At 43.1% G+C, this 72,089-nt stretch overlaps 2 protein-coding genes across 2 annotated transcripts; both read left to right on the top strand.

Annotated features, from left to right (window-relative positions):
- The first annotated feature begins 9,964 nt into the window (after positions 1–9,964).
- On the top strand, positions 9,965–15,841 carry LOC308123455 (uncharacterized protein). Its single transcript, XM_080485960.1, has 6 exons — positions 9,965–10,018; positions 10,569–10,731; positions 11,682–11,843; positions 12,870–12,964; positions 14,970–15,133; positions 15,234–15,841. The coding sequence occupies exons 1-6, from the start codon at positions 10,000–10,002 to the stop codon at positions 15,261–15,263; spliced, it is 633 nt and encodes a 210-aa protein (XP_080342086.1). The 5' UTR covers positions 9,965–9,999; the 3' UTR covers positions 15,264–15,841.
- Positions 15,842–37,072: 21,231 nt separating this feature from the next.
- On the top strand, positions 37,073–52,366 carry LOC308124057 (uncharacterized protein). The gene is made up of 12 exons (XM_080486853.1): positions 37,073–39,026; positions 39,137–39,252; positions 39,767–39,831; positions 39,956–40,001; positions 40,098–40,138; positions 42,607–42,731; positions 42,845–42,904; positions 43,373–43,526; positions 48,314–48,475; positions 49,425–49,519; positions 50,258–50,421; positions 50,522–52,366. Exons 3-12 carry the CDS (start codon positions 39,767–39,769, stop codon positions 50,564–50,566), a joined length of 957 nt encoding a protein of 318 aa, XP_080342979.1. The 5' UTR covers positions 37,073–39,026; positions 39,137–39,252; the 3' UTR covers positions 50,567–52,366.
- Positions 52,367–72,089: the final 19,723 nt, after the last annotated feature.

The following is a 72,089-nucleotide window of genomic DNA, read 5'->3' as shown; positions in this document are numbered from 1 at the left end:
CAGCCTGACCCAACTACTTCCACGGATCTGACAACAACACAGTCTGAAACAACAACTTCCACAGATCCGACAACACAGTCTGAAACAACTACTCCCACAGATCCGACAACACAGTTTGAAACAACAACTTCCACAGATGACACAACAACACAGTCTGAAACAACTACTCCCACAGATCCGACAACACAGTCTGAAACAACTACTTCCACAGATCTGACAACAACACAGTCTGAAACAACAACTCGCACAGATCCAACAACAACACAGTATGACACAACTACTCCCACAGATCCCACAACACAATCTGAAAGAACCACTTCCACAGATCTTACAACACAGTCTGAAACAACTACTCCCACAGATCTGACAACACAATCTGACACAACTACTCACACAGATCCGACAACACAGCCTGAAACAACTACTTCCACATATCTGACAACACAGTCTGAAACAACTACTTCCACAGATCCGACAACACAGTCTTTAACAACTACTCCGTCAGATCCGACAACACAGTATGAAACAACAACTTCCAGAGATGATACAACAACACAGTCTGACACAACTACTCCCACAGATCCCACAACAACACAGTCTGACACAACTACCCCCACAGATCCCACAACAACACAGTCTGACACAACGACTCCCACAGATCCGATAACACAGTCTGAAACAACCACTTCCACGGATCTGACAACACAGTCTGAAACAACTACTTCAGCAGATCTGACAACAACACAGTCTGAAACAACAACTCCCACAGATCCGACAACACAGCCTGAAACAACTACTCCCACAGATCCGACAACACAGTCAGAAACAACTACTTCCACAGATGCAACAACAACACAGTCTGAAACAAGTACTCCCACAGATCCGACAACACAGTTTGAAACAACAACTTCCACGGATGACACAACAACACAGTCTGACACAACTACTCCCACAGATCCCACAACAACACAGTCTGATCCTACTACTCCCACAGATCCGACAACACAGTCTGAAAGAACCACTTCCACAGATCTGACAACACAGTCTGAAACAACTACTCCCACAGATCTGACAACACAATCTGACACAACTACTCACACAGATCAGACAACACAGTCTAAAACAACTACTTCCACAGATGATACAACAACACAGTCTGACACAACTACTCCCACAGATCACAAAACAACACAGTCTGAAACAACTACTCCCACAGATGTGACAACACAGTCTGAAACAACTCCCACAGATCCAACAACAACACAGTCTGACACAACTACTCCCACAGATCCGACAACACAGTCTGAAACAACTACTTCCACAGATCTGACAACAACACAGTCTGAAATAACAACTCCCACAGATCCAACAACAACACAGTCTGACACAACTACTCCCACAGATCTGACAACACAGCCTGACCCAACTACTTCCACGGATCTGACAACAACACAGTCTGAAACAACAACTTCCACAGATCCGACAACACAGTCTGAAACAACTACTACCAAAGATCTGACAACAACACAGTCTGAAACAACTACTCCCACAGATCCGACAACACAGTCTGAAACAACTACTTCCACAGATCTGACAACAACACAGTCTGAAATAACAACTCCCACAGATCCAACAACAACACAGTCTGACACAACTACTCCCACAGATCTGACAACACAGCTTGACCCAACTACTTGCACGGATCTGACAACAACACAGTCTGAAACAACAACTTCCACAGATCCGACAACACAGTCTGAAACAACTACTCCCACAGATCCGACAACACAGTTTGAAACAACAACTTCCACAGATGACACAACAACACAGTCTGACACAACTACTCCCACAGATCCCACAACAACACAGTCTGATCCTACTACTCCCACAGATCCGACAACACAGTCTGAAAGAACCACTTCCACAGTTCTGACAACACAGTCTGAAACAACTACTCCCACAGATCCGACAACACAGTCTGAAACAACTACTTCCACAGATCTGACAACAACACAGTCTCAAACAACAACTCGCACAGATCCAACAACAACACAGTATGACACAACTACTCCCACAGATCCAACAACAACACAGTCTGACACAACTACTCCCACAGATCCGACAACACAGCGTGAAACAACTACTGTCACGGATCTGACAACAACACAGTCTGAAACAAAAACTTCCACAGATCCGACAACACAGTCTGAAACAACTACTCCCACAGATCCGACAACACAGTTTGAAACAACAACTTCCACGGATGATACAACAACACAGTCTGACACAACTACTCCCACAGATCCCACAACAACACAGTCTGATCCTACTACTCCCACAGATCCCACAACACAGTCTGAAAGAACCACTTCCACAGATCTTACAACACAGTCTGAAACAACTACTCCCACAGATCTGACAACACAATCTGACACAACTACTCACACAGATCCGACAACACAGCCTGAAACAACTACTTCCACATATCTGACAACACAGTCTGAAACAACTACTTCCACAGATCCGACAACACAGTCTTTAACAACTACTCCGTCAGATCCGACAACACAGTATGAAACAACAACTTCCACAGATGATACAACAACACAGTCTGACAAGACTACTCCCACAGATCCCACAACAACACAGTCTGACACAACTACCCCCACAGATCCCACAACAACACAGTCTGACACAACGACTCCCACAGATCCGATAACACAGTCTGAAACAACCACTTCCACGGATCTGACAACACAGTCTGAAACAACTACTTCCACAGATCTGACAACAACACAGTCTGAAACAACAACTCCCACAGATCTGACAACACAGCCTGAAACAACTACTCCCACAGATCCGACAACACAGTCAGAAACAACTACTTCCACAGATGCAACAACAACACAGTCTGACACAACAACTCCCACAGATCCGACAACACAGTCTGAAACAACTACTCCCACAGATGATACAACAACAAAGTCTGAAACAACTACTCCTACAGATCCGACAACACACTCTGAAACAACTACTCCCACAGATCCGACAACACAGTCAGAAACAACTACTTCCATAGATGCAACAACAACACAGTCTGACACAACAACTCCCACAGATCCGACAACACAGTCTGAAACAACTACTCCCACAGATGATACAACAACACAGTCTGAAACCACTACTCCCACAGATCAAACAACAACGCAGTCTGACACAACTACTCCCACAGAGCCGACAACACAGTCTGAAACAACAACTTCCACGGATGACGCAACACAGTCTGAAACAACTACTTCCACAGATTATACAACAACACAGTCTGACACAACTACTCCCACAGATCCGACAACACAGTCTGAAACAACAACTTCCACGGATGACACTACACAGTCTGAAACAACTAATTCCACAGATTATACAACACAGTCTGATCCTACTACCCCCACAGATCCCACAACAACACAGTCTGACACAACGACTCCCACAGATCCGATAACACAGTCTGAAACAACCACTTCCACGGATCTGACAACACAGTCTGAGACAACTACTTCCACAGATCTGACAACAACACAGTCTGAAACAACAACTCCCACAGATCCGACAACACAGCCTGAAACAACTACTCCCACAGAATTGACAACACAGTCAGAAACAACTACTTCCACAGATGCAACAACAACACAGTCTGAAACAAGTACTCCCACAGATCCGACAACACAGTTTGAAACAACAACTTCCACGGATGACACAACAACACAGTCTGACACAACTACTCCCACAGATCCCACAACAACACAGTCTGATCCTACTACTCCCACAGATCCGACAACACAGTCTGAAAGAACCACTTCCACAGATCTGACAACACAGTCTGAAACAACTACTCCCACAGATCTGACAACACAATCCGACACAACTACTCACACAGATCCGACAACACAGTCTGAAACAACTACTTCCACAGATGATACAACAACACAGTCTGACACAACTACTCCCACAGATCCGACAACAACACAGTCTGAAACAACTACTCCCACAGATGTGACAACACAGTCTGAAACAACTCCCACAGATCCAACAACAACACAGTCTGACACAACTACTCCCACAGATCCGACAACACAGTCTGAAACAACTACTTCCACAGATCTGACAACAACACAGTCTGAAATAACAACTCCCACAGATCCAACAACAACACAGTCTGACACAACTACTCCCACAGATCTGACAACACAGCCTGACCCAACTACTTCCACGGATCTGACAACAACACAGTCTGAAACAACAACTTCCACAGATCCGACAACACAGTCTGAAACAACTACTACCAAAGATCTGACAACAACACAGTCTGAAACAACTACTCCCACAGATCCGACAACACAGTCTGAAACAACTACTTCCACAGATCTGACAACAACACAGTCTGAAATAACAACTCCCACAGATCCAACAACAACACAGTCTGACACAACTACTCCCACAGATCTGACAACACAGCCTGACCCAACTACTTGCACGGATCTGACAACAACACAGTCTGAAACAACAACTTCCACAGATCCGACAACACAGTCTGAAACAACTACTCCCACAGATCCGACAACACAGTTTGAAACAACAACTTCCACAGATGACACAACAACACAGTCTGACACAACTACTCCCACAGATCCCACAACAACACAGTCTGATCCTACTACTCCCACAGATCCGACAACACAGTCTGAAAGAACCACTTCCACAGTTCTGACAACACAGTCTGAAACAACTACTCCCACAGATCCGACAACACAGTCTGAAACAACTACTTCCACAGATCTGACAACAACACAGTCTGAAACAACAACTCGCACAGATCCAACAACAACACAGTATGACACAACTACTCCCACAGATCCAACAACAACACAGTCTGACACAACTACTCCCACAGATCCGACAACACAGCGTGAAACAACTACTGCCACGGATCTGACAACAACACAGTCTGAAACAAAAACTTCCACAGATCCGACAACACAGTCTGAAACAACTACTCCCACAGATCCGACAACACAGTTTGAAACAACAACTTCCACGGATGATACAACAACACAGTCTGACACAACTACTCCCACAGATCCCACAACAACACAGTCTGATCCTACTACTCCCACAGATCCCACAACACAGTCTGAAAGAACCATTTCCACAGATCTTACAACACAGTCTGAAACAACTACTCCCACAGATCTGACAACACAATCTGACACAACTACTCACACAGATCCGACAACACAGCCTGAAACAACTACTTCCACATATCTGACAACACAGTCTGAAACAACTACTTCCACAGATCCGACAACACAGTCTTTAACAACTACTCCGTCAGATCCGACAACACAGTATGAAACAACAACTTCCACAGATGATACAACACAGTCTGACAAGACTACTCCCACAGATCCCACAACAACACAGTCTGACACAACTACCCCCACAGATCCCACAACAACACAGTCTGACACAACGACTCCCACAGATCCGATAACACAGTCTGAAACAACCACTTCCACGGATCTGACAACACAGTCTGAAACAACTACTTCCACAGATCTGACAACAACACAGTCTGAAACAACAACTCCCACAGATCCGACAACACAGCCTGAAACAACTACTCCCACAGATCCGACAACACAGTCAGAAACAACTACTTCCACAGATGCAACAACAACACAGTCTGACACAACAACTCCCACAGATCCGACAACACAGTCTGAAACAACTACTCCCACAGATTATACAACAACACAGTCTGAAACAACTACTCCTACAGATCCGACAACACACTCTGAAACAACTACTCCCACAGATCCGACAACACAGTCAGAAACAACTACTTCCACAGATGCAACAACAACACAGTCTGACACAACAACTCCCACAGATCCGACAACACAGTCTGAAACAACTACTCCCACAGATGATTCAACAACACAGTCTGAAACCACTACTCCCACAGATCAAACAACAACGCAGTCTGACACAACTACTCCCACAGAGCCGACAACACAGTCTGAAACAACAACTTCCACGGATGACACAACACAGTCTGAAACAACTACTTCCACAGATTATACAACAACACAGTCTGACACAACTACTCCCACAGATCCGACAACACAGTCTGAAACAACTTCCACGGATGACACTACACAGTCTGAAACAACTACTTCCACAGATTATACAACACAGTCTGATCCTACTACCCCCACAGATCCGACAACACAGTCTGAAAAAACAACTTCCATGGATCTGACAACAACACAGTCTGACACAACTACTCCCACAGATCCGACAACACAGTCTGAAACAACAACTTCCTCAGATCCGACATCAACACAGTCTGACACAACTACTCCCAGAGCTCTGACAACAACACAGTCTCCAGACAGTACTTCAATATCTGACCAAAGTAGTACTACAGAAGCAGTATCCACCAGTCCTGGTACGACTGACTCAACACCACAGCCAACATCTTCAAGTGGTTCAGCATCAACTACAACTACTCCCACAGCTCTGACAACAACACAGTCTCCAGAGAGTACTTCAACATCTGATCCAAGCAGTACTACAAAAGCAGTATCCACCAGTCCTGGTAGTACTGACTCAACACCACAGCCAACATCTTCAAGTGGTTCAGCATCAACTACTCCACAGTCTGAGACAACCAACAGCACAACATCACAGTCTTCTACACCAATTCCAAGCACTCCACCTGTTTGTCCCCCTGAATTTGTCTTTAACGGAACCAGCTGTGTCTGTCCTCCTGGGTTCACTGGAGACCGTTGTCAATATGTTGAAAATGTTATCGCAGGTAATGTCCCCTCATTCAAAGTTTCTTCTTCGCTTCCTCTCAAATGATTTGGAGTATTTGCTTTCTCAACTCTTAACTGCAACTCATGTTTCATTTTGAACTTTTTTCAGATACATTGGAGAGGTCAGTTGAAGTTAATGTGGTCATTGAAGAGGAGTATGATGAAAACCTTGCTGATCCAACAACACCTGAATACAAAGATTTTGTTCAACGGTTCACCACAACGGTAAATCAAACAACAAAAAACTAGGGATTTCTTAAAAACCTCTCTCTTTCTTTGGCTTTTTATGTATCTTACATTACTTTATAGTGCATCAACAAACAATAAGTATGTTTTCACATTATTGTCTAGTTTTTCCTTTTATTGTAAACTGGAAACTCTGTGACCACCATTGACTTCAACATACAATAAAGGTTTTTAAAACATGTTTGAGGAAATAGCTGAAAGTCTTGGTAGACGTCGTCTCCTTCAGATCTTTCTCCCTTCATGCAAATCCACAAAGACACAATTATACCATCATGACTCTCTGGGAGTGATTGCCTCCCCATCACTTCCAGCACCCTTTGCTTTTCTTTAGGCTCCTGTAGATCACTGATATAGAGTAAATTTAGAGCCAATCAGATACCTTCCTGCTGGAGCCATTACACAGGGGTAATAGTTTAGAAAGTGGGGAGTTACAAACATACATGCTCATATATACACATCATACTTTTTGTCTTTCTAAAACACTGTTTTATCACCATTTCAGATGATGATATATTACCGTCTAAAGATGATATCAAACCTGGAAGGCGTCATCGTGACAAACATCAGGTAAATGGTTACTATATTTTTACTGTTAAATGTGGTGAATTGAAGTTGTCATTGTAATATTGCGCTGACTTTCCTTCCTCCCAAAAGAAGAATTTTATCATCTTGTGGCTTCTTGTTTTCTCAGCCGAGGACATCCAATGAGGAGAATGTTAGATAACACTGTGGCGGTGGTAAGCAAAGGCACTCCAACTTTTCTCAACAGCATATCAATCTGTAGGCTCCTTAAATATGAACACAAGTCATAGATAAATGTGTTCTCATTTCAGATGAAAGTTTCAGAAGAAGTCATCAAACCAAGAACTGAAAGGTAAATAAATGCACTGATACAATACGAAGAAAGACGTCATGAATTGTAACATGTTCTGCTATTGACAGAGTTGTTAAGAGGTGTCTGTTGCTCTTCACACAAATTCATTGGATTCTCAAAGGTGGAACTTTTCACAAACTGAAATAAAGCGACTTTTCAATGGAATAAGATTTATATGCAAGAAGTGGTTTTACAACGAAAACAATACGTTTTTTCTTTTAGTTAGATGGAACACGATGATGTTTAATTAATGGCATACAAGCCATTCTAACATTTCTTCAAAGTGTGTATGTGTGTGGCCACTCTTCATCATTAACTCCAAGGGCAGTTTTTGAACAGACATTGGTCGACAGTCTTCTCCAGGCTGTAGCTTCTCCCTCCTGCTTGTTCAATTCCAGTCAGCTTTCAATCAGCTTGATTTGATCCGGCACTCTGAGCTGCAGTGCTTCCACCAACCACCTTCTCTGGTATCCCCTCCTCTCAGGGCGCTCAATAAAGGCGCTTTTCCACTCATTCCTAGACAGCCTTTCTTGACTTGACTCTATTGGCTATTGACGCTTTTCCACTACTTCCTCCTCAGCCTTGTTCGACCCGCCTCACCTTTCAGGCTTTTCCACTACGTGTCCTCACTACCAGGTACTTTCGTGGTACTCACTCCACCGAGGTGTTAAGCGAGCTAAGGCGAGTAGACAATGGGACGTTGGCAGACGGCAGGCCGCTGATTGGGCACCGCGTCACGACACAGATGAGTCAGAGGGCGACTCATTCACCCCGCCATTTTTAAAACCTGAACACAACAAGAATGCTCACAGAGATGATGGCCAACCAGAGTATTCAGCGCTACTGAAGTGTTTGGAGGAACTGGTTTGCCTGTTAACTCGTCACTGTCTTCCTTGAGCTTCCGCTTTTTACAGCAAATGTTAAAAACTCCACCAAAATCCATATCTGTCCTAGTGAACGTCTTTTAACCGCATTTCCATTAAAGTTTAAAGTATCATACTGTTTGTCTTATGATACTTGGTCACCTGCTGCTAACAGCTGGTGGAAGAAGTCATCAGTTAACCGGGGCACCAATGAAACCGAAACATCGGACAGTGAAGCGCCATCGTAACAATCCATATTTTGTCATAATATAAATAAATATATAAAAATATATACTATTTAATTTATTATTTGAGCTGATATCCAACGCACATTTACTCTGCATCATATTGGGGATGATTACTTGCGCATGACGGGGAAAAGGTCCGATGACTCCGCTCATGCCGTGGTTGTACAATATTGCAATGGAAAACGACCGAGGCTAAGTCGAGTAGAGGTGAGGCAAGGCAAGTTGAGTTGAGTTGAATAGGGCTGAGTAGGTACTCGTGGAAAAGCACCATAAATGTCTCCTGAACAATTGCCAAGTCAGCAGTTTTACCCATATTGAAAATTGTTGTTACATAGCCTTGTTTCCTACAGGGGTGGGCTGACAAAATTGACTTAAACCCACTGAAAGACTCTCAATTTACACTGAGGGATGCCATATATTAATGAAAATACAATACAAGTTTTCTATGTATGCCTGATGTTGGACAAAATGCACTTCAATGTATTACATTACATCCACGCCAGACTCAGACAAACACACCTTTAGGGTACAATCCTGCAGGTACATGGAGAACGTGCAAACACAAGTGAGGAAATCGCATCTTATAATTGTAATTTTTGACATTGTTTCAGTTTCAGTGTTAGTGTCACACATGAAGTCATCTTGCAATTGGCAAATAATGGCAGCATTGAAGAAATATATGGACAAAGCTTTGATGCTATTGAGACGGCTAATAAAGACCTTGTCAACTGCACAGGTAAAGTACAGAACAATCTGAACAATCTCTGAAATCTGAACTTTATTAAATTGAAAGATTAGATCATGTTTATGTAACTGATCAGATGTTTTCTTTGTTTTACCAATTTTCAGGTTGTCCATTTAATGTCACTGAAGAGCCCAAATGTATTGAAATGAAGGTCTCTTTAGAAGGTAAGGTGTTTGTGTGTGCGCGTTTTCGTAAAAGAAACACAGGGACTGGTAGATGATGGTCTTTATCTGACTAATGCAGCAAGAAGTTGAAGTTAGTTTGGGTAATGTCAAATGTCGATAAAAAAATAGGGTGGATCAAAAGATGTCTTCCATCATTTTATGGGTCAGGTGTCCATCCATTCATCTTCTAAACTGGTTTGCAGTAGCCAATCCCTACTAGCTGTGGGAAAGAGCAGGGTACACAATGGAAATAACAACATTAACAATACATTTTATTTGTCAGCGCCTTTCAAACACCCAGCACTTTACATTACATGTTAAACAAGCAGTTTAAAACAAGTAAAAACATATTCATAGTAATAAAAGCAAAAAAACATAGACTGACAGTTTTAAGATGAATAGGCTTGTCTGAAAAGGTATAAGACAGTCCACTACAGAGCACTGTCTTTATGTTAGTGAATCTTACACACTCTGTAGTACAGTTGAATGTCAATACTGCACATTTCTGACCTGATCAAACTAACAAAAGTGTCTTTGTTTGTCCCTCCAGGTGTTTGTGGAATGAATCCAGAATTTTCTGTGTATTATGAGGTTTTTGAAATCAGAGGATTATTGACATGCGTGACTGTATGTCACCACCTCCACTCAGCTTCTAAAACCTGCTATAATCAGGGAATCTGCACTGTGCACAGGGATGTTGGACGTATATGCAAGTAAGTTGACTTCAGGATCATGACAGTTGTTCTTTTGTTACATTTAATAGATGATAAATAGGAACAGATGCTTTCTTTGAGCAAATATATGTCTAAACTTGAGTTTTTAAATTGTGCAACACACAAAAGACGGTGATCATACGATGAACAAAGAGAACAAAGAAAGTTGCCACCTAACATTGACCAATATTCATGTTTTCTCAGATCTCTGCTGAAACTCTCTGCTCAAGTTCAGTCTAGTTATCACCACCCGTCTTCTATGTCGATCTTCCTCTGCTCAGTTTTAAACCAATTAATTATGAAGAAATTGTCTGGATTACAATGTCTCATCTGCATTTCAGTGGAAACTTGATGGAGAATGTGTTTGAACAGATGATTGTCTTTACAGATTGTGTCGGACACCTTTAGAAATGTTTGTTGGCTGCAGTTATTTATTGTCTAATTTGGAAATATTGGGTCAATAACATGTCGGTTTTCATTTCGCTCCTTGTCTTCGACTCATTTTAACTACATTTTCACAGAGATTTAAATCAGAGGTATAAAAACTATGGCTTGCAGGCTTAAATTGGCCTTCCACTGCAATGTAATGCCAAGGGAAGTTGACATTACAAAAATAAAAAGACATAGAAATGATTCTGAGCTTTCTGTCTGATTAAAATATGCTTGTGAACCCCAACACCAAGAAACATATCTTCACTTCACTATCAGCAGCTACCAAACTATTATTTTTGCCATTTCATTTTTTACTGTCTCTGATGTTTGATTTCTATTTTTTTCCCCATTTTAAAACACTGTCTCCATTTTTGAAGAGTGTTTCTTCAATAGAGTTCTTTTTTTTTTTTTAATCCGGGTGAATATTTACTTTGAATTCATTTATTTTTTTTAATCCGGGTGAATATTTACTTTGAATTCATTTTTTTTTTTTTTTTTCTGCTTTATTTCATTCTCAGGTGTCTGGATCTGGATTCCACTTGGTATATGGGCGATGACTGTCAGTTTCCGATCCAGAGGACAGCTTTCTATGCTGGCTTGAATGTGACGCTCCTCTTCCTGCTGCTGGTTGTTGCATCTCTGACTGTTTATGTGGTGACCAACAGACGCAAGCAAACAAAGTAAGCTGACATGTTGGTACTGCTTCACAAGAGGAGAAACAAACACTTCCAAATCATCTTTACTCATTCATTATTATTTGTAATTATTCTGTGCAGTCTAAATCTAACAAGTTCATGTGTAGCATTAGCTCGTGGCGACATGTTAGCATTGACCTGACACTAAAGACTTGATTTTCTTGATGTGCAAATTCTTTGTGGATATTTCACACACAGCTGTGCTCTTATCCACGATTCCATTTCACAGTTTTTAGAATGAAACGTTCGTTTCACATTAGTTAGCTGCTAATGTTAGCTTAGCGTCTCTCCACACTGATGCAGCGGTATTGTCGCTGAAAGAAAGAGCGGGAATGGTCTTCAAACTCAGACTTTATTCAATAAAACAAATGGTTCCTGTGGGCCGTAACCACGGCAGAACCGAACAAGGCTGGCGAGCCGCTAACTCTCAGCATGCTCTCCAGATCTGTTCTCACTCCACTCAACTCCCTCCACAGTCCAGCTCCTCAAACACTGCCCCTCTAGGCCCGCTCTCTAGACCCTCCACCAAATCAATAAGTACAACATCTAATTTCATTTATTAACAGGATATAACCTCTGAACTCACGGAAAACATTACAGTCACTCCAGGACGATCAGTATATTAAGGTTCATTAATCAAAATGTTAAAGTCCCAGCACTGTGTCTTTTAAGGACTGTACATCAGTCTACCTGCTGTAGTGAAAAATGACTGATGCTCAACAGCCAAGCTGCTCTTTTAATTAATCAGAACGTCACCTAACTATCATGTATAAATGTTTAAACCCTGCAGACCATTCACTCATTATGAAAGTCATTCATTGCGGTTATCAATTCTTTCAATTCGCGATCATCAGCCTCTGGACCGTAACATTTGTTTAGTTTGCTTAAAATACGTATAACTCAAGCTTCCTGGTTAACAGTTTACTTTCATAACACAGACAAGATTGCTGTGTGTTATGTGTTGCTTTGTGGGTGACATATATATAAACCCAATTATATCTGATTCCACAGGAAGAAAGACGTGAAAGAGAAGCTGGTGAACCAGTGGCTGAATGAAGACTTTGAATGGACCAGATCCAAGAGTGCAATCAGTACAATCAATGCTGGTCAGTATTTAATCTCCAGTCACATTAACATCATTATTCAGGCTCAACTTCTTTCATAACGTTTGATGAAATGTATTATTTTGGTGATTATTTGACTGTTTTAAAGTGTGTGTGATGAAACTTTTGCATTAATTCTTCTTTTATCACGTAAACATATTTAATCCTTCACAGGATTACCACAAATGTACAAATTTTAATTACTGAATTGCCATTTCATGTATTTGATTGTTTAATAGTTCACATGGCTTCCATTAAACCGGGGGTGTCCAACTCTGGTCCTGGAGGGTCCTGCATGCTTTAGATGTCCCCCAGCTTCAGCACACCTGAATCTAATGAAGAACTCTTCATTAAAATTGTACAAGAGCCCGTTAAGGAGTCCTTATTATTATCAACTGGGAGAGAGCTAGAACATGCAGGATGCTGAACCTCCAGGACTACAGGATGCATGGTTTTATACTGGAACAACAGTGAGATTAAAAAATGTGGCTTTAGTGGAAGTCAATGGGACATTTTTGGGCATGAAAGGGTTGATAGGAAATTTCTGACACTGCATGACAAATACAAATGTAATCAAGTCAATTTTGTTGTTAATCTTTGACGTGTCTAAGACTTTAAAGGAGACATATCATGCTTTTAAATCCTTCCTTTTTACATATAAATCATACAGTTGTGGTCTATATAAAGCGGAACTGCAATGCTTGGGTCTGAATTCCTCATTATTAGAGCTCCACAGGCCCCCTTTCAACCCCTTTTCTGATGCGCTTCTGAGAGCAACTCGTTTTGGGGCGGTCTCTTCAAATGCAAATGAGACACTTCATACCCCGCCTCCTCTCCAGGTTGCAGAGGTGACACTCGGTTCAACGCCACCCTGTTCGGCCATCTTTGTAGTTTGATAGAACAGATACAATTATCTAGCGGCGCAGAAACTTTATATTCACACATTATTTACAAAATGTCAACAACGGAAGATTTGTCCATCCAGCCATACATGTTGGAGCCAGAGTCGGACCCAGCGGAGCGAGATGAAAATGACGATGATGCACCTACAGAACAACGTCTTCATATGGATGTAACGCAATGGTGTGTTACTATATTTACACTAACTTCTCCATCCATGCCCACTATTACAATACTGCCTGTATTACAACGACTATTTAACACAGAAGTTACATTATAATCTAAAACGAGCACACAGCGCTAACATATGAAGACGGTGCAACTGCTAATGCTAACAAAACAATGACAGGGACGTCTTATCATCACACTTTTTAGCGTTATATACAGCTTACCGAAGTGCTCTGTTCGTCGTCTCCATAGATAGAAGGAACTGACCGCTCAATCAGACGAAGTCTTTCTGCAAATCCTTCTTTATACTGGCGGAGGTTGCTGAAGTAGTCATTCTTGAAGTGATTCGCGCACACAAAAATGACCTTACCCACAGATGTGGGTACATTTCTGTGAAAAATAAAACTCAACCAGGCACTTCGAAAAGGTTCTGATGCTGGGAGACGGTGTAACGAAGCTTGTGGGTTACTACATCCAACAACCGAACATTTCGACTTATCCTCTCGTAACTTCGGCATCGTTGAGGTTGGACTACAAAATCGCAGCGAGAAACAAAAATTGCGGATTGCTTGAAGTGTCGATGTTCTAATTTGGCAGTTCCGCTGCGAATACTGTGACGTCATTGTTCAAAAAACGTAATAGAGAATAGAAAAATCGAAACAGATTGCAAAATATGACCAAAACAGAATATAAAGATATCAACGGAGCACCTGAAGAGACTACTTTGAACTTTTCTGTACTTCTAAACACTCTAAATATACAACAAAATGCATTTAAGGGCTAAAAAAGTGGATTTAGCATGATATGTCCCCTTTAATCACCACCAAAGCCCCTTCAACCTATTTATTTTATTGAAGATTGAAATAAGGTCTTGTCCTTTTTAAGGTCCATGAAGATTAACATGATTTCTAAATATCCTTCCTCACACATGATCAATCAGCCTTCTCCAGTGAGGATCCAGGTGAAAATGGACAACCGACTCCACTCTACCAGATGACCCGGCCCTATTCAGTGAACACCTCGCTTTCGACTGAGACAGAAACTCCATTTCCTAGCAGGGGGTTGTCACAGTTTACCCCACCGGACCTACCCCACAACCAGCCGGTCAGTGATCACAGGCAGTGAAAATCTGGAGCTTTGTGCTGTTCAATACATTCTCACTCTCATTCTGATTGTTGTCCTTTTGTTGTCTTTATTTCCACAGATGAGAATCAGAGGCTCCTGGGAAGCTTGAAGGGATCCCCAAAACTCTGCTTTTAGTCACCTTATGTTGAAAAAGCTGATGACTGTAAACTATTTAAACTTTTCACACTAGCTGCTTATGTTCTCTCACAATTTATTTCTTGGTTTCTTTGTTTAATTAGACTAAGTGCACAGATACAACACTTTTTGCCTCTGTATTCAGTCATAGCACCCAAACAATGAACCAACATGTTCACTTCTCAAAAGTAGCCTCTGTTTGCTTTGAGGAAGCCGTCTGTGTCGAACTCTCATTAGAACATGGGCCACAAACAGCCCAGTTAATGTCATTTTACTGGTGAACTCACAATATGAAGATCCAGAGCTAACGCAGACCTGAAAGAAAACTGCTCCAACTCCACGAAGATGACTATCCGGCTGAAGACTGAAGCTACTTTAAGGAGTTTAAAGGATTGTGTTTAACTTTTTTTTTGCGTTGTTTTTTTTTTTTTTTTAAATCAAAAGAACAAGTGTATACGTTTTTGTGATTTGTATGTTTTGAAAAGTTTGCTTTTTTATTCCCTTAATTTAATTTATTAAAGAGATCATTGAGATCGCCTGCTCTTGTTGCACAACACTGTTTCACAACCTTTTTTTGCTCAGTCCCTTCGGCTGGACCCTCAAGGCCTCTTCATCCTCCATAAGAACAAGACAAAAGTTCAGCAGTGCAGGTCCTGCCGAACAAAATGACTTCATTTCCTTCGTCCAGCTCCCTCTGGCCGAAGAAATTAGTTTGGGCTGTACTAAGCGTCCTGGCCGAACTATGTGGGTGCCGCACTGCCGAAACTTCTGCAGTGCCGTGTGCTGTGCATGCGTGTTTCAGTTCGCTCATGACTATCAGTCATATTTTAATCATATTTAGCTTGTAACATCGCTACTGTACGAGCGCCGCAGCTCGTTAAAATGTCAGAGTGCAGGCTGACGTGATGCACCTGAACGCATCACGAACAGCAGTCAGCTCCTGTAGTTAAAACCAGACCAACATCGCGCTCTGACAAAAACTCTCTTTTATTACTGGAACAGTTCAGAGAAATGTATTTCTGAAAGCACTGGAGGACAGAAATAAACTGTGCAGTTGAAAAGTTTAAACGCCGCATCACAGACGTGTGGCTGCTGCAAGGGGGCGTGGCCTGTGAGTTCGGCAGCTTCTTATCGGAGTATGAACCGTCCTGCAGAAAAAGCTTTTTTTTCGGCAGCTGGTTGACATCACTGCCCAATTTTCTTCTTGTTCTTATGGGTTCAAAAATGGAGTATGCAGGGGCCTTAAAAAACCCTGTGGATTCCTTCACTACATTACTGTGAAGTTAAACCCTGGCAGACACACATACTGTCATCAGCACACATTAACATGAGAAAGAAAAGCACAGGGCAGTTTTCCACGTCTGATCTGGACTCCACAACAACACATACAGCCGTGTTTTAACTCAACTGGGCCAAACTGTAGTTTGTTGGCAAGGGAACATTAAGAAGAAGAAGAATCCTACTTTTATTAATCCCCTCAGGGTTTCTGGTTTGAGAACAGCACTGGTGCAAGCAATGATAGCTCCCTGGCTCATTAAGTGGCAGTGTGATTGATGGGTGTGGGTGCTTACAGCTTGGTGACCCCTGATCTAGGATGTGTGGACGAGGTGGAGTAGGTACTTGAGGGAGCAGGGAGCTGAAGTGCACTGGGTTCAAATCTCCGACAAGTAAATTCATGATCCTGGGTAACCTGAGTCTCACAGCAGAATCGTTAATCAGCTTTGACACCATGAACAGGTCAGTGAGGTTCACTTACAGGAAGTGGGAGGTTAATTTATGAAATGTGGATAGTCCTGGGTGGAGAGCCAGATGGGTTGCAACACTGTGGTATATATACACTCACTGGCCACTTTATTAGGTACACCTGTCCAACTGCTCTTTAACACAAATTTGTAATCAGCCAATCACATGGCAGCAACTCAATGCATTTAGGCATGTAGACATGGTCAAGACGATCTGCTGCAGTTCAAACCGAGCATCAGAATGGAGAAGAAATGGGATTTAAGTGACTTTGAACGTGGCTTGGTTGTTGGTGCCAGACGTGCTGGTCTGAGTATTTCAGAATCTGCTGATCTACTGGGATTTTCACCCACAACCATCTCTTGGGTTTACAGAGAATGATCCGAAAAAGAGAAAATATCCAGTGAGTGGCAGTTCTGTGGGCCAAATGCCTTGTTGATGCCAGAGGTCAGAGGAGAAAGGCCAGACTGCTTCGAGCTGATAGAACGGCAACAGTACCTCCAATAACCACTCGTTACAACCGAGGTATGCAGAAGAGCATCTCTGAACGCATAACATGTGGAACCTTGAGGCGGAGGGGCTACAGCAGCAGAAGACCACACCGGGTGCCACTCCTGTCAGCTTTAATTCAGATGTAGAGGCACTCACCTCCCACTTGGACTCATCCTGCCGAGCTATTTTAGATGTGGTGGCTCCGTTAAAAAGAAGGCTCTCCAAACATAAACCTGAGCCATGGATCGATGAAACCACTCGCGTTGTCAGACAAGAGTGCAGGAGAGCTGAGAGAAGTGGAAGAAGCATAAGTTACAGGTGTCCTTCCAGATGTTGAGGAACAGCTGGCTTTCTTATCGGAGAACTGAGAAAACTGCAAAAGCCAAATATTTGTCTGAAATCATCATCTCCAACTGTCACAATCCTCATGTTTTATTTAAAACCATAAACTCTGTTCTCAATGCTCCACAACCAGCCTGGAGAACTCCTCAGAGGTGTGTGAGAGCTTCCAGAGAACTCCTCAGAGGTGTGTGAGAGCTTCCAGAGAACTCCTCAGAGGTGTGAGAGCTTCCAGAGAACTCCTCAGAGGTGTGTGAGAGCTTCCGGAGATACTTCACTATAAGGTTGTGGACATTAGGACCTCCATTAGCAGTCCTGCTTATTACCCCTCTACCGCTGTCTCATGCTCTGCTGAGCTAGAGCAGTTTGAGCCGGTCAGCCAGCCTTATCTAACAGAGATCATTGGCCAGATGAAGCCTGCTGGATCCCCAATGATCCAGTTCCACCTCGTCTTTTTAAAGAGCTTCTTCCCACGTTGGCACCGTTTGTCCTCAACATTTTAAACAGCAGTTTGGTGAATGGGAGTGTCCCCGTGAGTTTTAAGCATGCAGTGGTGACACCTTTGATTAAAAAGCCTGGCTCAGACCCTCTGTGCTCTCAAACTTCAGGCCTTTCTCCAGGCTTCCTTTCCTTTCTAAGGTTTTGGAGAAAATAGTTTATCATCTCGCTGATGATAAACTCAGATGATAAGTCATTCTTGGATGAGCTCAACATCCCGGAGGTGTTTCAGTCTGGCTTTAAAACCCTTCCCAGCACTGAGTCGCCACTGTTGAAGGTTCTTAATGATCTCTTCCTGCCACAGACACTGCTTGCTTTGTTACTCTGGTTCTGTTGGACCTTCCAGCTGCCTTGGACACAGTGGACCATCAGATCCTCCTGTCTCGTCTGGAGACCTTGGTGGGCATAAGGGGAGTGCTTTAAAGTGGTTCAGGTCGTATTTAGCGGATAGAAGTTTCTGTGTCTGTGTTGGAACCGTAGACTCCTCTGCAGCACCTCTTCCATGTGAAGTGCCTCAAGGCTCTATACTTGGCCCTCTTCTATTCTCCCTCGACCTACTTCCCCTTGGATCGATTCTCCAGAAACATGGCATCCCTTTTAATTTTTATGCCGACGACAGCCAAATTAATTTTCCTCTGAATCAAGAAAATGCTTTTTCCACAAAGCCACTTCTTGACTGCCCCAATATTGTGGAATGACTTTCCTCTACACATCAAACAGGCTGACTCACTTCCTGTTTTTAAAACATCTCTAAATACACACTTCTCTTTGGCTTTTAACTCAGTCTGAGAGGTTGACTTTTATTGTTTTTAACATTTTTACTTATTTTTATTGTTTTTTTATTGCTTTATTTTGTTTTTATTGTTCTGTCTGTGTACAGCACTTTTGTCTGTGTACAGCACTTTGGCACACTGTGTTGTTTTTAAAGTGCTCTATAAATAAAGTTAGCAGTAGTACTAGTAGTAGCTAAGAACAGGAAACTGAGGCTACAATCCCCACAGGCTCACCAGCAATGGACAATAGAAGATTGGAAAAACGTTGCCTGGTCTGATGAGTCTCGATTTCTGCTGCGACATTCGGATGGTCGGGTCAGAATTTGGCGTCAACAACATGAAAGCATGAATCCATCCTGCCTTGTATCAACAGTTCAGGCTGCTGGTGGTGGTGTCATGGTGTGGGGAAGATTTTCTTGGCACACTTTGGGCCCCTTAGTACCAATTGAGCATCATGTCAACCGCCACAGCCTCCCTTAGTATTGTTGCTGACCATGTCCATCCCTTTATGACCACAGTGTACTCATCTTCTGATGGCTACTTCCAGCAGGATAACGCGCCATGTCATAAAGCACCAATCATCTCAGACTGGTTCCTTGAACATGACAGTGAGTTCACTGTACTCAAATGTCCTCCACAGTCACCAGATCTCAATCCAATAGAGCACCTTTGGGATGTGGTGGAACGGGAGATTTGCATCATGGATGTGCAGCCGACAAATCTGCAGCAACTGCGTGATGCTATCGTGTCAATATGGACCAAACTCTCTGAGGAATGTTTCCAGTACCTTGTTGAATCTGTGCCACAAAGGATTAAGGCAGTTCTGAAGGCAAAAGGGGTTCCAACCCGGTACTAGCAAGGTGTACCTAATAAAGTGGCCGGTGAGTGTATATATTATGGCATGTTGTTTAGTAAATAAATCTTTGAATATATTGAATGAACCTTGAATATATTAAATGAAAACTTGAATATATTGAGTGAACTTTGAATATATTGAATGAAAACTTGAATATATTGAATGAACTTTAAGTCCTTACTGACGTCAACAAAGCACTATCGCTTTCATTTTAAGCAATGAGGACATGATAAACTCAATAGCAAATGCTTGAAAAAATCTAATTACCTCACCAAACAATTATTTCTGACGAGGAAGTTTGGTTCCTTTTTAATCGTGGCAGACTGCCAACAGACCAGACTCTTTGTAAAGTTTGGACAGAGCTCTACCAGGCATGTAGAGGTGTAATAAACACACATGATCTATGCGCGCTCACGTCATGGACGACCTGAAGCCTTTATTTATACTTTCAACCTAATCTACGACAAAACTCGTGTATTGTGTATCGCCGTGCGTCATGGCACAGGCTGTGATAACCATGCATTTATTTTACACTATTTATTCATATATTTATAGTTGAGAGACAACATGTATGTCTTATACACAATGAAACTATGTACAGCGTTTAATACAGCAGTAAAAGACATTTTTAGTCTTATGGTAATTATCTCAATTAGATTATATCCGTGAGATTTGTCTGCCTGCAGTCCGCTGTGCCTAACGTGTCTAAGACTGACAACTACGTGTTGCCGTCGTGCCGATCATCAAATACGCTCACTTCGAAATACTTCGGGCTGTGTTGGGCTGTGAATGTGGTTTATTCTTTCTGTATCCAAACAATATATGAAGAGGTTCTGTTGCGCAGACAAATCCACAGTCCCGGAGAAGTGCCGCGTCAGAGTGCAGTGCCATTACGCAGGGTGATTCATTGTATTTTACATCCGATAAGTCACCTGAAAATGATACTAAGCTGGTACTGTATAAACATACAGACCTGTACACACAACAGTGTTCCGTTAATAGCTCAGCTTTTTTTTTTAAGAAGACGTGCTGTTAACGGGATCATAGCTTCTTTTCACACTTCTCTGTCCACAAAGCAACACACAGGAAAACAGCAAAACTCCGCCTGTGTTAAAATGTTGCTTTGTGTAATATAATTTAATTAACGCATATTTTTTTTTACATCAATACAGGAGTATAGTCGGACAATAGGTTGAAAGAATAAATAAATGCTGTAGTCCATCCATTACGTGCACACCGAACCACCACCCCCACCCCCACAACCCAAACTATTTCGAAGTTCGGTGGGGTAATGGATTTTTGTAAGCAATTGATATTGAGTTTATCATGACCTCGTTGCTTAAAATTGCAGCAACGACGTCCCGTATTGACTGACTTATTGCCACGTCCTGTTGCAGCTGCATCCACACATTGCAAATGACAAGATGGCGACAGTTGGGTTTTATTCAATATATTCAAACTTCAATCAATATATTCAAGTTTTCATTCAATACATTCAAAGTTCATTCAATATAATCCAGGTTTCATTCCATATATTCAAGGTCCACTAAATATATTCAAGCTTTCATTCAAGATATTCAAAGTTCAATTCAGGTATGGACTAGTCCCCCTGAACAGAGAGACCCCCCACAGCCGTCGCTGATTTGCTTTGTATTGCTTTTGTTTTTTCCAGACGGCTTGACTCATCCAGTAAATGCAATGACAAAAAGCAAATGGAAAAGACAAAGACAAGATAGAAAAAGAATATGACTACCTTTGTATATGGTAGTCATACACTTTGTCCTGTGATTCCATTATATATATATATCCATCCATCCATCCATTTTCTCCCGCTTATCCGTTTCCGGGTGGCAGGGGTGTCAGTCTGAGCACCGTCACTCAGATCACATCGCACCGATTAAAAACCTTTCCTGCAGGTGGTGAGCTCACAGGAAGGTGGCGCCCGGCGTGGGACACGAACCCACTACCTTGAGACTGTATATATATATATATATATATATATATTAGTGATTAATTGCACAATTTTCTGAAATTCTTTTGTGATTGTTTTCTACTTAAGACTAAAGCTTGGAATTAATGTGGACTCAACACACAGACACTAGAGTTTTAAATTCAAAGACGATTTTTCTAACATCTTTTCAGCTTTGAGTGAATGCTGTTTTCCTCTAAGTTTAGCAAAATAAATAAATGAATTGAAGAAACAAGTAAGTAAATCAATAAATATCTTTCTTATATCAACTAACAATAAACAGACATAAGTCTGGGTTTTGTTAGAGTGCAGGTCCACCACTTTGACAATTTTAATATTTCTAAAAACTAAGTTGCTTTCTTATTACATGAACAAAGTTGCAATAATATATCCCCAAACATATTGGACCTTTATTGTTCACTCCGTGTAACCCAATTGGAAAGTTAAGTTATGGCAGACTTGTATACTCAACAGGCACGTAGGCACGTACGCAGAAAGAGAGAGGGATGGGTGGCATGCACACTCTCGCACATACATGCAGGTGATCTGCTGCTCTGTAGCCACGGGGCCATAGACGGCTGGACTGGCAGCTGCACACAGTTCAGTTGGTCCAGTATTGGTGTGGAAGACAAATTCAGTGAAATAAGTTACTTTTTTTTATTGTCTTCTGGAGCGATGAACTGTTCAGTAAATTCTAATGTTATGTACTTTTCACCCCTTCTCATCCATAAATCTAAGCTTTCAATTTTCCTTAGACATGGTCAGGATGTTTCTGATTTCGCTTGTCTTTCATCACATATGTCCCCACATTTCTGGATCGTTTCTCTCACCTCTGGATTTAGCATTCACTCTGTAATTCTGCCACTCTCACATGGTCAGCAACATTTTATCCACAACTGCACACATTCGTTCACGTAGTTCAAATCACAAGTAGGAGCAAGACCGCTATGAGATAACAATGCTCTTTCTGCCAGCTTCAGTGTGATTTCCATGAAGGAACCAGCACACACACTCCAATGGGGTTTCCGTGGACAGGATATGATGAGGGATTGAACCCACATTGTCTTAAAAAAAGGGCTGCAGCTGCTGTTTTATGGTTTTACACTGCGGCTTTGCACAATGCGGTGATACTTTGAACCCATTATCAGACAATCAGTATCAATGTGTAATAAAAGCTGTTTAGGCTCTGTTATGTAATGCGGACTTATCTTCCTGTGACATGATGCACACCTTTACTGTGGATGTGTGCAGTTAGAGAGATCTCCACCATCACGGTCAGTCCTTTTCCAGAGCCCGCACTGACACATCCTGACAGATGAGGTAGTTTCACATTCTCAGTAACTGGATTAGGACATCTCTTCATTGACTTTCTTTACATACTGTAGTAACTTTGGGTTATGGAGTTTTCGTCACAGTGGTTCATAATCTGTGCTCTCCTCATCTGCTCCTGCTCAGCTCAAGGTAAAGAAAATTTGAATTTTTCATCTGTATGAATTTTATCATGTGTTAAAATCTGTTTATTAAAGATGATGTTATACACAGTGGAGATTATCTCATTAGTTTTTGGGGGTTTTATGAGTCATGAATCAAAAAAAAGAATATTGTTGTATTCAAATTCAGTTTGGGTTGCAGTCAACCTGTTTTGTTACTAATGGGATGGATCTTGAATTGTTGTCTACATTAATTATTACTGATGTAAGAATTCTCATATTGGTGGTGCTCAGCGTGACATTTCTTACGGGAGTGGGTTGTGTGTGTGTGTGTGTGTGTGTGTGTGTGTGTGTGTGTGTGTGTGTGTGTGTGTGTGTGTCAATTGAGGTTAAAGCTTGTTTGGACTAGTGGAATCAATGTGATGTAAATTCCTTCCAACTTGCTTCAAAGCTCTAGTTAATGTTCTCTCTTGTCAGTTGATATGAAAACACCGCTCTGACCTGAACAACGTTATGTGATATGAAATGTGGAATAGGAAGTGTTCAGCATCAGGCGGTCAGGGGTAAGAGACCTCGGGCTGGTCAAACATGCAGAATGTGGCTCAGTCAGTTTATAGCTGTCACACCCATGGTCGCATTTAACAGTAACTTGAGTCATGCTGGAAACGAATGAAACGTAGTCGTGTAGAAGAAGCTGCTTTCATGAGCACAGCCGAGAGCTTTCAAGCTTGGGCTTGAAAACACCAGTTAATCATCTGAAAAAGTTGATCTTCAGCAAAAAAGAAAATGAAGGAGGAGGTTGGAGGTGAAAAGGCATCTGACCTTTGTACTCAAGGTTGGAATTTATATCCTCAGTGAAATTAGACTTAAAATGAAGTCACAAGATTTAGATTTTTTAAAAGGAAATACTTTATGAGCCTCCAGACACTTCAACTGTACTGGAAGTTTCCATAAAGATGTCTAATAATTTTACGTTTACATTTAAACAGGATTTAATCCTGATCCACACTGATTGTTGCATGAATGTGGCTCGCCCCTCTCTCACAAGTGTGCATGCTCAGGCTGTAGCTGCATTCATTAAGACCACAGGATTTCTATATTGACTGGAGCTTGCAGCCCAAAGTCCCACTACAGCGTCATTTGGAAGCTGAGAGCTTCCACTGGATGGAGCCAGTTTAGACACTGTTTGACAGAAACAGAGCAAGTCGTGACAAATGGCAGCTTATGTGCCACTACAGCCTAAGGGTTAAGAATCAAAATGAATTAGGTCGATTATTTACTGGTGTATAAGTCTGAAACTCTTGCTTTATCGGAGAAACTGGAGGTAACTGGTGATAAAATGAGTGATGTGGCATCAAAAACCTCCCTTGTGTCTCATGGTGCTGCTGGCATACTGCCAGAATTCCTGTCTTGCAAGTGGTAGACCTGGGTTTGATTCCTGGTCTTGACAACGTTTTGTTATTTAAATTATATATTTTTTTGATTAAATGTATCCCGGTGCTCAACCTTTTCACGGGATTGGCGCCGATATGGTTGTTGTACTGTTGTGGCTAAAAAGTTGTGAAAAATGCTGCTCTGAGTCTGGTTTTCTGTGGAAAGCTCCAGTTAATTTGAATACATCTTAAACCGTCCTTTGAGATATGATTTAGAACCCTCCCCTGAATGCCCGGGACAATCTGTGAATGTCAGTTGTTATTTTGATAAGTGACTACCACTGAACTTAAAGATATTCCACCAGAGTTTCACTGAACTTTTATCGAACATGAGAACAGATGTGACGAAGCGGTCTTCACTGTGTTCTGCTCACTGAGCCGACGGTTGGCTTGAGTGTTAATACAATTTATTTTATGTTCTTTCTGGGTTAGGAGCTAATTAACTCGGCCCTCCAGACTGATTTTCCATCGTCAGTGACAGAAACCTAATTTAGCCAGACTAATCAACAGAAGCAGTAGTGGTCGCCACGCATTATCTAATCTTTGGCAAACTATTGAATCTGACTCTCCATAGTTTGAAAATGAAGCGGGAATAACTTTCCATGTTTTGTAATACACTTAAAACCTAAATTCAGGGTGTCAAGTTTCCCGGTCATGATTCAGAGGGCAGTTTCATAGCGGGTGTAAATTAGAGGTTAATTATAAGACCAAATCTCAAAGAAATCAATAGCATCTGCTTCAGTGAGAGAAATACGGGATGGCATCGTACTTTGATGGTGTAGTGCTGAAGCTCACTGGTCTTCCTGGTGTTTTGTCTGAACTTTAATGTCCTAAACGACCTGATTAGCACAGTCAGATTAAATCCACTTTCTAATATCAGCACAGAGGTATGTCATTTGTACTACTGTGTTGATCAAATGTGCCTCCCCACTATCATTATTACAGTTACTCCACCATCACTGATCAACAAAACATCTTTTGAAATTCAAGTAAGGTGGGTTTCCAACTTTTAGACATTAAGAGCAAACCTCAGACGATTCATTTGAAACTCAGAAGCAAACACATTGTTCAGCTCCTCTTTGGTAGTCATCTCCGGCGGCATATCGTATTCATATATTTTCACAATTAAAGATTTAAGGGCTGTTGGAGGCTGGTGGAGGTTGACCACTCTTCCTGTGTGTCAAGAAGAGTAGTCAGCAACACCGGGGCTCCTTGGGGCACAGTCAAGAACTAATTAGAAAGGCCAGTGATGTGCTGGGGGTGGAGATAGACTCTGTACTGGTGGTCACAGAGAAGAGGGTCCAGGCCAAACTGACCATGAACAATGACCCTCACCCTCCATGATGTCCTGGTGGACAGCTGGAGCACCTTCAGCAACACACTCATGCCACTGAAATGCGTCAAAGTCACAGGAGCTGCTTCCTTCCTGTGGACGTCAGACTCTGTAACTCTTCCCTGTGAATAGCGTTTTGTTGTGTTTTTAACTTTCAAGCATTCTGTATACCGTAAGACACCGTTAAGCTTTCGACATAATAATGGTGAAGTATTTCATATTTTATATTTACTCATTTGACATTGTGACATTGTATGGTATTAATATCCTACTGTGTATGGAGCAACGCTGTAAATAATTTACCCCTGGGATTAATAAATAGTTTTTGATTGTTTTCTAGAAATGTGAAGTTAGCATTTAGCATTGTGCCTGCACTGTGTAATCAGATTCAACATCTTCCAGAAACTTCCTTTAAAGCTTCAATAAATGAAGTGAAGCAGATCTTTGATCTCATTGTGAGGATGAGCTGTGTTATCTGTGTTATGCTGTGGTTTACTGGTGGATCAGTCGTGAAACTCGTTGGGAGAGTGTATTTTCTGGTTGTGCATTCACGGTCATAATGAACAATTTGGCACCAAGTTTGGCAGTGATACTGTGAATTTTAGTTCCTGGTGCCAGCCAGCAGATTGTCGCGGTGACCTATATGTTAGCTTTCTGCAGAGCGTCGTCCATGTTATCGGAGGTGTAAAAAGTGTTGTGGACGGCACTTTAACCACAATTTTCTACCCTGGGCAGTGTGTGCTGCTCACTATTGAATTTAAAGGTGCTTTTCCAATGAAGTTCACATTTACAACAAGCTTATATGGATCACGTGTGGAGTTTCTCAACATGCCCCATGTGGTTTAGCTGACCAGTCACAGCCCTTGTGGTCTGCATACTTCGCACTATGCTATGTGTTGCTTCACTGCCTAGAAAGAAGTGTTTTGAGGTACACGTCAGGCCCGACAGAGCCTTTCTGGGTGATGTATTAGTGCTATTATTACTAGAAAATTTCAAAGGAAATTTCATGTGATAAGATGAAAGGAGATAACTGGGACATTTTATGGCAGTTTCGCAGATTTTGGGAATTTACGGTGAGCCGTTAGCATTCCAAAATCTAACCAATCACAACTTTCGTTGGCGAAGGTAATAACTTCCAGTGTATGATTGAGGTTGACGTCCTCTGTAACAGAATAAATTGAGAGTTGTCCACAGATTAATTTGCTCTTGGTCTGACTTTTTAATGCTCCACACAGCCAGAGGGGTTCCAGTAAATGTAGCCTTATCTCCTGGATCTCCAGCATGCTGGTCAACAACGCTGGTTGTTACTCAAATTCAAGATTGTGATTATTTACATGATTTTCTGAAATGAATTACCTTGTGACAATTGAAATTAATATTGTATTGTGTATTTTTATTAACAAAGTACTGCAATATAAATGAAAGCACAATATAATTTGTTTGAGCAACAATGAAAATATGGAAAGTTCGTGTCATTAAATTTAATCAGAAATGTTTGATACAATTTTTCTCTTAGATTTTTTCTCAATCGATGATCAAGATGGATCGCCAAATGAAGTTAGGGCATCAACACCACCGCCAAAATTGTCAAGTGGTTCAGCATCAACTACAACGACTCCTACAGATGTGACAACAACACAGTCACCAGACAGTACTTCAACATCTGATCAAAGTAGTACTACAGAAGCAGTATCCACCAGTCCTGGTAGTACTGATTCAAAACCACAGCCAAGATCGTCAAGTGGCTCAGCATCAACTACAAATAGTCCTACAGATGTGACAACAACACAGTCTCCAGACAGTACTTCAACATCAGACCAAAGTAGTACTACAGAAGCAGTATCCACCAGTCCTGGTAGTACTGACTCAACACCACAGCCAACATCGTCAAGTGGTCAAGCATCAACTACAACGACTCCTACAGATGTGACAACAACACAGTCACCAGACAGTACTTCAACATCTGATCAAAGTAGTACTACAGAAGCAGTATCCACCAGTCCTGGTAGTACTGATTCAACACCACAGCCAAGATCGTCAAGTGGCTCAGCATCAACTACAAATAGTCCTACAGATGTGACAACAACACAGTCTCTAGACAGTACTTCAACATCAGACCAAAGTAGTACTACAGAAGCAGTATCCACCAGTCCTGGTAGTACTGACTCAACACCACAGCCAACATCGTCAAGTGGTCAAGCATCAACTACAACGACTCCTACAGATGTGACAACAACACAGTCACCAGACAGTACTTCAACATCTGATCAAAGTAGTACTACAGAAGCAGTATCCACCAGTCCTGGTAGTACTGATTCAACACCACAGCCAACATCGTCAAGTGGTTCAGCATCAACTACAACGACTCCTACAGATGTGACAACAACACAGTCTCTAGACAGTACTTCAACATCAGACCAAAGTAGTACTACAGAAGCAGTATCCACCAGTCCTGGTAGTACTGACTCAACACCACAGCCAACATCGTCAAGTGGTCAAGCATCAACTATAACTACTCCTACAGATGTGACAACAACACAGTCTCCAGACAGTACTTCAACATCTGACCAAAGTAGTACTACAGAAGCAGTATCCACCAATCCTGGTATTACTGATTCAACACCACAGCCAACCTCGTCAAGTGGTTCAGCATCAACTACAACGACTCCTACAGATGTGACAACAACACAGTCTCCAGAGAGTACTTCAACATCTGACCAAAGTAGTACTACAGAAGCAGTATCCACCAGTCCTGGTAGTACTGATTCAACACCACAGCCAACATCGTCAAGTGGCTCAGCATCAACTACAAATACTCCTACAGATGTGACAACAACACAGTCTCCAGACAGTACTTCAACATCTGACCAAAGTAGTACTACAGAAGCAGTATCCACCAGTCCTGGTAGTACTGATTCAACACCACAGCCAACATCGCCAAGTGGCTCAGCATCAACTACAAATACTCCTACAGATGTGACAACAACACAGTCTCCAGACAGTACTTCAACATCTGACCAAAGTAGTACTACAGAAGCAGTATCCACCAGTCCTGGTAGTACTGATTCAACACCACAGCCAACATCGTCAAGTGGTTCAGCATCAACTATAACTACTCCTACAGATGTGACAACAACACAGTCTCCAGACAGTACTTCTACATCTGATCAAAGTAGTACTAAAGAAGCAGTATCCACCAGTCCTGGTAGTACTGATTCAACACCACAGCCAACATCGTCAAGTGGCTCAGCATCAACTACAAATAGTCCTACAGATGTGACAACAACACAGTCTCCAGAGAGTACATCAACATCCGACCCAAGCATTACTACAGAAGCAGTATCCAGCAGTCCTGGTAGTACAGACTCAACGCTACAGCCAACATCTTCAGCTGATACAGCATCAACTACAACTACCCCCACAGCTCTGACAACAACACAGTCTCCAGACAGTACTTCAACATCTGACCAAAGCAGTACTACAGAAGTAGTATCCACCAGTCCTGGTAGTACTGACTCAACACCACAGCCAACATCGCCAAGTGGTTCAGCATCAACTACAACGACTCCTACAGATGTGACAACAACACAGTCTCTAGACAGTACTTCAACATCAGACCAAAGTAGTACTACAGAAGCAGTATCCACCAGTCCTGGTAGTACTGACTCAACACCACAGCCAACATCGTCAAGTGGTCAAGCATCAACTATAACTACTCCTACGGATGTGACAACAACACAGTCTCCAGACAGTACTTCAACATCTGACCAAAGTAGTACTACAGAAGCAGTATCCACCAATCCTGGTATTACTGATTCAACACCACAGCCAACCTCGTCAAGTGGTTCAGCATCAACTACAACGACTCCTACAGATGTGACAACAACACAGTCTCCAGATAGTACTTCAACATCTGACCAAAGTAGTACTACAGAAGCAGTATCCACCAGTCCTGGTAGTACTGATTCAACACCACAGCCAACATCGTCAAGTGGCTCAGCATCAACTACAAATACTCCTACAGATGTGACAACAACACAGTCTCCAGACAGTACTTCAACATCTGACCAAAGTAGTACTACAGAAGCAGTATCCACCAGTCCTGGTAGTACTGATTCAACACCACAGCCAACATCGCCAAGTGGCTCAGCATCAACTACAAATACTCCTACAGATGTGACAACAACACAGTCTCCAGACAGTACTTCAACATCTGACCAAAGTAGTACTACAGAAGCAGTATCCACCAGTCCTGGTAGTACTGATTCAACACCACAGCCAACATCGTCAAGTGGTTCAGCATCAACTATAACTACTCCTACAGATGTGACAACAACACAGTCTCCAGACAGTACTTCTACATCTGACCAAAGCAGTACTACAGAAGCAGTATCCACCAGTCCTGATAGTACTGACTCAACACCACAGCCAACATCGTCAAGTGGTACAGCATCAACTATAACTACTCCTACAGATGTGACAACAACACAGTCGCCAGACAGTACTTCAACATCTGATCAAAGTAGTACTACAGAAGCAGTATCCACCAGTCCTGGTAGTACTGACTCAACACCACAGCCAACATCGTCAAGTGGCTCAGCATCAACTACAAATAGTCCTACAGATGTGACAACAACACAGTCTCCAGAGAGTACTTCAACATCCGACCCAAGCATTACTACAGAAGCAGTATCCACCAGTCCTGGTAGTACTGACTCAACGCTACAGCCAACATCTTCAGCTGATACAGCATCAGCTACAACTACCCCCACAGCTCTGACAACAACACAGTCTCCAGACAGTACTTCAACATCTGACCAAAGCAGTACTACAGAAGTAGTATCCACCAATCCTGGTATTACTGATTCAACACCACAGCCAACATCGTCAAGTGGCTCAGCATCAACTACAAATAGTCCTACAGATGTGACAACAACACAGTCTCCAGAGAGTACATCAACATCCGACCCAAGCATTACTACAGAAGCAGTATCCAGCAGTCCTGGTAGTACTGACTCAACGCTACAGCCAACATCTTCAGCTGATACAGCATCAACTACAACTACCCCCACAGCTCTGACAACAACACAGTCTCCAGACAGTACTTCAACATCTGACCAAAGCAGTACTACAGAAGTAGTATCCACCAATCCTGGTATTACTGATTCAACACCACAGCCAACGTCGTCAAGTGGTTCAGCATCAACTACAACGACTCCTACAGATGTGACAACAACACAGTCTCTAGACAGTACTTCAACATCAGACAAAAGTAGTACTACAGAAGCAGTATCCACCAGTCCTGGTAGTACTGACTCAACACCACAGCCAACATCGTCAAGTGGCTCAGCATCAACTACAAATAGTCCTACAGATGTGACAACAACACAGTCTCCAGAGAGTACATCAACATCCGACCCAAGCATTACTACAGAAGCAGTATCCAGCAGTCCTGGTAGTACTGACTCAACGCTACAGCCAACATCTTCAGCTGATACAGCATCAACTACAACTACCCCCACAGCTCTGACAACAACACAGTCTCCAGACAGTACTTCAACATCTGACCAAAGCAGTACTACAGAAGTAGTATCCACCAATCCTGGTATTACTGATTCAACACCACAGCCAACGTCGTCAAGTGGTTCAGCATCAACTACAACGACTCCTACAGATGTGACAACAACACAGTCTCTAGACAGTACTTCAACATCAGACAAAAGTAGTACTACAGAAGCAGTATCCACCAGTCCTGGTAGTACTGACTCAACACCACAGCCAACATCGTCAAGTGGCTCAGCATCAACTACAAATAGTCCTACAGATGTGACAACAACACAGTCTCCAGAGAGTACATCAACATCCGACCCAAGCATTACTACAGAAGCAGTATCCAGCAGTCCTGGTAGTACTGACTCAACGCTACAGCCAACATCTTCAGCTGATACAGCATCAACTACAACTACCCCCACAGCTCTGACAACAACACAGTCTCCAGACAGTACTTCAACATCTGACCAAAGCAGTACTACAGAAGTAGTATCCACCAGTCCTGGTAGTACTGACTCAACACCACAGCCAACATCGCCAAGTGGTTCAGCATCAACTACAACGACTCCTACAGATGTGACAACAACACAGTCTCTAGACAGTACTTCAACATCAGACCAAAGTAGTACTAGAGAAGCAGTATCCACCAGTCCTGGTAGTACTGACTCAACACCACAGCCAACGTCGTCAAGTGGTACAGCATCAACTATAACTACTCCTACAGATGTGACAACAACACAGTCTCCAGACAGTACTTCAACATCTGACCAAAGTAGTACTACAGAAGCAGTATCCACCAATCCTGGTATTACTGATTCAACACCACAGCCAACCTCGTCAAGTGGTTCAGCATCAACTACAACGACTCCTACAGATGTGACAACAACACAGTCTCCAGACAGTACTTCAACATCTGACCAAAGTAGTACTACAGAAGCAGTATCCACCAGTCCTGGTAGTACTGATTCAACACCACAGCCAACATCGCCAAGTGGCTCAGCATCAACTACAAATACTCCTACAGATGTGACAACAACACAGTCTCCAGACAGTACTTCAACATCTGACCAAAGTAGTACTACAGAAGCAGTATCCACCAGTCCTGATAGTACTGACTCAACACCACAGCCAACATCGTCAAGTGGTACAGCATCAACTATAACTACTCCTACAGATGTGACAACAACACAGTCGCCAGACAGTACTTCAACATCTGATCAAAGTAGTACTACAGAAGCAGTATCCACCAGTCCTGGTAGTACTGACTCAACACCACAGCCAACATCGTCAAGTGGCTCAGCATCAACTACAAATAGTCCTACAGATGTGACAACAACACAGTCTCCAGAGAGTACTTCAACATCCGACCCAAGCATTACTACAGAAGCAGTATCCACCAGTCCTGGTAGTACTGACTCAACGCTACAGCCAACATCTTCAGCTGATACAGCATCAACTACAACTACCCCCACAGCTCTGACAACAACACAGTCTCCAGACAGTACTTCAACATCTGACCAAAGCAGTACTACAGAAGTAGTATCCACCAATCCTGGTATTACTGATTCAACACCACAGCCAACCTCGTCAAGTGGTTCAGCATCAACTACAACAACTCCTACAGATGTGACAACAACACAGTCTCTAGACAGTACTTCAACATCAGACAAAAGTAGTACTACAGAAGCAGTATCCACCAGTCCTGGTAGTACTGACTCAACACCACAGCCAACATCGTCAAGTGGCTCAGCATCAACTACAAATACTCCTACAGATGTGACAACAACAAAGTCTCCAGACAGTACTTCAACATCTGACCAAAGCAGTACTACAGAAGCAGTATCCACCAGTCCTGGTAGTACTGACTCAACACCACAGCCAACCTCGTCAAGTGGTTCAGCATCAACTACAACGACTCCTACAGATGTGACAACAACACAGTCTCCAGACAGTACTTCAACATCAGACAAAAGTAGTACTACAGAAGCAGTATCCACCAGTCCTGGTAGTACTGATTCAACACCACAGCCAACATCGTCAAGTGGCTCAGCATCAACTACAAATAGTCCTACAGATGTGACAACAACACAGTCTCCAGAGAGTACTTCAACATCCGACCCAAGCATTACTACAGAAGCAGTATCCACCAGTCCTGGTAGTACTGATTCAACACCACAGCCAACATCGTCAAGTGGTTCAGCATCAACTATAACTACTCCTACAGATGTGACAACAACACAGTCTCCAGACAGTACTTCTACATCTGACCAAAGCAGTACTACAGAAGCAGTATCCACCAGTCCTGATAGTACTGACTCAACACCACAGCCAACATCGTCAAGTGGTACAGCATCAACTATAACTACTCCTACAGATGTGACAACAACACAGTCGCCAGACAGTACTTCAACATCTGATCAAAGTAGTACTACAGAAGCAGTATCCACCAGTCCTGGTAGTACTGACTCAACACCACAGCCAACATCGTCAAGTGGCTCAGCATCAACTACAAATAGTCCTACAGATGTGACAACAACACAGTCTCCAGAGAGTACTTCAACATCCGACCCAAGCATTACTACAGAAGCAGTATCCACCAGTCCTGGTAGTACTGACTCAACGCTACAGCCAACATCTTCAGCTGATACAGCATCAGCTACAACTACCCCCACAGCTCTGACAACAACACAGTCTCCAGACAGTACTTCAACATCTGACCAAAGCAGTACTACAGAAGTAGTATCCACCAGTCCTGGTAGTACTGACTCAACACCACAGCCAACATCGCCAAGTGGTTCAGCATCAACTACAACGACTCCTACAGATGTGACAACAACACAGTCTCTAGACAGTACTTCAACATCAGACCAAAGTAGTACTACAGAAGCAGTATCCACCAGTCCTGGTAGTACTGACTCAACACCACAGCCAACATCGTCAAGTGGTACAGCATCAACTATAACTACTCCTACAGATGTGACAACAACACAGTCTCCAGACAGTACTTCAACATCTGACCAAAGTAGTACTACAGAAGCAGTATCCACCAATCCTGGTATTACTGATTCAACACCACAGCCAACCTCGTCAAGTGGTTCAGTATCAACTACAACGACTCCTACAGATGTGACAACAACACAGTCTCCAGAGAGTACTTCAACATCTGACCAAAGTAGTACTACAGAAGCAGTATCCACCAGTCCTGGTAGTACTGATTCAACACCACAGCCAACATCGTCAAGTGGCTCAGCATCAACTACAAATACTCCTACAGATGTGACAACAACACAGTCTCCAGACAGTACTACAACATCTGACCAAAGTAGTACTACAGAAGCAGTATCCACCAGTCCTGGTAGTACTGATTCAACACCACAGCCAACATCGCCAAGTGGCTCAGCATCAACTACAAATACTCCTACAGATGTGACAACAACACAGTCTCCAGACAGTACTTCAACATCTGACCAAAGTAGTACTACAGAAGCAGTATCCACCAGTCCTGATAGTACTGACTCAACACCACAGCCAACATCGTCAAGTGGTACAGCATCAACTATAACTACTCCTACAGATGTGACAACAACAAAGTCTCCAGACAGTACTTCAACATCTGACCAAAGCAGTACTACAGAAGCAGTATCCACCAGTCCTGGTAGTACTGACTCAACACCACAGCCAACCTCGTCAAGTGGTTCAGCATTAACTACAACGACTCCTACAGATGTGACAACAACACAGTCTCCAGACAGTACTTCAACATCAGACAAAAGTAGTACTACAGAAGCAGTATCCACCAGTCCTGGTAGTACTGATTCAACACCACAGCCAACATCGTCAAGTGGCTCAGCATCAACTACAAATAGTCCTACAGATGTGACAACAACACAGTCTCCAGAGAGTACTTCAACATCCGACCCAAGCATTACTACAGAAGCAGTATCCACCAGTCCTGGTAGTACTGATTCAACACCACAGCCAACATCGTCAAGTGGTTCAGCATCAACTACAAATACTCCTACAGATGTGACAACAGCACAGTCTCCCGACAGTACTTTAACATCTGATCAAAGTAGTACTACAGAAGCAGTATCCACCAGTCCTGGTAATACTGACTCAACACCACAGCCAACATCGTCAAGTGGTTCAGCATCAACTATAACTACTCCTACAGATGTGACAACAACACAGTCTCCAGACAGTACTTCTACATCTAACCAAAGCAGTACTACAGAAGCAGTATCCACCAGTCCTGGTAGTACTGACTCAACATCACAGCCAACATCGTCAAGTGGTACAGCATCAACTATAACTACTCCTACAGATGTGACAACAACACAGTCGCCAGACAGTACTTCAACATCTGATCAAAGTAGTACTACAGAAGCAGTATCCACCAGTCCTGGTAGTACTGACTCAACACCACAGCCAACATCGTCAAGTGGCTCAGCATCAACTACAAATAGTCCTACAGATGTGACAACAACACAGTCTCCAGAGAGTACTTCAACATCCGACCCAAGCATTACTACAGAAGCAGTATCCACCAGTCCTGGTAGTACTGACTCAACGCTACAGCCAACATCTTCAGCTGATACAGCATCAACTACAACTACCCCCACAGCTCTGACAACAACACAGTCTCCAGACAGTACTTCAACATCTGACCAAAGCAGTACTACAGAAGTAGTATCCACCAATCCTGGTATTACTGATTCAACACCACAGCCAACCTCGTCAAGTGGTTCAGCATCAACTACAACGACTCCTACAGATGTGACAACAACACAGTCTCTAGACAGTACTTCAACATCAGACAAAAGTAGTACTACAGAAGCAGTATCCACCAGTCCTGGTAGTACTGACTCAACACCACAGCCAACATCGTCAAGTGGCTCAGCATCAACTACAAATACTCCTACAGATGTGACAACAACAAAGTCTCCAGACAGTACTTCAACATCTGACCAAAGCAGTACTACAGAAGCAGTATCCACCAGTCCTGGTAGTACTGACTCAACACCACAGCCAACCTCGTCAAGTGGTTCAGCATCAACTACAACGACTCCTACAGATGTGACAACAACACAGTCTCCAGACAGTACTTCAACATCAGACAAAAGTAGTACTACAGAAGCAGTATCCACCAGTCCTGGTAGTACTGATTCAACACCACAGCCAACATCGTCAAGTGGCTCAGCATCAACTACAAATAGTCCTACAGATGTGACAACAACACAGTCTCCAGAGAGTACTTCAACATCCGACCCAAGCATTACTACAGAAGCAGTATCCACCAGTCCTGGTAGTACTGATTCAACACCACAGCCAACATCGTCAAGTGGTTCAGCATCAACTACAAATACTCCTACAGATGTGACAACAACACAGTCTCCAGACAGTACTTCAACATCTGACCAAAGTAGTACTACAGAAGCAGTATCCACCAGTCCTGGTAGTACTGACTCAACACCACAGCCAACATCGTCAAGTGGCTCAGCATCAACTACAAATAGTCCTACAGATGTGACAACAACACAGTCTCCAGAGAGTACTTCAACATCCGACCCAAGCATTACTACAGAAGAAGTATCCACCAGTCCTGGTAGTACTGACTCAACGCTACAGCCAACATCTTCAGCTGATACAGCATCAACTACAACTACCCCCACAGCTCTGACAACAACACAGTCTCCAGACAGTACTTCAACATCTGACCAAAGCAGTACTACAGAAGTAGTATCCACCAATCCTGGTATTACTGATTCAACACCACAGCCAACCTCGTCAAGTGGTTCAGCATCAACTACAACGACTCCTACAGATGTGACAACAACACAGTCTCCAGACAGTACTTCAACATCTGACCAAAGTAGTACTACAGAAGCAGTATCCACCAGTCCTGGTAGTACTGACTCAACACCACAGCCAACATCGTCAAGTGGCTCAGCATCAACTACAAATACTCCTACAGATGTGACAACAACAAAGTCTCCAGAGAGTACTTCAACATCTGACCCAAGCATTACTACAGAAGCAGTATCCACCAGTCCTGGTAGTACTGATTCAACACCACAGCCAACCTCATCAAGTGGTTCAGCATCAACTACAAATACTCCTACAGATGTGACAACAGCACAGTCTCCCGACAGTACTTTAACATCTGATCAAAGTAGTACTACAGAAGCAGTATCCACCAGTCCTGGTAATACTGACTCAACACCACAGCCAACATCGTCAAGTGGTTCAGCATCAACTATAACTACTCCTACAGATGTGACAACAACACAGTCTCCAGACAGTACTTCTACATCTGACCAAAGCAGTACTACAGAAGCAGTATCCACCAGTCCTGGTAGTACTGACTCAACACCACAGCCAACATCGTCAAGTGGTACAGCATCAACTATAACTACTCCTACAGATGTGACAACAACACAGTCGCCAGACAGTACTTCAACATCTGATCAAAGTAGTACTACAGAAGCAGTATCCACCAGTCCTGGTAGTACTGACTCAACACCACAGCCAACATCGTCAAGTGGCTCAGCATCAACTACAAATAGTCCTACAGATGTGACAACAACACAGTCTCCAGAGAGTACTTCAACATCCGACCCAAGCATTACTACAGAAGCAGTATCCAGCAGTCCTGGTAGTACTGACTCAACACCACAGCCAACCTCGTCAAGTGGTTCAGCATCAACTACAACGACTCCTACAGATGTGACAACAACACAGTCTCCAGACAGTACTTCAACATCTGACCAAAGTAGTACTACAGAAGCAGTATCCACCAGTCCAGGTAGTACTGACTCAACACCACAGCCAACATCGTCAAGTGGCTCAGCATCAACTACAAATAGTACTACAGATGTGACAACAACACAGTCTCCAGAGAGTACTTCAACATCCGACCCAGGCATTACTACAGAAGCAGTATCCACCAGTCCTGGTAGTACTGACTCAACGCTACAGCCAACATCTTCAGCTGATACAGCATCAACTACAACTACCCCCACAGCTCTGACAACAACACAGTCTCCAGACAGTACTTCAACATCTGACCAAAGCAGTACTACAGAAGTAGTATCCACCAATCCTGGTATTACTGATTCAACACCACAGCCAACCTCGTCAAGTGGTTCAGCATCAACTACTCCACAGTCTGAGACAACCAACAGCACAACATCACAGTCTTCTACACCAATTCCAAGCACTCCACCTGTTTGTCCCCCTGAATTTGTCTTTAACGGAACCAGCTGTGTCTGTCCTCCTGGGTTCACTGGAGACCGTTGTCAATATCTTGAAAATGTTATCGCAGGTAATGTCCCCTCATTCAAAGTTTCTTCTTCGCTTCCTCTCAAATCATTTTGAGTATTTGCTTTCTCAACTCTTAACTGCAACTCATGTTTCATTTTGAACTTTTTTCAGATACATTGGAGAGGTCAGTCGAAGTTAATGTGGTCATTGAAGAGGAGTATGATGAAAACCTTGCTAATCCAACAACACCTGAATACACAGATTTTGTTCAACGGTTCACCACATTGGTAAATCAAACAACAAAAAACTAGGGATTTCTTAAAAACCTCTCTCTTTCTTTGGCTTTTTATGTATCTTACATTACTTTATAGTGCATCAACCAACAATAAGTATGTTTTCACATTATTGTCTAGTTTTTCCTTTTATTGTAAACTGGAAACTCTGTGACCACCATTGACTTCAACATACAATAAAGGTTTTTAAAACATGTTTGAGGAAATAGCTGAAAGTCTTGGTAGACGTTGTCTCCTTCAGATCTTTCTCCCTTCATGCAAATCCACAAAGACACGATTATACCATCATGACTCTCTGGGAGTGATTGCCTCACCATCACTTCCAGCACCCTTTGCTTTTCTTTAGGCTCCTGTAGATCACTGATATAGAGTAAATTTAGAGCCAATCAGATACCTTCCTGCTGGAGCCATTAAACAGGGTAGAAAGTGGGGAGTTACAAACATACATGCTCATATATATACATTATACTTTTTGTCTTTCTAAAACACTGTTTTATCACCATTTCAGATGATGACATATTACCGTCTAAAGATGATATCAAACCTGGAAGGTGTCATCGTGACAAACATCAGGTAAATGGTTACTATATTTTTCCTGTTAAATGTGGTGAATTGAAGTTGTCATTGTAATATTGCGCTGACTTTCCTTCCTCCCAAAAGAAGAATTTTATCATCTTGTGGCTTCTTGTTTTCTCAGCCGAGGACATCCAATGAGGAGAATGTTAGATAACACTGTGGCGGTGGTAAGTAAAGGCACTCCAACTTTTCTCAACAGCATATAAATCTGTAGGCTCCTTAAATATGAACACAAGTCATAGATAAATGTGTTCTCATTTCAGATGAAAGTTTCAGAAGAAGTCATCAAACCAAGAACTGAAAGGTAAATAAATGCACTGATACAATACGAAGAAATACGTCATGAATTGTAACATGTTCTGCTATTGACAGAGTTGTTAAGAGGTGTCTGTTGCTCTTCACACAAATTCAAATATTTCATCAAAGTGTGTGTGTGTGTGTGTGTGTGTGTGTGTGTGTGTGTGTGTGTGTGTGTGTGTGTGTGTGTGTGTGTGTGTGTGTGTGTGTGTGTGTGTGTGTGTGTGTGTGTGTGGTATCCCTTACTCTCCGGGTTTTCAATAATTGTCAAGAACAATTGTCAAGTTAGCAGTCTTACCCAAATGGAAAATTGTCATTACTGAGCTCTGTTTTCTACAGGGGTGGGCTAACAAAATTAAAGGAGACATATCATGCTTTTAAATCCTTCCTTTTTACATATAAATCATACAGTTGTGGTCTATATAAAGCGGAACTGCAATGCTTGGGTCTGAATTCCTCATTATTAGAACTCCACAGGCCCCTTTTCTACCCCTTTTCTGATGTGCTTCTGAGAGCAACTCGTTTTGGGGCGGTCTCTTCAAATGCAAATGAGACACTTCATACCCCGCCTCCTCTCCAGGTTGCAGAGGTGACACTCGGTTCAACGCCACCCTGTTTGGCCTTCTTTGTAGTTTGATAGAACAGATACAATTATCTAGCGGCGCAGAAACTTTATATTCACACATTATTTACAAAATGTCAACAACGGAAGATTTGTCCATCCAGCCATACATGTTGGAGCCAGAGTCGGACCCGGCGGAGCGAGATGAAAATGACGATGATGCACCTGAACAACGTCTTCATATGGATGTAACGCAATGGTGTGGTTCTATATTTACACTAACTTCTCCATCCATGCCCACTACTACAATACTGCCTGTATTACAACGACTATTTAACACAGAAGTTACATTATAATCTAAAACGAGCACACAGCGCTAACATATGAAGACGGTGCAACTGCTAATGCTAACAAAACAATGACAGGGACGTCTTATCATCACACTTTTTAGCGTTATATACAGCTTACCGAAGTGCTCTGTTCGTCGTCTCCATAGATAGAAGGAACTGACCGCTCAATCAGACCAAGTCTTTCGGCAAATCCTTCTTTATACTGGCGGAGGTTGCTGAAGCAGTCGTCCTTAAAGTGATTCGCGCACACAAAAATGACCTTACCCACAGATGTGGGTACATTTCTGTGAAAAATAAAACTCAACCAGGCACTTCGAAAAGGTTCTGATGCTGGGAGACGGTGTAACGAAGCTTGTGGGTTACTACATCCAACAACCGAACATTTCGACTTATCCTCTCGTAACTTCGGTTGGACTACAAAATCGCAGCGAGAAACAAAAATGGCGGATTGCTCGAAATGTCGATGTCCTAATTTGGCAGTTCCGCTGAGAATACTGTGACGTCATTGTTCAAAAAACGTAATAGAGAATAGAAAAATCGAAACGGATCGCAAAATATGACCAAAACAGAATATAAAGATATCAACGGAGCACCTGAAGAGACTACTTTGAACTTTTCTGTACTTCTAAACACTCTAAATATACAACAACATGCATTTAAGGGCTAAAAAAGTGGATTTAGCATGATATGTCCCCTTTAACTTAAACCCACTGAAAGACTTGCAATTTAAACTGAGGGATAAACAGAGGGACTGCCATATATGAAGGAAAATAAGATATAGAATTTTTCTATATGTGCCTGTTGTTGGACAAAAGACCCCTCAATTTACTCCACATCAAATCAATGTCAGACTCAAACAAACACACTGTGGCAGACATGCCTGCCACCTGCAGGTTCACACACAGAGGAGGCTCGTACACTGACTTTTCAGTCACCATACTTACACCAACACTCTTCAGACACATACAGTGCTCCTCTCTCTGGCCACGTTCATGTACACAGGCTTTCAAGAAAACAGATACTGTATTTCCTCCTCTATGTTCACAAAGAATATCTTCATTTTCACGGATCGCATATCCACTTGGTTCAGAGCTGCTATGAGCAGCCAAACCTGTAGGGGGCAGTGTAACTAGAAGCTTGAAGTCATGATAGCCAATCAGAATCCTGGAAAAAAACACGACGTTTTTCTAAATCCCCACAGTTTTCAGGAATCATCATTTGGGAAGACTCATAGCTACATTTATGTGTAAAAGTGAGGTAATAACGCAGAGAAATATCTCAGTTTTTTAAATACCAAGGTACATGTAAATGTGGCCTCAGGTTTGTGCTGTGTCTTCACCTGGCACACCTGTGTCCAGCGGACTCCTCCTTTATAATCAGAGAAGTAAATGGCACCTGATGCGAATCAGGTGCGCTGCCTCCACCTCTCTGCCACAAACACATCTTTAGATTGTGGAACAAAGCCTGGGTACAATCCTGGGTAAGATCCTGCAGGTGAATGGAGAACATGCAAACACGTGAGAAAATCGCATCTTGTAATTGTAATTTTTGACATTGTTTCAGTTTCAGTGTTAGTGTCACACATGAAGTCATCTTGCAATTGCCAAATAATGGCAGCATTGAAGATATATATGGACAAAGCTTTGATGCTATTGAGACGGCTAATAAAGGCCTTGTCAACTGCACAGGTAAAGTACAGAACAATCTGAACAATCTCTGAAATCTGAACTTTATTAAATTGAAAGATTAGATCATGTTTATGTAACTGATCAGATGTCTTCTTTCTTTTACCAATTTTCAGATTGTCCATTTAATGTCACTGAAGAGCCCAAATGTATTGAAACGGATGTCTCTAGTAAAGGTAAAGAGTGTGTGCGTGTGTGTGTATAAAAGAGACATGGGGACTGGTAGATGATGGTTTGTATTTGACTAATGTAGTACAAGTAGTAAGAAGTTGGTGTTCGTTCAGGTAATGTCATGCTATATTATATCTATATAAATCTCTGAGAAACGTGAGATGTTTATCCTGATGTTAAAAAGAGGGCTGGTGTTAGAAAATAGGTTGGCTCAAAATATGTCTGTTGCGTCATTTTATGGCTCAGGTGTCCATTTATCCATCCATCCATCCATCTTCTAAACTGGTTTGCAGTAGCCAATCCCTGCTAGCTGAGGGACAGAGCAGGGTACACAGTGGACATGTCTCCAGTCCACTACAGAGCAATGTCTTCATGTTGCTGAATCTTAAACACGCTGTGGTGCAGTTGTGTGTCAATAGTGCACATTTATGACCTGATCAAACTAACACAAGTGTCTTTGTGTCTCCCTCCAGATGTTTGTGGAACTACTTCACAATACTACCAGGTTCATAAGGACGAGAAAGGATATAGTTGTGTGACTCTATGTGACAATCGCCACTCAGCTTCTAAACCCTGCAATAATCAGGGAATCTGCACCGTGCACAGGGATATTGGACGTACATGCAAGTAAGTTGACTTCAGGGTCTGTTCATGACAGTTGTTCTTTTGTTGTTTTTTCTCTGGAGGATAAATCGGATAAGAAAGAGACCCTCCCTTTGAGCAAATAAGAGCACCCTCACACTGTAAGTCAATGTGACCCAATTCCAATTATCTGCTCACAAGTGACCCATATCCAATCTTTTTTGTGACTATATGAATGTTGCAATTCCAATTTTTTTACACCAGGCCCAGGCCTCGATCTTATGTGGTACCAAATCGGATATGTATCTTATGTTTTTCAACGCGACCGCCGTCTGAACGATCCTGTCACAAATATGTAACTTTCACGTCACTGAGATGTGGCTGCCATGACTACGCTGTGCTGGAGGAAGCGGCTCTGGTGGTGGACTGGCCATCTGGCATACTGGGCACTATCCCTGTAGGCCGTTGTCAATTGAGGCTGGTCGACAGGTCCCCACCCGACATAATTGGCTGGCCAGTTATGTGACCAACACTCACCGGCCACTTTATTAGGTACACCTTGCTAGTACCGGGTTGGAACCCCTTTTGCTTTCAGAACTGCCTTAATCCTTTGTGGCACAGATTCAACAAGGTACTGGAAACATTCCTCAGAGAGTTTGGTCCATAATGACATGATAGCATCACGCAGTTGCTGCAGATTTGTCGGCTGCACATCCATGATGTGAATCTCCCGTTCCACCACATCCCAAAGGTGCTCTATTGGATTGAGATCTGGTGACTGTGGAGGACATTTGAGTACAGTGAACTCATTGTCATGTTCAAGGAACCAGTCTGAGATGATTAGTGCTTTATGACATGGCGCGTTATCCTGCTGGAAGTAGCCATCAGAAGATGAGTACACTGTGGTCATAAAGGGATGGACATGGTCAGCAACAATACTCAGGTAGGCTGTGGCGGTTGACACGATGCTCAATTGGTACTAAGGGGCCCAAAGTGTGCCAAGAAAATCTCCCCCATACCATGACAGCACCACCAGCAGCCTGAAACGTTGATACAAGGCAGGATGGATTCATGCTTTCATGTTGTTGACGCCAAATTCTGACCCGACCATCCGAATGTCGCAGCAGAAATCGAGACTCATCAGACCAGGCAACGTTCTTCCAATCTTCTATTGTCCACTGCTGGTGAGCCTGTGGGGATTGTAGCCTCAGTTTCCTGTTCTTAGCTGACAGGAGTGGCACCCGGTGTGGTCTTCTGCTGCTGTAGCCCCTCCGCCTCAAGGTTCCACATGTAATGCGTTCAGAGATGCTCTTCTGCATACCTCGGTTGTAACGAGTGGTTATTGGAGGTACTGTTGCCGTTCTATCAGCTCGAAGCAGTCTGGCCTTTCTCCTCTGACCTCTGGCATCAACAAGGCATTTGGCCCACAGAACTGCCGCTCACTAGATATTTTCTCTTTTTCGGACCATTCTCTGTAAACCCAAGAGATGGTTGTGGGTGAAAATCCCAGTAGATCAGCAGTTTCTGAAATACTCAGACCAGCCCGTCTGGCACCAACAACCAAGCCACGTTCAAAGTCACTTAAATCACATTTCTTCCCCATTCTGATGCTCGGTTTGAACTGCAGCAGATCGTCTTGACCATGTCTACATGCCTAAATGCATTCGGTTGCTGCCATGTGATTGGCTGATTACAAATTTGTGTTAAAGAGCAGTTGGACAGGTGTACCTAATAAAGTGGCCAGTGAGCGTATAGTCCAGTAGTGTGGCTGACTGTCTATTCAGCACAGCCCATTGGTTAACTGTCAATCAGGGCTTGTCAATCACCCAGTTCCTGGATGGGCATGGCTAACAGAGTCACAGACTCACAGCAAGTGACCCGAGGTTAGATGAGGAGTCTGACAACATCATGGAAAGACACCGATTGGGGAAAAACGCCCTGGTGGCACTTAAAAGCAACAATGAAAACAAATAGAAGCACTGGGAGCAGAGGCCTCCAAATGCACCAAAATAACAGCGGTATTTGGTCAGCAAGAGGATGAGAGGGGTAAGTAATAAAAACAAGCATGACAGACCTGTAAGCAGCACTACTGACGAAGATAGCTGAGAGAGAGCAACATTTTGAAGACAAATTTAGGTCAAAACAAAAACATTGTTTTTGCATGCAGACACGTACCAGACCTAGTAATGTAATAGAGCAAACAAGCCTATTGCTATGCCATGTCATGTGCAGTTTGGCAGTCACATATGTTAGTATGCAAAAGAAATATGACTGGTAACTATTAGTCTTAAACATTTTTTTATTATACTAATTAATTAATTTTATATGTAGAGATACACTCACTAGCCACTGCATGAGGTACACCTGTGCAATCTAATGCAATCACATACAACTGCTATGCCATGCCATGCATTCTTAAGTTTACATATTTTTAGTTTGACATTGTCATGAGTCTGTGTATTATTGAGGTCATAGTTGATGGTGGTGGTGTACTTGAGTGCATTAAATTGAGCTGTGTGTTCCTTATACCTTAGTCCAACCCATTTCCATATATTAGTGGGGACACAATATTAGGAACATATATAATATATTGCACTCCAGTATGTCACCATCACCCATTACAACCTCAATAATGTTGTGTGGTAAGACCAGGGAGGTAAGATTTACTGGAGCTGTGGCAATATGTATTACTCCAGACACGAAAAGCCAGACAATGCCAACCTGGGAAATTCACCCAGAGAACTATGTTGCCTCATAATACCAATCGTGGTACGGATAATCACACAATTACGGCAGATAAGGCAAGACCAGGGGTGCGCAGCACATCACACAGGAGGGAGACGCCGTCACCACCCAGGACAACAATGCCTCCACCTGTGAACCCCGTTTCTGAAAAGGAGGAAAGAAGCTAAATAAAAAGGGGCTTCACAGGTCAAAAATGCCAGCGCTGATTTTTTTTGCCTCAGTCCATCCCCAGGCTTCGCCAAAATGTTAAAAGACGTGATCTCTTTCTTTCTCAATCTCCTCCTTTCCTGCGTCATTTTGCCTGGATTTTGTTGGCTCCTATTGCTCTACCACTTCAACATGGATAGTCACGAGTTGACCAGTGATGCCAGATGGGGCAGCCAGGTCTCTCCTATTTGTGGAGCCAAATTCTTGTAACTTTTTTCTTTATATATTTAGTGCAGTTGTGTGCTTATGATGTGTTCATTATATTAGTTTTACGGTTTTAACATGATTTCTACAGAGGGTGAGATTTGGGCTGGTTTTATTGAGGTGGGTGAGTTTTACATCGTTTTTGGGCTGGAAACAGTGAATTAGATCTGAGATACTACGACCTGGGATACACATTCCCTAGGATATCTTTCTGTTACCTGGGTTAACTTACCCAGACATGGGCAATTCTGATAACCTTTAACACAAAGCAGGTTAACAACTTGGTAATTTAATCCAGGGGTTTCCCTTCAGGATCAGTGCACGTTCACATGGGAGGGGTGGAGTTTGCAGCATCTGACCAATCACACACACACACGGAGAAACCTTGCAGAGCAGCTGACTTTATAGACTTTATATGAAGAATTCAAACACATCGTCCAGGCTAAAAGCAGCACTGTTGTCACAGCCAAAGCCTGGAAATTCCCCACTTGTTAATGCCTTGACTTGATGAGATTATCCGATATGAATTAATTTGATAATATAAATGGCACAGCACTGTGACCACTCAATTTCACTTTATGACCACAGAAACGTTTCAGGCAGCGCTTCCTCACTGCTCTTCTTTTAGTTTATATTTTCCATCAAGTTGTTATGGGTTTCCTCTGTGTGAGCATGTTTTGCATTGGAATATTAATTCTTCACTGTGAAGACATGAGTAGATGTGCGCTCCATGAATGAATGTTTCTGCAGTTCTGTCAGGCATGACCATTGTTATTGTTATCAATATTACAAATGCAACCCTTGTGGAACCAAACAGACTTGGGAACAAATCAAGAACAAGAACAAAGACGTCCTTCAAAGCCTCAGTGACGAGACTTTATTTCATAATGTTAAAAAGATTTCTCTAAAAACTCTCTAAGTGCTGCTCTCTGTTCTGAATCCGTGCACCAATCAGGGCCTTCTAAGAATGGGCATGTCATTTTCCAAGAGATCTGATTGGTCAGAAGGCGGAGCTTTTACACTCACAGATCTTGTCCAGAATATAACCTGCTCAGGAGTAGGTTAAATATCCTGAGTTATTTGTCGGGGTCGGAAGCGTTTGCAGTACTCAAAACCCCAAGTTAATCTCTGAAGTTACCTCGGTGAGAGGAAATCCAGATTCGTAGTATAGGCCCCTGGCATGGACAGGTGTGGCATCCATATTTACCTTGTAAACAGTGTGCTAGGCGTGACATGCGCCTTCTGTGCATGCATTCACTCTGAGGTTGGATAACGTTCACACTGCAGTCTGATGGAAGCGTTTAAAATGTAGTCTGAACAATCACAGTTTTTCACGTGATTGAGTCACGCAAAATATGGGGTCTCAGCAAGACATTGGATTTGAGCATCAAGACCTTTAGTGTGAATGCGGCCTATATGACCAAACTTGTGAGTTTTTAACTTGTGCAGCACACAAAAAAGTGACTGGTGGTCATCCATAACAGCTACCTCATCCAACCTTTCTCATTTTTACTGTCTCTGATGTTTCTTTTTTAATTATATCTTTTTTCCATTTTAAAACACTGTCTCCATTTTTGAAGAGTGTTTCTTCCATAGAGTTCCTTTTTTTTTATCCTGGCGAATATTCACTTTGAATTCATTGTTTTTCTTTTTTTGCTGCTTTATTTCATTCTCAGGTGTCTGGATCTGGATTCCACTTGGTATATGGGCGATGACTGTCAGTTTCCGATCCAGAGGACAGCTTTCTATGCTGGCTTGAGTGTGACGCTCCTCTTCCTGCTGCTGGTTGTTGCATCTCTGACTGTTTATGTGGTGACCAACAGACGCAAGCAAACAAAGTAAGCTGACATGTTGGTACTGCTTCACAACAGGAGAAACAAACACTTCCAAATCATCTTTACTCATTCATTATTATTTGTAATTATTCTGTGCAGTCTAAATCTAACAAGTTCATGTGTAGCATTAGCTCGTGGCGATATGTTTAGTGTTAGCTGGTGGCTACATGTTAGCATTGACCTGACACTAAAGACTTGATTTTCTTGATGTGTAAATTCTTTGTGGATATTTCACACACAGCTGTGCTCTTATCCACGATTCCATTTCGCAGTTTTTAGAATGAAACGTTCGTTTCACATCCGTTAGCTGCTAATGTTAGCTTAGCTTCTCTCCACACTGATGCAGCGGTATTGTCGCTGAAAGAAAGAGCGGGAATGGTCTTCAAACTCAGACTTTTTTTCAATAAAGCAAATGTTTCCTGTGGGCCGTAACCACGGCAGAACCGAACAAGGCTGGCGAGCCGCTAACTCTCAGCATGCTCTCCAGATCTGTTCTCACTCCACTCAACTCCCTCCACAGTCCAGCTCCTCAAACACTGCCCCTCTAGGCCCGCTCTCTAGACCCTCCACCAAATCAAAACCCCGCAGACCATTCACTCATTATGAAAGTCATTCATTGCGGTTATCAATTCTTTCAATTAGCAATCATCGGCCTCTGGACCGTAACATTTGTTTAGTTTGCTTAAAATACGTATAACTCCGTAGTCCCCCGGCTAGCTCAGTTGGTAGAGCATGAGACTCACAATCTCAGGGTAGTGGGTTCATGTCCCACGCCGGGCAATCTGGGTGACAGTGCTCAGACTGTCACCCCTGCGACCCGGAAATGAATGAATGAATACGTATAACTCAAGCTTCCTGGTTAACAGTTTACTTTCATAACACAGACAAGATTGCTATGTGTTGCTTTGTGGGTGACATATATATATAAACCCAATAATATCTGATTCCACAGGAAGAAAGACGTGAAAGAGAAGCTGGTGAACCAGTGGCTGAATGAAGACTTTGAATGGACCAGATCCAACAGTGCAATCAGTACAATCAATGCTGGTCAGTATTTAATCTCCAGTCACATTAACATCATTATTCAGGCTCAACTTCTTTCATAACCTTTGATGAAATGTATTATTTTGCTGATTATTTGACTGTTTTAAAGTGTGTGTGATGAAACCTTTGCATTAATTCTTCTTTTATCACGTAAACATATTTAATCCTTCACAGGATTACCACAAATGTACAAATTTTAATTACTGAACTGCCATTTCATGTATTTGATTGTTTAATAGTTCACATGGCTTCCATTAAACCGGGGGTGTCCAACTCTGGTCCTGGAGGGTCCTGCATGCTTTAGATGTCCCCCAGCTTCAGCACACCTGAATCTAATGAAGAACTCTTCATTAAAATTGTACAAGAGCCCGTTAAGGAGTCCTTATTATTATCAACTGGGAGAGAGCTAGAACATGCAGGATGCTGAACCTCCAGGACTACAGGATGCATGGTTTTATACTGGACCAACAGTGAGATTAAAAAATGTGGCTTTAGTGAAAGTCAATGGGACATTTTTGTGCATGAAAGGGTTGATAGGAAATTTCTGACACTGCATGACAAATACAAATGTAATCAAGTCAATTTTGTTGTTAATCTTTGACGTGTCTAAGACTTTAATCACCACCAAAGCCCCTTCAACCTATTTATTTTATTGAAGATTGAAATAAGGTCTTGTCCTTTTTAAGGTCCATGAAGATTAACATGATTTCTAAATATCCTTCCTCACACATGATCAATCAGCCTTCTCCAGTGAGGATCCAGGTGAAAATGGACAACCGGCTCCACTCTACCAGACAACCCGGCCCTATTCAGTGAACACCTCGCTTTCGACTGAGACAGAAACTCCATTTCCTAACAGGGGGTTGTCACAGTTTACCCCACCGGACCGACCCCACAACCAGCCGGTCAGTGATCACAGGCAGTGAAAATCTGGAGCTTTGTGCTGTTCAATACATTCTCACTCTCATTCTGATTGTTGTCCTTTTGTTGTCTTTATTTCCACAGATGAGAATCAACAGGCCTCAGATCAGAGGCTCCTGGGAAGCTTGAAGGGATCCCAAAAACTCTGCTTTTAGTCACCTTATGTTGAAAAAGCTGATTACTCCAAACTATTTAAACTTTTCACAGCAGCTGCTTATGTTCTCTCACAATTTATTTCTTGGTTTCTTTGTTTAATTAGACTAAGTGCACAGATACAACACTTTTTGCCTCTGTATTCAGTCATAGCACCCAAACAATGAACCAACATATTCACTTCTCAAAAGTAGCCTCTGTTTGCTTTGAGGAAGCCGTCTGTGTCGAACTCTCATTAGAACATGGGCCACAAACAGCCCAGTTAATGTCATTTTACTGGTGAACTCACAATATGAAGATCCAGAGCTAACGCAGACCTGAAAGAAAACTGCTCCAACTCCACGAAGATGACTATCCGGCTGAAGACTGAAGCTACTTTAAGGAGTTTAAAGGTGTTTAACTTTTTTTTTTTTGCGTTTTTTGTTTTTAAATCAAAAGAACAAGTGTATACGTGTTTATGATTTGTATGTTTTGAAAAGTTAGCTTTTATAGTCCATAAATTTAATTTATGAAAGAGATCATTGAGATCGCCTGCTCTTGTTGCACAACACTGTTTCACAACCTTTTTTTTGCTCAGTCCTTTCGGCTGTACCCTAAGAAACCCTGTGGATTCCTTCACTACATTACTGTGAAGATAAACTCTGGCAGACACACGTGAACATGAGAAAGAAAAGTACAGGGCAGTTTTCCACGTCTGATCTGGACTGCACAACAACGCATACAGCCGGATTTTAACTCAACTGGGCCAATAAGTAAAATAACGTCTTAACGTCCTTTAAAAAAAAAACCCTGCAAAGGCACAAAAAATGCAAGTACATCATGAAAATGTTCACATTTAATCCCCTTTTTCTAAAATATATTATGCGCTACCTGATATTGTCTTTAAGAAACTGTCATCTGTAATGGGATCTGCCACGGAGTTTGCCATCAAAGTAGTTACGGCAGGTTTTCACAAACTCTCCCTCATTGTACAGCTTTAATGCTAATGCCGCTTCTCCAACAATCATAAGTTCGCCAGCTTTCAGGAATCCCTTTGTTATGAGCAGTTTTGTGTTGTGACCTCTCCGCCTACTGAAAGAATTCAACTTCCAGCGGACAGGCTGGGAACAGCAGTTACTTTAATTGAAAAACAAATGCAGTCAATCAGCTTTGTATATTTTTGTACTTTGCATGATAATCCCTCAGACTGGACGGACTGATGGGAAGAAGCAAATATTGAATGAATTCAAAAAGTGAATTCTTGTTGTGATGTTAATGATTTGGATACACTTTATGTAAATAAAAAGTTTGGAACTGCAGGAAGATTTCTGTAATACTGTCAGTGATTTAATTTACATGCAGACGATGGGGTTTGACATCTTTCATGGGGCTCGGTTGGTAGAGCAGTCCAATCAGTCTGCTGTAGATGCTGGAAGAAGCCCAAAATAGACCAGACAGGACCAAACAGAAGACACCATTAGTATCGTCAAAAGAATGAAATAAGGATGGGAGGGGCCTCCCAAACATGCCCTAATAAGACACGGTTATTTTCGCACTAATGTTGTAATGGCAAAAAGAGAAATGGGCGGCACCTGTTCGGAAAGGAGGACCTTCATCAAGAGAAATGGGTAGCACCTGTTTAGGAGGGAGGACCCTCTTCAGTGTATATAAGAACTAAGCCCAAGCGACTTATTTTTGTGTTCGATCGTGCCTAGCAATTGTGTCTGATCGTTTGTGTCTGTCTGGGGACTGATCTGAGAACCGGGTTTTAGCAATAAAACTCTACTTTGCATCCAGCTCCACTCTCCCTGTCTGTTTTGTATGAGTAGGCTAGCTGAGTACCAGTATAGCTACAACAAGTAGTGGTTAATGTTCATATAGTCTTCCAACGACGCATCTGGCCCAGGACAGCGTTCCAACAACAAGACTACGGCAGGTGTGCGAGAGCTTCCAGAGAACTCCTCAGAGGTGTGAGAGCTTCAGAAAACTCCTCAGTGGTGTGTGAGAGCTTCCGGAGCTACTTCACTATAAGGTTGTGGACATTAGGACCTTCATTAGCAGTCCTGCTTATGACCCCTCTACCTCTGTCTCATGCTCTGCTGAGCTAGAGCAGTTTGAGCCGGTCAGCCAGCCTTATCTAACAGAGATCATTGGCCAGATGAAGCCTGCTGGATCCCCAATGATCCAGTTCCACCTCGTCTTTTTAAAGAGCTTCTTCCCACGTTGGCACCGTTTGTCCTCAACATTTTAAACAGCAGTTTGGTGAATGGGAGTGTCCCCGTGAGTTTTAAGCATGCAGTGGTGACACCTTTGATTAAAAAGCCTGGCTCAGACCCTCTGTGCTCTCAAACTTCAGGCCTATCTCCAGGCTTCCTTTCCTTTCTAAGGTTTTGGAGAAAATAGTTTATCATCAGCTAAAGTCATTCTTGGATGAGCTCAACATCCCGGAGGTGTTTCAGTCTGGGTTTGAAACCCTTCCCAGCACTGAGTTGCCACTGTTGAAGGTTTTTAATGACCTCTTCCTGCCACAGACTCTGGTTGCTTTGTTACTCTGGTTCTGTTGGACCTTCCAGCTGCCTTGGACACAGTGGATCATCAGATCCTCCTGTCTCGTCTGGAGACCTTGGTGGGCATAAGGGGAGTGCTTTAAAGTGGTTCAGGTCGTATTTAGCGGATAGAAGTTTCTGTGTCCGTGTTGGAACCGTAGACTCCTCTGCAGCACCTCTTCCATGTGAAGTGCCTCAAGGCTCTATACTTGGCCCTCTTCTATTCTCCCTCTACCTACTTCCCCTCGGATCGATTCTCCAGAAACATGGCATCCCTTTTCATTTTTATGCTGACAACAGCCAAATTTATTTTCCTCTGAATCAAGAAAATGCTTTTTCCACAAAGCCACTTCTTGACTGCATTGTTGAAATCAAGGCCTGGTTGTCCCTGAACTTTTTACATTTAAACAATAAGAAGACCGAGGTCATGTTGTTTGGGCCCAGTGTGTCATGTTTCGCAGGTGTATACTGCTGGGTTTGTTTTTGTTTGTGTGTGCGTAGGTGGAGCGGACGGAGGAGAATGCTCACCTGAAACAGATGATTGAGGCCAGTATTTAGGAACCGGGTTTCCAGGCTCTCATCGTCACGTTTACCCCCGTGGTACTTTGACTCGGCCCCTTCAGCCTATTGTATGACAGTTTGTGTCGCGTATGCTAAGATACTTGGAGTTATCTGTTTTCTACTTTCCTGTGCAGTCCCTGTGTGCTCCATTCTGTCCTGCTCGGGAGATCGCTGCCCGGTGACGTCAGCCTCCGCCTTCACGCCACTCTCCGAGGATTGCCCGTTCCGCTGGAGAGATCACCCGAATAAACTATTTTTCTAAACTTAACTTCCTCGTCCTGTCGGCGCCAGAATCCTCCACACACCACACCTGACACAGTGGTTCCACCAAGGTTCATGTTGATCTGGGTCCTTTAAGGCAACAATTAACGCACTAGGCTAAAAACCTCGGCGTCAGACTGGACTCGGATCTTAAACTATATCTACAAATTAAATCAGTAGTCAAGTCCAGCTTTTGTCAGTTGAGACAACTCGCCAAAGTGAAACCTTTCCTGTCCTTGGATCATTTAGAGATTTTAATCCCTGCTTTTATCACCCCTCGTTTAGACTATTGCAATGCACTTTACAATGGGTTCAGCCAGTCTTCACTCTCACGTCTTCAGATGATCCAAAATGTTGCTGCTCGACTTTTAACAGGAGCCAAAACACACCAGCACATCATACCAGTTTTAGCCTCGGTTCACTGGCGTTTTAGGATTGATTTTAATATTCTTTTATTTGTTTTTAAATGTCTTCATGGCCTCGCCCCACATTATTTGTCCGACCTGCTCCGGCCGTACACTCCCTCGCTCTCTCGGGTGGGCAGATCAGTCATTGTTGTTTGTCCCTCAGACCAAGAGGAAGCAGAGAGGTGATCCTGCCTTTTCAGTCGGAGCCCCAATATTGTGGAATGATTTTCCTCTGCACATCAAACAGGCTGGCTCACTTCCTGTTTTTAAAACATCTCTAAATACACCCTTTTTCTCTTTGGCTTTTAACTCAGTCTGAGAGGTGACTTTTATTGTTTTTAACATTTGTACTTATTTTTATTGTTTTTTTATTGCTTTATTTTGTTTTTATTGTTCTGTCTGTGTACAGCACTTTTGTCTGTGTACAGCACTTTGACACACAGTGTTGTTTTTAAAGTGCTCTATGAATAAAGTTAGCAGTAGTAGTAGTAGTAGCTAAGAACAGTAAACTGAGGCTACAATCCCCACAGGCTCACCAGCAATGGACAATAGAAGATTGGAAAAACGTTGCCTGGTCTGATGAGTCTCGATTTCTGCTGCGACATTCGGATGGTCGGGTCAGAATTTGGCGTAAACAACATGAAAGCATGAATCCATCCTGCCTTGTATCAACAGTTCAGGCTGCTGGTGGTGGTGTCATGGTGTGGGGAAGATTTTCTTGGCACACTTTGGGCCCCTTAGTGCCAATTGAGCATCATGTCAACCGCCACAGCCTCCCTTAGTATTGTTGCTGACCATGTCCATCCCTTTATGACCACAGCGTACTCATCTTCTGATGGCTACTTCCAGCAGGATAACGCGCCATGTCATAAAGCACTAATCATCTCAGACTGGTTCCTTGAACATGACAGTGAGTTCACTGTACTCAAATGTCCTCCACAGTCACCAGATCTCAATCCAATAGAGCACCTTTGGGATGTGGTGGAACGGGAGATTTGCATCATGGATGTGCAGCCGACAAATCTGCAGCAACTGCGTGATGCTATCGTGTCAATATGGACCAAACTCTCTGAGGAATGTTTCCAGTACCTTGTTGAATCTGTGCCACAAAGGATTAAGGCAGTTCTGAAGGCAAAAGGGGGTCCAACCCGGTACTAGCAAGGTGTACCTAATAAAGTAGCCGGTGAGTGTATATATTATGGCATGTTGTTTAGTAAATAAATCTTTGAATATATTGAATGAACCTTGAATATATTAAATGAAAACCTGAATATATTGAGTGAACTTTGAATATATTGAATGAAAACTTGAATATATTGAATGAACTTTAAGTCCTTACTGACGTCAACAAAGCACTATCGCTTTCATTTTAAGCAATGAGGACATGATAAACTCAATAGCAAATGCTTGAAAAAATCGAATTACCTCACCAAACAATTATTTCTGACGAGGAAGTTTGGTTACTTTTTAATCGTGGCAGACCGCTAAAGGAAGAAACCAGTGTTCTGAGTGATCAACACATTAGTTTGCATAGCAGTATAATCCGTTTGTATCTCTTCTGCTCAGAACTGTTAATAACATGACCATATATGTAAGAACCATCCGGTGTGTGAGGCAGAACAATTGAACTATTGAGTCTTAGGAATAAGCAGACAACTGACCTTGGTCCCCAGGCAGATAACGCCATGCTGGAGAGGGGAGTTAGGGAATCTTAGAGGAAAACCAGCTGGAGAAGGTAGTAAATCAAGAAGTCGCTAGTTTAAAGCCGGGAAGATGTAAAGCCTTGTGTCATTATAAGATCACAAATCTTCCCGGGACAGAACAATAGAGATGTGTTCACCTTTGGTAAAAACAACTTGTGGCATCCACACCATATGTTAAGGGAGGGCTGAAAGAAAATGCTTATAAACCAATGTTTTTGGGGACTCGGCGCTCTTCCACTCTGATGCCTGGTCCTCCCGGACAGTCTGATTGTTGAGCCCGAGATCTCGCTGTATCCCATGTATTCTGCCTGAAGTTAATTATCAATAAACGTATTGTGAACAATATCTTTCTGTTCCTTCATCTATTTAAAGAACACATTAATGACTGCATTTCCTTCACCGCCAACAGACCAGACTCTTTGTAAAGTTAGGACAGAGCTCTACCAGGCATGTAGAGGTGTAATAAACACACATGATCTATGCGCGCTCACGTCATGGACGACCTGAAGCCTTTATTTATACTTTCAACCTAATCTACGGCAAAACTCGTGTATTGTGTATCGCCGTGCGTCATGGCACAGGCTGTGATAACCATGCATTTATTTTACACTATTTATTCATATATTTATAGTTGAGAGACAACATGTATGTCTTATACACAATGAAACTATGTACAGCATTTAATACAGCAGTAAAAGACATTTTTAGTCTTATGGTAATTATCTCAATTAGATTATATCCGTGAGATTTGTCTGCCTGCAGTCCGCTGTGCCTAACGTGTCTAAGACTGACAACTACGTGTTGCCGTCGTGCCGATCATCAAATACGCTCACTTCGAAATACTTCGGGCTGTGTTGGGCTGTGAATGTGGTTTATTCTTTCTGTATCCAAACAATATATGAAGAGGTTCTGTTGCGCAGACAAATCCACAGTCCCGGAGAAGTGCCGCGTCAGAGTGCAGTGCCATTACGCAGGGTGATTCATTGTATTTTACATCCGATAAGTCACCTGAAAATGATACTAAGCTGGTACTGTATAAACATACAGACCTGTACACACAACAGTGTTCCGTTAATAGCTCTGCTTTTTTTTTAAGAAGACGTGCTGTTAACGGGATCATAGCTTCTTTTCACACTTCTCTGTCCACAAAGCAACACACAGGAAAACAGCAAAACTCCGCCTCTGTTAAAATGTTGCTTTGTGTAATATAATTTAATTAACACATATTTTTTTTTACATCAATACAGGAGTATAGTCGGACACTAGGTTGAAAGAATAAATAAATGCTGTAGTCCATCCATTACTTGCACACCGAACCACCACCCCCACCCCCACAACCCAAACTTTTTCGAAGTTCGGTGGGGTAATGGATTTTTGTAAGCAATTGATATTGAGTTTATCATGACCTCGTTGCTTAAAATTGCAGCAACGACGTCCCGTATTGACTGACTTATTGCCACGTCCTGTTGCAGCTGCATCCACACATTGCAAATGACAAGATGGCGACAGTTGGGTTTTATTCAATATATTCAAACTTCAATCAATATATTTAGGTTTTCATTCAATATATTCCAGGTTTCATTCCATATATTCAAGGTCCACTAAATATGTTCAAGTTTTCATTCAAGATATTCAAAGTTCAATTCAGGATGGACTAGTCCCCCTGAACAGAGAGGATTTGCTTTGTATTGCTTTTGTTTTTCCAGACGGCTTGACTCATCCAGTAAATGCAATGACAAAAAGCAAATGGAAAAGACAAAGACAAGATAGAAAAAGAATATGACTACCTTTGTATATGGTAGTGAAGGAAATGCAGTCATTAATGTGTTCTTTAAATTGATGAAGGAACAGAAACGATATTCATCAAAATGGGTTTATTTATAATTACCTTCAGGCAGAATACATGGAATACAGCGAGATCTCGGGCTCAAACATCAGACTGTCCGGGAGGACCAGGCATCAGAGTGGAAGAGCCCCGAGACCCCAAAAACAGCAGTTTATATACAGTTTTTAGGGCGTCAGCCCTCTGCATGTGGTTTCACCAGGTACATATCTTTATTTAGCTTCTCAGAATTGCGGATGTCACAGAGACATTAAAATAGACAACAGAATGTTGTTGAGCACAGCGCATAAGCTAAACATTGGAGACGCACCTCCATATAAGGGCATTTCCTGTGACAGTTGCTGCAGCTGCATGACCGGGCGAATTGCCAGACAGGCACATTTTGTACCGAAACTTACTGACACCTAGGTCTGGGATTATCAGACATCTGCACTGAACTTTATTTGCACTCAGGCCTGAGCCTGTATCGAAACTTACTGACACCTATGTCTGGTTTATCAGACATTTTCACTGAACTTTGTACACATCAGGCCTGAGCCTTATGGGAGCATCATATATTCTTTTAATCCCCCTTTTGACATCTGGCCCTTGATTGATGTCAACACACTACAGTGGAGTAAAACAGTCAAAATCATCAGCATCCATATCAGTGAGAGGGGCGTTGTCAGGGTCCTCCGCGTCTGGGGTAATTAACCCCTGACACTCAGCCATCTGATATGGGGGTGGCATTTTAGCTTCAATAGTAGTCACAATCAACCTATTACAAAGAGAGCGTATACATGGCATGCAGCAGCATCCACACGTGACCAAGATGCCCAAGAATACAGCCAGAGACGACAGTATAGCGACAGCTAGAGAGCGCCATTTTCCAAACCATTTATCCATCAAGTCACTGAACCAAGGGTCTACACCTGAATGTGCCTTCATCTCGTCAGACAGGGACCGGAGACCATCGAGAGCGCGGGTTAGGCTGCCATCAGGTGCAGTGTTGTTTGGGATAAACGTACAACACAGATCACCAAACATTGCACATACACCCCCTTTTTCTGCCAGAAGCATGTCTACCGCTACTCTGGTCTGGAAGGCCATGAGGGAGGTGGCTGCCAGCTGTTCGTGTACCGCAGTACCCAGGTCCCGTGTATAGTTAGCTAACCGTTGGACGTTATAATGAACGTAGTTGATGCGCTCAGTGTTCTTAAATGGCACCACAAAAGCGCCGGAGAAACCGTCTGCAACTTCATCGGCGAGTTTATATTCAGGAGGGATATTACGGGGTTGTCCTATTGCATCGAAATAAACCGGAGAGGGGGTTTGCACTATGGAGGACACGTCCCGCCGGAATCTGTTACCAAGAGGGGTTATCAGTGTTTTCAAATGTGCGATGGTGTCACTCCTGAGGGGTATGACCTGAACAGGCGCTAGAAGGGACACAAGAGCGCACCGACCAGTCCATGTGGTGGGGAGCCACCCGTAGAGGCGGTTGTCCCCGCAGAACCACCATACGTCAGCGCGTGACACAGTTAAGCGCGGTTCGGGTGTGGCGGATGAGACATTGAAATTGGAAATGCAGCTTTCAAGCGGAATTTTACCCATTTTGGTTCTTTTTCGGCTCGAAGAGTACCGGGAGTAACATGTAACATTGAAGGGCAGACGAGAGTCGAACAGTGGGGGTGTGGCTGTGGACGAAGTGACAGGGAAAACAGTGTCCAAAGCAATGCAGGAGGGGATTGGCACGGTTGAGGACATTATATTGAGAATGCAATCCACTGGGGGTTCGCCAGCGGGTGTAGCTGTCGATGTGTATGTGGCGGTGGCGGGCATGGATGTGAGAATATCGGTGGTGTTTATAGACATCATTCTTAACAGGGGACGAGGTCCGGCGCACACTATACAGCTGGAGTGAGCAGGTTCTGCTGCCTGTTGGGCGGTTAACAGCCAGTTATTGGTAGTGGCGGTGATACCTGTTTGAAGAAACATGGACTTGTCCATAGTCATTTTGGTGGTGTCAAAAGCTATAACCCCCGTATGTTGTGGAGGAAGAGCGGTGCGTGCGCCCTTGATGGAGGGCGTTAGAACCTGGCCAACGCCTTGCTGACAAATGCTCAGACTGTTTTGGGGGTCAGTACCGGAGTCCTCCAGCGCAGCTACAAGGGTGACGCATGGTAGCCCAGTGGCCGGATACGTAACGGACGGCCAATCCCTCAGTGCCATGCCGCCTCTTAGATCAACCGATAATAAGACTGAGGTGGCATTGGGACCAGATGCTATGATGGAGATGTGTTTCTTGGCGAGCTGGCAGGGGCATTTCTTACCATAATTATCCGAGCTTTTGTCAGCACAAGTGGGCACCCAGCCAAGGTTTGAGTAAGCCAATACATGGCCCCATCCATGGTGATTCCGACAGCTGTAAAGATAGAGGTTGTCGTGGGACTTGGCGTCAGGGAAGAGGAGACGCATTCCAAAAAGAAAGGATATGGTCTGATCGGGTGCCAGTAGGAGGCAGAGGCCTTCTCCCAAGGCATTGTCTGGATTGGGGCAGCTGGGTGCGGTGGGAGTGGCAGGTGCGGCTCGTGGACTGCGCCGAGCTGCAACAGAGATGTTTGATGGAATGCCCTGGTGCACTGGGAGGGTGGAGTTGGCACACAAGAGCATGGGGCTATTTTCCCACCTAAACGGCAAGGATACCACTATGGTACTCATGAGCAGTCCCACTAAACAGATAACCAGACGCCGGGAACGAAATGGTGCGTCATGGTGTGGTGGAGGAGAAGGAGAGAGGCTCCGGATGTCGTGTGTTATCAGCCCGTCGGCCCCTTCTTCTCCGTCTTCCTGGGACCAGTGGGCCCGTGAACCAGAACCTGGTTCCAATTTCGACCCTCCGTTGTTGTGACCACTCAATTCGTCTGACATCTTGGTTTAACAGGAGGGGTTTATCCGTAAATAAAGTAAGCTGGTTGAGATGTATGGTACACCACTCAACCCAGACGTACGACCTACAGCTGAAGGGTGGGGAACACACAGAGAGAGTTTCTATTCCCACAGTAACCGTAAAGGTGTTAATATGAACAGTGTGAGTGGCAGAACCGATGGGATCACTGATTGGGGTAGTTGACCCTCTTGTACTGCTTCTAGGAGGGTGTCTTCGTCTTCTAAGAGAGCGAAACCCGGGAAATTGTGAGAAAACCGCCTTACCGCTGAAACCGACGGCCCACGGAACCAGAGATCTGGCAGAAGAATGTTGACTCTGCCTGGATACCGCGCAAGCCACAATGCAAGTGTGTAATAATCTAGTGTGAAAGTGAAAACAGGTCGGATTTTACGAGCAATAAAACGAGGCATATGTGTGTGGTTGTGTCGGTGGTGACTTGGCACGTCACTTGGTGGAGACGAGCACTCCTTCTCTGTCTCGGGGTTGGTGGTGACTTGGCACGTCACTTGGAGGAGACGAGCACTCCTTCTCTGTCTCGGGGTTGGTGGTGACTTGGCACGTCACTTGGTGGAGACAAGCACTCCTTCTCTGTCTCGGGGTTGGTGGTGACTTGGCACGTCACTTGGTGGAGACGAGCACTCCTTCACTGTCTCGGGGTTGGTGGTGACTTGGCACGTCACTTGGTGGAGACGAGCACTCCTTCTCTGTCTCGGGGTTGGTGGTGACTTGGCACGTCACTTGGTGGAGACGAGCACTCCTTCTCTGTCTCGGGGTTGGAGGGGAGGTCTTGCACCTTTTCCCTCTTTTCGTCGGAGTAGGACGGATCAGGGTAGACCACCTGACGGTCAAGGGGACTCAGGGATTATTCTGCCCTGTGGTTGAGAGTCCCCCTTTTAGGTGTCGCGCACAGGAGTACAGGATGACCAGTGGAACCACGTGTTCCCTTTTCCGGCCAGACGCACGGCGTGAGACGTTCTTTCCACAACTCGGAACGGTCCCGTCCACCGTGGTTCCGTCCACTTTCTTTTGATGGCCTTCAACCAGATCTGGGTTGTGTGTTGGATGTCTGGCTGGTCTCCTGGCTGGTTCTGCTGGTCTCCGATCTGTCTGGCGAACCTGGAGTGCATTCTTTGTACAAATTTATAGTATTGTCGATGGGCGATCTTACCTGTAGCTTGTAGATGCGGTGGGGAGCTCACAGGTCCAGGAAACGGCCTTCCTGTTTGTAACTCAAAAGGAGTGAACCCAGTTTGTGAGTTGATTGCCATTCGAACAGTCATTAGTGCGACAGGGAGTGCATCTGTCCACACCACACTCGAGTCTTTGCTCATTTTGGCAATCTTGTCTTTTACTATGCGGTTCATTCTTTCCACCTTCCCTTGGGATTGTGGATGATGTATCAAATCTATGTTTTGGCCCTTGTAGCTTTTCAAACTCCTGCAGGCCTTTGTTTTTGAATTGTGTACCATTGTCAGACCTGATGGCTTTTGGAAAACCATGATGTGGGATATAATGGTTTACCAATGCCTTGATTACTGACCGGGAGTGTGGCTTTCTGCAGGGATAAGCCTCCGGCCATCCCGGTGTATGCATCCACCAGGACGAGCAGGTACCTATATCCCCCAGATCTGACTCCCATGTCAGTAAAATCTATTACTACTTCCTGTCCTGGGAGCAGAGGAAACCTCTGTTTTCCCTGTCCCACCTTGATGGTGGGTCTGGTATTAAATTGTTGACATGTTCTACACTGACTCACTTGTTCCTCCACCTCTCTGTTTAGGTAGGGGTGCCACCAATTCTGTAACAGCCTCTGGACTTCACTCTGGCCAACATGGCACGGCCCATGTGCTTCACTTATCAGATCCTTCAATAACCTAGCAGTTGGGACTGGACGTCCGTCCGGCCCTTGCCACATTCCCTGGTCCTTCTCTGCACCTGCTTCTATCCACATTGTCTTCTCTTCTGAGGACGCTAGTTCCTGTTCTGTCTTTATCATGCTTCTTTCCAACACTTCCTTTCCTTTTCCACTTCCTCGTTCACCATCATCATTTCACATCCATATCCACCTGCTTCCTTCGTTGCTCTGTCTGCTGCCTCATTTCCGTGAGCTACTGACGTGTGAGTTTTGTCATGACCTTTACATTTTAGTACTGCCACCTGTCGTGGAGCGTGGAGTGCCTCCATTAACTCTCTTACTTTGTCTGAATGTTTGATGTCTTTTCCTGCTGTTGTTTTGAACCCAGCTCTCAACCATTCTGTTAGGTGTACATGAATGGTGTTATGCACATACGCTGAATCAGTGTATATGTTGGCTGTCTTGTCCTGTGCTCTCCACAGAGCTCTTACTACTGCATGTAGCTCAGCTACTTGAGCTGAGGGTTTGTCTTCGTCTGGTATTGTGGCTGCTTCTTCCACAATGAATGTGTCTCGAGTTGCCTCCCATTCATCCAGTCTTTCCACTGCATATGATGCTATCAGTCCTTTAGCGGGGTGTCTGTAGCAGCAGCCGTCGCTAAATAAAGTAAGGTCCGGGTCAGTCAGTGGTGTGTCTGAAAGTTCCTGTTTAAATGAATTTCGATCTCTGCTCGGTCCTCACATCGATGGGGTTCAGCTGTTCTCATATCTTCTGCCATGTTTATCCCATCATGTGTGTATGTTATGTGTGGTTGGAGTAGAACTTTTTCTATTCGTGTTTGTCTTTGCGCAGTCATGGTGAAGGCTGTGCTTGATATGTAGGTTACCAGGTCGTGGTGTGTTAAAATGGTGAGTGGGTGTTTCAGTACTATGTTTGCAGTTTTTTTTTTAATCAGTTTGGCTAGTCCTGATGCATGTTTTGCACAAGGTGCTGCTTGTTTTTTTTGTTTGATCCAATAGTACTGAACAATACATTAGCACTCTTCTACCATCCCCCTTTTTCTGGAAAAGCACAGCTGAAATGGACTGGGCTTTTTCAGAAACATCCATAAAAACAAAAAAAAAAATTGAGCTTTATAATCTGGAACCGCCATGTCTGCTTTAAAAGAATAAATGCTTGAGAGGCAGCTGGAGTCCAATCTAACGGCACCATCATGCCATTGAAACTGATCAGGGGTTAAATCAATACCAAAAAGCGACCCCTTGGGGCCCGGCATATAGAGTGAAACCATCAGCTGCCACGTGGTGCCACAGATGTCATGAAAGGCCTCCTGATATAGCAAATCGCCATCCCTATCATAATATAGGGTGCAATGAAAAGGGTCAACAGGGGGAAGGTAGGGATGTAGACCCTTGAGCCATGGCAGCCAGTCATAATAGAAGCGCATGGTTTCCAGCCAGCCGTCTGGGTGTATTTCCGCCCAGTAAATGTCCGCCATCTGGCTGTGGTCATCCAACTGTTCTGGTGAGGGAAAAAGAGCCAGCATGGAGCCTTGATCTGCCGTACAATGAAATTGTCTCCCCTCAGGGAAGACCAGTGACAGTCCATCAGCGGTACATTGGATGAGTGGCTTTGTGAGCAACAAATCTCTTCCCAGTAGGGACACTGGTCAATGTGGAGCAAAAACAAGCGGATGCAGATGAACTTGTCCAGCAATGGTGACAGAGAGAGGTTCAGTGAACGGCATGGTGGTTGGTTGTCCCGAGAAACCAGTGAGAGCCATGGATTTGGGGCAGCTTCGTGAAAAATAGCCAACTTGTCCGCAAATGTAGCAGGCATGGGGTGGGGTCCGAAACGACCTCCTCCTCCCTTTTGACCTGTATTAAAACGGCCTCTTCCCCTATTAGGAGGGCGCTGATTGGGCATTGGCATCTGTGGAACCACGTACACAGCCGGTGGGGGTGGCAGAGATGGAGCTGCAGTAAACGGGGCCTGAACTAAGTCTGCTTTTTACCAGTATTTAATCTATTTTGGGCTTCTTGCAGCTGTAATTTGAGGAGGCGGACCTCCAGGCTCTTATCAGCCTCTCGTTCCTTCTTTTGTTGTGTTTGGTAAACCTGCATGTGACTGGACAGGTGAGAGTCCCATCGAGACTGAATAGCATCTGCTAAATCAGGATTCATTTTCATAGCATTTTTAACTGTGTCTGGAGGTTTGCTAATATGGCAGAGCGGAATGTGAACGTGTGCAAGTCAGAGGATCCTGGATCTACTCCTGTTATTGCTAAAAACTCACTCCTGCATCTTGAGAGAAACTCTGTTGTAGTGTCACCCTCGAGTGCAAAATGCATGTTGTATATCATGTCAGCCTGTACTGAGTACAATGGTACCATGAGGGGATCTGGCCACCAGATGGCATACTCAAAAAGGGGTTGGTCGAGGCGTTGCAATCTGAGTCAGGCCCTCCCTGTTTGTCAGAGCTCCCTCCCTCTCGTTCGATTGTACCGCCCCCCCGGTCTGGCCTGTTGCGCTTCCCCTGCTGTTTCATTCTGTTTACATGAGCCAGAAAAGCAGCTTGTCCGACTGAGCGAATACACCATCTCCAATTTCTATATTGTCAAGATATTTTGTCGCGGTCACGTCTGCGTTGAGTCAATGCTGAGGTTTTATGCTCTTCTAAGCTACGTATCATTTTCAACAGGCAAGATTCAGCCGTGCCCATTTTTTTAAACAGATCATGTTTTTCCTTGTCTCGTGGAAGGAGATTGTTCTCTAACATCTCTCCCCAATGTTTTTGGAGTTTAATTTTATTTTTGTTTTGCTTTTGTTCAGTCGGTTGCCCAGCTATGATTATATTTACTGCTTTTAAAAATTGTCGACCGACCGTCTGATCCTGCGGACTTTTTACTTGTAAATCGAACCATTCTGCTTCTCTATCGAATTCTCTGTCCATTTTAACTCAACTTTATGTTTGTAATTGTGTATTTTTCTGTATATTATTGACAATCTGACTCCGGTACTGTCCACTCATCTGGACAGATTTTCCACACGTACTGTTCAGTGAAGGAATGTCTCGCACGGACGAATAAGTGGTTTTAGTGAGACAAGCTTCTACGTGTGTCAGAGTGACACACGCGGTCCCCCACGAGGCGTCTTTTCGCAAAACCACAGATTCTTTTAGACCTTTCACTTCCCAGTATAACCAACCATGAACGATTTTCCCGTATGAATCTGTAGTGCTTACAATACTTTTCTTCCTTTCTTGACACACTCGTATTAACGAATGCCGGACAGGAATACTTCGTATCTGGCTACCATCTACACCAGGGGTGTCAAACTCAGATCCTCGTGGGCCGCAGCCCTGCACGTTTTCAATGTCTCCCTCCCCTGAATGTCCTGATGGTTCATCATCACATTCAGCACAAAGCCAGATAACGAGCTGCTCATTGCAATCAGCTGTGTTGAAGCTGGGAGACATGCAAAACGTGCAGGGCTGCGGCCCTCGAGGCCTGGAGTTCGACACGTGTGATCTACACGGTGGACCTCGGCGGATCTCTTTTTCGTTCTTGAATCGCGTGGTCCAGCCACCACGGAACCACAACACAGAATTCACACAACAGCTTTACATTTATTCCACGTAGCCAGACAAACACAGAATTCACACAACAGTTTTATTTTTATACTACAACATTTCAATACTGCCCGTCGATCGGCCCCACAGGGAGGAAATTCTCAATCACGTCAGTTCTTAAAGTCAATCGGCCTTTAAGGAATATCTCGATTACTTTCTTGGGAGTCGATCGGCCCGTCCTGGGAAATACCATCTCGATCACTCCGGCATCAGAACCTCATTCTGGCATAAATACAGTCAATCGGCCTCTATGAGGATCAGTCTCGATTACTTTCTTCAGTGTCGATCGGCCCCTTTTAGGGGAACTTACTCGATCACGTTGGCATCAGAACCGTATTCTGGCATCAGAACCTTATTCTGGCATATTCCTATAATATAAAATATGTATCTCATGTACTATGCCTGGGTCATTAATTATTTTACAATTATAAAATACTTTATCAATTAAATTTTTTCCCGTGGGATGACGGACCAGACTGTATCACAATCTTAAATTATTATTCTCACCAGTTATTTGAGGCGCGCCGTGATACCAGTCCGGTCCGAGAGTCCTCACGTTGTTTCCAACACCAATCACGTCGGGGTCACCAAATTGAAGGAAAAGCAGTCATTAATGTGTTCTTAAAATTGATGAAGGAACAGAAACGATATTCATCACAATGGGTTTATTAATATTTACCTTCAGGCAGTGTACAGGAAATAAGGCGAGATCTCTGGCTCAAACATCAGATCGTCTGGGAGAATCAGGCGTCAGAGTGCAAGAGCCCCGAGTTCCCCAAAACATTGGTTTTTAAAGCATTTTCTTTCACCCCTCCTTTCATATATGATGTGGATGATGTCAGAGTTGTTTTTACCGAAACTGAACACATCTCTATTGTTCTGTCCCGGGAAGATTTGTGATCTTATAATGGAACCAGGCTTTACCTCTTCCCGGCTTTAAACAAGCGACTTCTTGATTTACGACCTTCTCCTGCTGGTTTTCTTCTAAGATTCCCTAACTCCCCATTTCCAGCATGGCGTTATCTGCCTGTGAACCAAGGTCAGTTGTCTGCTTATTCCTAAGGCTCAATAGTTCAATTATTCTGCCTCACACACCAAATGGTTCTTACATATATATAACAGTTCTAAACAGAAGAGATACAAACAGATTATACTGCTATACAAACTAATGTGTTGATCACTCATAACACTGGTTTCTTCCTGTAGGCGTCAGCCCTCCGCATGTGGTTTCACCAGCTACATATCTTTATTTAGCTTCTCAGAATTGCGGATGTCACAGAGACATTAAAATAGACAACAGCATGTTGTTGAGCACAGCGCATAAGCTAAACATTAGATAGATAGATATATATAGATATATAAAGATAGATAGATATATCCATCCATCCATTTTCTCCCGCTTATCCGTTTCCGGGTGGCAGGGGTGTCAGTCTGAGCACCGTCACTCAGATCACATCGCACCGATTAAAAACCTTTCCTGCAGGTGGTGAGCTCACAGGAAGGTGGCGCCCGGCGTGGGACACGAACCCACTACCTTGAGACTGTATATATATATATATATATATATATATATATATATATATGTATATATATATATTAGTGATTAATTGCACAATTTTCTGAAATTCTTTTGTGATTGTTTTCTACTTAAGACTAAAGCTTGGAATTAATGTGGACTCAACACACAGACACTAGAGTTTTAAATTCAAAGACGATTTTTCTAACATCTTTTCAGCTTTGAGTGAATGCTGTTTTCCTCTAAGTTTAGCAAAATAAATAAATGACTTCAAGAAACAAGTAAGTAAATCAATAAATATCTTTCTTATATCAACTAACAATAAACAGACATAAGTCTGGGTTTTGTTAGAGTGCAGGTCCACCACTTTGACAATTTTAATATTTCTAAAAACTAAGTTGCTTTCTTATTACATGAACAAAGTTGCAATAATATATCCCCAAACATATTGGACCTTTATTGTTCACTCCGTGTAACCCAATTGGAAAGTTAAGTTATGGCAGACTTGTATACTCAACAGGCACGTAGGCACGTACGCAGAAAGAGAGAGGGATGGGTGGCATGCACACTCTCGCACATACATGCAGGTGATCTGCTGCTCTGTAGCCACGGGGCCATAGACGGCTGGACTGGCAGCTGCACACAGTTCAGTTGGTCCAGTATTGGTGTGGAAGACAAATTCAGTGAAATAAGTTACTTTTTTTTATTGTCTTCTGGAGCGATGAACTGTTCAGTAAATTCTAATGTTATGTACTTTTCACCCCTTCTCATCCATAAATCTAAGCTTTCAATTTTCCTTAGACATGGTCAGGATGTTTCTGATTTCGCTTGTCTTTCATCACATATGTCCCCACATTTCTGGATCGTTTCTCTCACCTCTGGATTTAGCATTCACTCTGTAATTCTGCCACTCTCACATGGTCAGCAACATTTTATCCACAACTGCACACATTCGTTCACGTAGTTCAAATCACAAGTAGGAGCAAGACCGCTATGAGATAACAATGCTCTTTCTGCCAGCTTCAGTGTGATTTCCATGAAGGAACCAGCACACACACTCCAATGGGGTTTCCGTGGACAGGATATGATGAGGGATTGAACCCACATTGTCTTAAAAAAAGGGCTGCAGCTGCTGTTTTATGGTTTTACACTGCGGCTTTGCACAATGCGGTGATACTTTGAACCCATTATCAGACAATCAGTATCAATGTGTAATAAAAGCTGTTTAGGCTCTGTTATGTAATGCGGACTTATCTTCCTGTGACATGATGCACACCTTTACTGTGGATGTGTGCAGTTAGAGAGATCTCCACCATCACGGTCAGTCCTTTTCCAGAGCCCGCACTGACACATCCTGACAGATGAGGTAGTTTCACATTCTCAGTAACTGGATTAGGACATCTCTTCATTGACTTTCTTTACATACTGTAGTAACTTTGGGTTATGGAGTTTTCGTCACAGTGGTTCATAATCTGTGCTCTCCTCATCTGCTCCTGCTCAGCTCAAGGTAAAGAAAATTTGAATTTTTCATCTGTATGAATTTTATCATGTGTTAAAATCTGTTTATTAAAGATGATGTTATACACAGTGGAGATTATCTCATTAGTTTTTGGGGGTTTTATGAGTCATGAATCAAAAAAAAGAATATTGTTGTATTCAAATTCAGTTTGGGTTGCAGTCAACCTGTTTTGTTACTAATGGGATGGATCTTGAATTGTTGTCTACATTAATTATTACTGATGTAAGAATTCTCATATTGGTGGTGCTCAGCGTGACATTTCTTACGGGAGTGGGTTGTGTGTGTGTGTGTGTGTGTGTGTGTGTGTGTGTGTGTGTGTGTGTGTGTGTGTGTGTGTGTGTGTGTGTGTGTGTGTGTGTGTGTGTGTGTGTGTCAATTGAGGTTAAAGCTTGTTTGGACTAGTGGAATCAATGTGATGTAAATTCCTTCCAACTTGCTTCAAAGCTCTAGTTAATGTTCTCTCTTGTCAGTTGATATGAAAACACCGCTCTGACCTGAACAACGTTATGTGATATGAAATGTGGAATAGGAAGTGTTCAGCATCAGGCGGTCAGGGGTAAGAGACCTCGGGCTGGTCAAACATGCAGAATGTGGCTCAGTCAGTTTATAGCTGTCACACCCATGGTCGCATTTAACAGTAACTTGAGTCATGCTGGAAACGAATGAAACGTAGTCGTGTAGAAGAAGCTGCTTTCATGAGCACAGCCGAGAGCTTTCAAGCTTGGGCTTGAAAACACCAGTTAATCATCTGAAAAAGTTGATCTTCAGCAAAAAAGAAAATGAAGGAGGAGGTTGGAGGTGAAAAGGCATCTGACCTTTGTACTCAAGGTTGGAATTTATATCCTCAGTGAAATTAGACTTAAAATGAAGTCACAAGATTTAGATTTTTTAAAAGGAAATACTTTATGAGCCTCCAGACACTTCAACTGTACTGGAAGTTTCCATAAAGATGTCTAATAATTTTACGTTTACATTTAAACAGGATTTAATCCTGATCCACACTGATTGTTGCATGAATGTGGCTCGCCCCTCTCTCACAAGTGTGCATGCTCAGGCTGTAGCTGCATTCATTAAGACCACAGGATTTCTATATTGACGGGAGCTTGCAGCCCAAAGTCCCACTACAGCGTCATTTGGAAGCTGAGAGCTTCCACTGGATGGAGCCAGTTTAGACACTGTTTGACAGAAACAGAGCAAGTCGTGACAAATGGCAGCTTATGTGCCACTACAGCCTAAGGGTTAAGAATCAAAATGAATTAGGTCGATTATTTACTGGTGTATAAGTCTGAAACTCTTGCTTTATCGGAGAAACTGGAGGTAACTGGTGATAAAATGAGTGATGTGGCATCAAAAACCTCCCTTGTGTCTCATGGTGCTGCTGGTATACTGCCAGAATTCCTGTCTTGCAAGTGGTAGACCTGGGTTTGATTCCTGGTCTTGACAACATTTTGTTATTTAAATTATATATTTTTTTGATTAAATGTATCCCGGTGCTCAACCTTTTCACGGGATTGGCGCCGATATGGTTGTTGTACTGTTGTGGCTAAAAAGTTGTGAAAAATGCTGCTCTGAGTCTGGTTTTCTGTGGAAAGCTCCAGTTAATTTGAATACATCTTAAACCGTCCTTTGAGATATGATTTAGAACCCTCCCCTGAATGCCCGGGACAATCTGTGAATGTCAGTTGTTATTTTGATAAGTGACTACCACTGAACTTAAAGATATTCCACCAGAGTTTCACTGAACTTTTATCGAACATGAGAACAGATGTGACGAAGCGGTCTTCACTGTGTTCTGCTCACTGAGCCGACGGTTGGCTTGAGTGTTAATACAATTTATTTTATGTTCTTTCTGGGTTAGGAGCTAATTAACTCGGCCCTCCAGACTGATTTTCCATCGTCAGTGACAGAAACCTAATTTAGCCAGACTAATCAACAGAAGCAGTAGTGGTCGCCACGCATTATCTAATCTTTGGCAAACTATTGAATCTGACTCTCCATAGTTTGAAAATGAAGCGGGAATAACTTTCCATGTTTTGTAATACACTTAAAACCTAAATTCAGGGTGTCAAGTTTCCCGGTCATGATTCAGAGGGCAGTTTCATAGCGGGTGTAAATTAGAGGTTAATTATAAGACCAAATCTCAAAGAAATCAATAGCATCTGCTTCAGTGAGAGAAATACGGGATGGCATCGTACTTTGATGGTGTAGTGCTGAAGCTCACTGGTCTTCCTGGTGTTTTGTCTGAACTTTAATGTCCTAAACGACCTGATTAGCACAGTCAGATTAAATCCACTTTCTAATATCAGCACAGAGGTATGTCATTTGTACTACTGTGTTGATCAAATGTGCCTCCCCACTATCATTATTACAGTTACTCCACCATCACTGATCAACAAAACATCTTTTGAAATTCAAGTAAGGTGGGTTTCCAACTTTTAGACATTAAGAGCAAACCTCAGACGATTCATTTGAAACTCAGAAGCAAACACATTGTTCAGCTCCTCTTTGGTAGTCATCTCCGGCGGCATATCGTATTCATATATTTTCACAATTAAAGATTTAAGGGCTGTTGGAGGCTGGTGGAGGTTGACCACTCTTCCTGTGTGTCAAGAAGAGTAGTCAGCAACACCGGGGCTCCTCGGGGCACAGTCAAGAACTAATTAGAAAGGCCAGTGATGTGCTGGGGGTGGAGATAGACTCTGTACTGGTGGTCACAGAGAAGAGGGTCCAGGCCAAACTGACCATGAACA

Source organism: Lipophrys pholis, assembly GCF_963383615.2.
Source record: "Lipophrys pholis genome assembly, chromosome: 18".
NCBI classification, from domain to species: Eukaryota; Metazoa; Chordata; class Actinopteri; order Blenniiformes; family Blenniidae; genus Lipophrys; species Lipophrys pholis.
Note: the sequence above shows the minus strand (reverse complement) of the source record. Positions and strands in the feature narration are given on the sequence as shown.

What these genes read in the sequence shown, in the direction of transcription:
- LOC308123455 (XM_080485960.1), top strand. An exon ending in AACAGACGCAAGCAAACAAA is followed by an intron (nt 11,844 to 12,869) that starts GTAAGCTGACAT and finishes CTGATTCCACAG; the next exon opens with GAAGAAAGACGTGAAAGAGA. An exon ending in ACCTACCCCACAACCAGCCG is followed by an intron (nt 15,134 to 15,233) that starts GTCAGTGATCAC and finishes TTATTTCCACAG; the next exon opens with ATGAGAATCAGAGGCTCCTG.
- LOC308124057 (XM_080486853.1), top strand. Translation starts at nt 39,767, where the DNA reads ATGATGACATATTACCGTCTAAAGATGATATCAAACCTGGAAGGTGTC. An exon ending in AGGCCTTGTCAACTGCACAG is followed by an intron (nt 42,732 to 42,844) that starts GTAAAGTACAGA and finishes ACCAATTTTCAG; the next exon opens with ATTGTCCATTTAATGTCACT. An exon ending in AACAGACGCAAGCAAACAAA is followed by an intron (nt 48,476 to 49,424) that starts GTAAGCTGACAT and finishes CTGATTCCACAG; the next exon opens with GAAGAAAGACGTGAAAGAGA.